Below are 65,592 nucleotides of genomic sequence, written 5' to 3'. Positions count from 1 at the left end.
AACATCCATTTATATAGGCAAAGGGAATACTTCCAACTTTTCTGTGAAAGGTTTTACGAGTACCCCGAAAAAAGAGTGCTGAAGACAGTAGGATCACTCCGTTAAGGATTGTGTGAGTTTACCTTGGCACCACTAAAAACAAGTAGATACAACTAGTCAGTTTAGATGAAATATATTTCCATATTCCCATTAATCATCGGTTCTGCTTTGAATAATAGTCTCCGTGGGTGTTTCAACTTTTCCGAAAATCGAACACACCTGACCTAAACTTATAAATACAGTAAATTAACTTTGGAACTAAACTACAATATGTACATATATCTGTGTACATTTGATTTATGTATCGCGAGTCACTCTCCAACAAACTGAAAGACCGAAAAGTATCTTCGTTCCTGGCAGGAACTAAAAACCTATTCAACTTTCACGTTCGCATTGTTTGCACAAGCACGAAAAGTTATTAAGATGCATAGACGTGATTTTGCATGTTTTAAAAAGCCAAAGACAAAGATGGCTCTGGTTGTTAAGGAAAATGGGAAATTCGGAGTGAGAGAGGGCAAATGGAATGATGGGATCGACAAGATAGACACAGGATTCAAAGAATATCTGGTCCTGCACTTTAAGTACTTTTAATTTACTACTAAACAAATTTTCCATTTCATCCGCCCCCAGAAATCCAAACTCAAAATGTTGCATTGAAAACGAAAAAGAAAAAAAAAGAGCAAAACTTCCCCCTACAATGAGAAAAACTGTCTCATTGACATGCCTGACAAGAATTGAATTAAAACTTTTTACCCAACTGCGGCAATTTCATTGTTTGGTTGCGAAAAACCAAAAGAAAAATAATAATAAAAAAAAAAAATTACACATTTAAATTGATTTGTAATTCGCGGTTAATTTGGTTTGGTTACTTTTTATTTAATAATTGTTTTTTACTGTTGTTGTTTCCTCTGGTATTTTTCAATATTATTAACGTAATTTGACACTGAAAGCGTGACAGTTGTTTGAAATTCACTCTCTCATATCAGTGTCACAAAAATGGGGATAAGTGGGGTAGTGAAAGGTTTTAGGTCCATGCAGAATATTGTACAAATTAAATATTGATTAAATTGTTAAATTGTCACAACAGCATTTTATACATTTTTAATATATATGTAAAGGAATTTGTCAATGTGGTTTATCAGCATTGAAATTAAAGAGAATTGAATGCGTGTATTTTAGTCATGTTTAGGAATTGACTTTTATATCCCTCAATTTATTAGTGGACTAGGAGATGAGTTGGAATGTAGCACCCCGCTCTATAAATAGTAGGGTTTACAGCTTTTAAAAGGATGAATCGAACATAAAAGATTTACACCTTCTATATCGAACATTAGTTGCCTAAGTTCTAGAGTTATTTTCCATTACCATTACTTTGAGTCTTCAAAGTGGTCGCAGATAGAGTCGTTCCACCTCTTTATAAGAATTAAGACTTACAATTTAAGTTTATAGGTTATCAACTTGTCCTTATAAATTTTATGGTTTTTGACCCTTTAAAATTCTTCGTAATTTGATTGAAATTTGAATTTTGTTATTCTCGCATTAAATGTTTTCAATTTTGAAAGTATTACACAAACTAAACAAGTTCGCAAAGCACTTGAACTGTTTGTATACGCATTTCAGAGTTTTAGATATATACATTTTCGTATGGATAAAGGGTATACAAAATATAAACCAATCAGTCAACAAACAGGGTTATTCGCTCTCTTAAAACCTACAAAACATTCGAGAAAAAACAAACAACAATACTAACATTAATTGATGACGTACTCACACACCCACACACACACCAACCCAGATGACGCACCAAAAGCACTAATTGGCAGCAACAACAAATACAACAACCAGGCAACAACAGCCACCAAGTCGATTTGATAACAACAAAAGGTGAGAGGCAAATTGGTTATGAAACAACCAGAACGAAGCGGCAATGGTAAATGTCAGCAAGGGGAGGGGAATGGAGGCAATGCCATTGCCCAAATCGATGCAGACATAGACGAGCAACAATCAATCAATTAAATGCCTCTCTGCAGCAGCAGCAGCAACAGTAGTAGCAAAGGCAGGAGTAACAACAACATGGACAACATGACCCCATAATGCTCGTCAATGCTGAACCGAAAAAAGTGTTGCTGCCTTTTAGGCTTATGCCAATACAGGGCCATATTAAAGATTTATCTATGCGAGTTAACTGACAGACCAAGAACATTTTATGGATGAAATGTTTTCTGAACTAAAAGGACTCAAGTCTAGTAGAAAACTGATCAATCTTGATATATCCTTACAATTGTCCATAGGAGGAAAGCTAATGTCAATTGTGATATTTGCAGTTCTTGTCCAAATCACTGTGAAAGATTACTAGAACGAATTAGAAAACTTTTTTCACCAATATTATATGGACGATGTTGACGTCATATAGCAATGAAGCATGTATGCAAATCCCTTAAAAAGGCATGTTAAAGTCATCCTTATTATCCTACAGGAATGTCACATGAACAGACAACTCCAGACTTAACTGGATGTCCAAGTCACTCAAAAGGAATTCAGCCTAGATTAGTGGATTAAGATGTTCCTAGGTACTTATTGACTTATTTATCAAACGTTAACCGCATTTTACATTTATACAAAATGTGATCTATATAATGAACGCATTGAGCTTCTAATTTCTTGAATCTGAAACCACATTTACTCCCAGCCTTCATTTAATAGATCGGCAACTTAAGTAGCTTTTCAAATTGTGTAAAACTCAAGCAGATTACTGATTAAATAAAGCCCATTTAGTCAAAAAGACCGTATAAGAAATAGAACCTTAATCTAAATTGTCAAGCTATAAATTGATTAAAGCCAATTGTGAAATCGAAAACCGAAAAACGTGAACTGGCGGGAAGTCCAATTCTTATCAAATTTGTGATAGACTAACATTGTGTAAAAATAATTTTTCTTTTAATTTTTGTATATTTTTTTTAACCTAAGTATTCAATGGGGAATGGTTTGTGTAACTAAGCATACATTTTGACCAAAACAAGACCCACTGTTGCAGCCAGAATGGTGTAAAAACTGTTGCTCATTTTACCGGCTGGATTTTTGTTGCACTTATTACCGGAGCACACGTTGCACAGGGTCCTATTCCAAGAGGCATAGGCGGGTTTTAGAGAGAGACCACATACATTCACAGTGGGATGAATGCAGCCGTGAAGTCGATGAATTGTATTATTAACTAGAAAAATTTAAAAAAATTCGTGATGAGCAAAAGGTAATTTTAATCTCAAATCGATTAACTTACGATATGTGTATTTTAAGGCTAGACAATCGAATCGTGAGCTACTTGTAACATTGGCCACATTCTGGTGATAGACAGCCAAATGACTGCTGGTCTCATTGGCAGCTTTATTCGTGCAGGTCGTCTTCGTTGGTTTTTTGCAATCAGCCTCCGTTACGCAGGTATAACAGGTCAGTGATGAGGCTAAAGAAATTATAAATAAAGAATGAAAATAAAATACCTGGGCCATAATATGTAGAATAACTATTTATACTATACACACCAAATTGAACACAAATGAAGGCCACTAGAATAGTGGCTACTAAAGTTTTCGTGTACATTCTGTTGCTAGTTAGAAGTTACTTTATGAAGTGAATTGATGATTGATACTAAACCCTTTTTTGCACTTGTGTTACCTTTATATAGGTATACAATATATGCGAAAAGATTATTTGATTCAGCTGTCGCCACAAAGAGAACTTTTATATACGTTGAGAGAGAGAGAGAAAAGAAAAAGATAAGCTCACACCTTTTTAATAGACTGGGCTTATCGCAGACAGCGATTATTCTACAAAAGAACTTAATAGAGATGTGAGTTTCAACGATGTTGAATCCAGACTGAGGTCAATCAGTTGAACCTAAAATAACGATATTTCCATTGTAGTCGTAGCAGTCAAAGCACTTCTTTGTTAACTGTAATAGCTCTAATATTCTGATCAGTCTAGGAAACAGAGAGCTAGAGAAACCGAGGTTTAAGAAAATCCTTTGAATGTTTTACCTGATACAAACATCAGTTTTGTACTCGGAGAAGCTCCATACATAAACATATGACCACAATTTTACCTCTTCTGCAATAACAGATATCTATGTCCAGAGTCATATTTAAGGAAACATTTTCTATATAACAAATTTTAATATACAGCATCTAAATTAGCCATAATCACTTCATTGTATTATTTAAGACAAAACATTATTATCTAGTTTCGCACTCTACCGCTGAGCTTTTCTCTTAATTTCTACTATGACTGAAATTCCCATACGTTTCCATTCAGTTTTTGGTTACACATTTTTATTCTCCTGATAGCTTATCATATTGACAACAACACCAGGCATTTCAATTGGTGTGATTAGTCAGTCAACACAAAAATATGGGCTAGGTTGGTAGCAATTATTTTTATTGTGGCTTATCTCAAAAACCTCTTAGACATTCAATATACTAAGCTTCGACTGTTATGTTATATGGTAATAAAAATATTATGACTTTTTGGAAGCTATTGAAATGGGGGAACTGTTCCTAAAAAATAACCTAAAACGACCTTTCAGGGTGACAAGTGCTCTATGCTAAAGTAATTCAATGTGGCATGGGAACAGAATCCACTAAAATAATACAAGCAAATAGATAAACATATCAACAGATTGGAACATACGTCAATCTAGGAACTTAGAAACTATATTTAATTGTAAATAAATGACTTCCGGGGAAACAGAACGCTTTTTATTAATACTAACCCTGTCTTTGAAGATTGTGAATTGGTTAACGTTTTGTACCTTTTTAGCATACTCTGAATCTAAATCTAGCATGATTAAATATATTATTTTATATTTTTTCTGGGATAACTTGCTACAGGAATTGGCTGAAAATAAAATACAAAATCGGTGTAAACCATAAATAGTAACACTTTATTTTAACATTTCGTATTAACACCGATCACATATGTATTAGGGGAGGATTTGGTGTATATAGTATGAGATTTTAGGCTTTATGGGTTTGCATTAAGTTGGAAAATCTTCTTCGAATGAAAGCCAATGACCCGAGATCGATAGTTAAAACTTTAATTAATTACATTTTACAGTCGTTCAAGCCTCTTTTTAAAAAACCAAAATTCTTTTTTGTATGCAGTTCATAGGCTTCATAAGCAATGCTCTTCATTTTTAATCAATGTTAGTTGTTTTTCAATGAAATTGCTTGTTTCTTAGTATAATATGTCAAATTAAGTGGCCCCAAGCAAATTACAACATTTAATTGTGACCAATCATAACATAATAAAGCTTTAACTATTCACTAACTTTATTTCTAATAAGGCAATAAACGAAATTGTTGCAAAAAGCGAAATGATAATTATCGATAAGATTCCTAGAAATTTCCAAGAAACAACTGAAGATTGTACTTTGGAAAGGGGAAGTACACTTCGACAGCAAATACCTATATTATTTATAAAGTGGTCAATATTATGGACTTTCAATAAAAAAAAACATTTCCGTTATTTTAATATATGACTTGATTGCTCTATTTTTGGCGCATGTTTGTTTTTTTCTCTATTGTTGATAATTTGTTTGTCGTTGTTGGATAAGTTTTCTATATGTAAGAATATATGTATAGTCAAATATGTATATGTATAGGGTCATATACGTATATAATATTATCTTTTAATTATTATAACTACCACGTGAAGGTTGTTGTTTATCTACGGATAATTATAGATTAGCCTTGGGATCGGCATATATATTCCTAGCACAAAATCAATCATATTTAAAACCCCAAATGATGCTATGAACAAGTAGAGATGATTGCTGTTAGGTCAGACTCCTTTACTTACTTTAATATCAAACCCAAATATGTTTGCAAATCGACAAATTGTGCCATTCTGTTATTTTATTATTATTTACAATTAATTTAGTTTTAGATCATTTTTTATATCTGATATTTAATGCACTAGCTTGGCCATCAGAAGGGCCAATGTTGAACCAACTATTGCATAGAAACTGCCACTAAAAGTGCCAGCAGGACTGGTGCAATAATCCTTTTCGTTGCAGGTATAACAACTTATGATCCAATTATTACTATTTGTGGCATTTAAAGATAAATTGCAAACCGATGCATTGGGATGAACACAGCCCATGAAGGCAAACGCTTGAGTTTGGTCTAAAATTTAAAATTTAAATTTTGTATTATCCCGGAAATATTAAAAAGTAACTACTTACTCTCTCGATGAGTGTAATATAGATTGGAACAGCTAAAATTACTACTTCCTGCAATTTCTGGCACATCGGAGTGAATTGTGCTCAAAAACGTACTGCTAGCATTTGCAGTTTCATTGGTGCACAGATGACTCGAAGGACTGCGACAGGATTGAGGTGAATCGCAACTGTAGCATCTCAAGGAGTCGGCTGAAATGGGATATGGAATCCTTGTGTTAAACGGACATTTCACCAATAAGTAATATTATTCTTTCTCACCAAACTGCACACTGATAAAGGCAACAAGCACCACGACAAAAATCACTTTCTTCCACATATTTGTTTAGTTCACTTTCTAATGCCCCAAGTAGATGAACTCTCAATGAAAACTGATTAACTGCTGGTCAGAGCAGCGCATTATGTACTGGTACTGTTGGAATAATAAAACCGAATTTTATGCCGACCATAGAGATTAGATAAAGCTTTTTCGATAACTCAGTTACGACCTACATATTGAGTCAGTCACTCAATTTGACAAGCTGACTAAATCCAATGAAAAACAATGAATAAATTCTTACAACGAAGGAATATCGAAAGTGGAAAACACTTATCACTAAAAGTTCATAGGGTGTTAAAAAGATCGCACTTAATCACTAATATTGTTCATTTTACAAATCGATTCCTGTGACAGTTCTGGATAAGAAATGATATAAATATTTTGTAAATATTTGGTCAAATATTCACAAACTGACGCTAGAGTCATATATTGATATGACATCACTTATTATCGGTTCAATCATAAATATGTGTGATAACCAACGAATAGTGCAATTGAAATTACTCTAGGGCATTAGATAAATTGTGGTATGTGAATTGATCAGGAAGTGATACGATACACCAATCAACAATTTATCTTCCTTCTTTCTTCAGTTTCAACCATATTGATCTGAATTGCTTTTGATGGGATTGTAAGGAAACCCTACTAGGCTTACTGCCATATCAAGATACATTTACGGAGGGGACTTTAAAATTCCGAAGAAGTACAATATAGTTTTAAGTCACCAAATTAAATTACTAATTAAAAAACTTAATACATTTCGACATTTTGTAAATAATTTTGTTGCATTAAATTTTTCTTTTCTTTTTTAGTTATTAATTAAAGTGCAACCTCTTTATTAAACAGAATTTGTTCATTTCTTTGAACAAAACTATTTAAAAATATACAAAATATATAGGTATTCAGAAGTCAGAAATCTATGTCCTAATCTTTTTTTTTAATATGTTTTCCTATATCTTAAAGATTTATTCATTTAAATTAAAACCAAATAATAACATGGGCTAAGTTATAGGCCGCACAGTGCACATTGGGTCCAATCATGTCTTTGGAATAAAGTCTAATTCGTGTGTTAACAAGTTGAAACTTGGTGACTAAAACAAATGCATAGTTAGAAAAGTGACCAAAATTTGAACTATTTTGGCCATGCTCAAAGGCACTTATCTAAAATCACACTGCGTATACGTAATTATAGAGTTGCATGGGATCATTTAGTGATACGTTAAAGGAGCGACACAAGCCCGATAAAGCCGGGTAGAAACTTGTTTGCAAATATTTATTTTCATATTGGTCCTATTTTAGTTTAACGTTCATTATAAGTCGTTAAACTGTATCAAATTAGTAATGGTTTGGAAAAGATTTGGATAAGAATTGAATTGCTTAAATAATATCTGTATTATTAAATGATTCTGTATACATATATAAATAATTTGGCATTGATCAATGCTAATGAACACACTATTTCATTAGACTTTATAACTAAAAAAAAAAAATAAATCAAGATAAATTACAAATACGAAAAAAAAAAATAAAAAAAAAAAAAAAAAAATTAACAAAATAAATTAAAAGATTGAAGAAATTGTTTTAATTATTTAATTTAATTTTCTTTAATTTTTCTTAGCTTCTTTTATACGCCCAACAAAAGCCTCACATTGAGAGAATCGATCACTTGCTGAGCACCTCTCGCGCTCTGTCACTTCCCACGCAATACGCACCCACACACACACATACACTAACACCGCTCTCCCACACAAATAAGCAAACAAAAAACTTAAAAACAAATTACAAGTATAAAAAAAAAAATTAATTTAATTTAAGAAATAAAATTTCAACTTATTTCGTTTCAAAAATTCTCTTAATTTATATTTTCGTTTACAAGCTCAAAAAGTTAAAAATCAAATGACGAGTTGGTTTAACAGAATTTAAGTTTTTAGCCACCATATTAATTTGTTTATTATGGTTAAAATCAATAATTTCCCTTGGTTTAATGTATGTCGAATTCATTTAAATGTCTTTAAAATTTGTTTTTTGAATTTTGTTAGTCAGCCTAAGTGTTTCAGGAAAAATGGTAAATATTTTGAGAAACTCCACGAAGCCAATTTTAATCTATTTAAATCCAGAAATTCTGTATTCTTGTCTATTTGACACTGGGAATTGAATGTTTATTTCAAATTGATACCGTGGACTGTGAATTTTGGAGGAATTTAAGTGAAAATGACTTAACTGGAGAATACTGTGTTCCAGAGATTGCCAAATCAGAGTTGACCGAATTCTTTGTTTTGGGTGCTACCAAAGTAATTATAAAACGGATCGAAGAAGCTAATAAAGGCATACCGCTGACAAACCATTATGTGCGAAAAATTAGCATATTCATGATGGAAGAGTTGTTATCAGGCACAAGTATTCCGGGTACGCTAGAACTTCTATTTCAATCGTGTCTTATGAATAATAATTCAGCAACACCAACAATCACAACGAGAACAACTACAACTAAAACCACCGCATTAGGAGGCGGTTCAAAAGAATCAATTGTTCCTGATGACTCATTATCCAATGGACCCACAACAACCACTGCACTGCCACCACAGCAAGGAGGTAATGAAACGAATACTGAAAGTGAAAGCTTTTTATGCTTGATGGAAACGAGCTCATTAAAGTGCTATAAATATAACTATAACCACAGAGAGGATATATCTGTAGAAGATCATGCAGATTGATAGCGAAACTCAAAAGAACGTTACGAACTTGAGTTCGTTCAAATTTAAAACTAACAATAATGTGTTAAAAATAAATGATTTGTAATAAATATTCATAATTAATTTCTTTCTTCTAACTCGTTGTTTTTATTTTGATTTTTTTAGATTGCCTATTCAAAAAGTTTTTAATATTTGAAAAAGAAAAAACAAAATATTTCTTACTCCTGGATGTAATTTTTTTAAGTCTTTTAGATAACGTCAATCTTTGATTCAAAACTCATTGAAAATGAAAATAAAAAATTACAAGTTTATATTAAATTCTAAAACCCTTTACCATATCCTGTTCGTTTAAGACCTTTCACAATTTTACACAGTTTTGCAGTGAACTAAAGACAAAATGGTGAGCAGATATTTTCATTATTCATTATTCATCAATTAAACTAACCATTTAAAATTTTGAACAAAAAACGAATTTTCATAGCGTTTTTTTTTACAATTTTTCAAAATTTAAAAACGACCCCAAAAAAAGGAAATACATATGCGTTTTTATGTTTCTGTGTGTGAATGTTTTTTTTCTTTCTTTTTTTGCTTCTCAACATTTTGTTCTGTTTGCGGAGCGTCTCTGTTGTCTATGACTTAGTTAGAAAATTGTGCCTGGCCTACACGGCGTATGCTTGATCTGTAAGGATAATGTGTAACTGGTTTTGTTTCCGCAAAATTTCGTGTATGTGTGTGTGTGTGTGTGTATTTATTTTTTTTGTTGGTGTTTCGTTTTTATGGAAATAATATTCTTGTCAGGATTAAAAAGGCTACGTGACTTGAAAATTAATGCAATGGCAATGCATGGCGGTCGGAGACAGGACCTTCTATGCGAAAATGTAACCAACTGTCAGACTACTGACGGTCGAGTCACCTAGATGGAGTGAGATGGGTGTATAGAACGGGAGAGGTAAATACATATAGGAGCACGAGTAAGAGGAAAGGGGCAGAGAGGACTTGCTATCGTTGTCGCCTGTCTCATGTTTTTTTTTTTTTGTGTGTTTGTTTTGTATTTGTGCGATGCTTATCCTTGCTTATTGTCCTGTCATGCAATGGTTTTTTTTTTTTGCCTTCTTCCTCTCGTATCGTTTTGTTCATTCTTTTTCTAATTTTTAAGAAAGCATATTGTAATTCTGTTGTTTACCTATTTCTCGTATGTTTATTCGGTTCTTCTTTTATTTTGTATTGTGTTGTTCTTGTTCTATTTTTTTTTTTTTTTTTTGTGTAATATTTTTTTAAAATCTTACCTGAGGGCCATTTGTTGTTTGTCTTGTTTTCACAGGATTTGGTGCTCTTTTCTCGGTACTTGACTGGATCCGCATGCAGTCATTTGTCCTGCCATTTAATATCCCCTACGTATCCTTAGCAGCGGCTTATATTTGCCATTGTTGTCCTGTTTAGTTATGCGTGACGTGTCCCGGCAATGGCCACAGGATTGTGATATATGCTTTTCAATTTCTTTATATTTCGACCAAGAAAAACATATTCATCTGTATTTTTCTATTACTTATTTTCTTCTTTCCTGTCAGAGATTGAGTATTCTTATTTGTGGTTTTTGTTGTGACATTGTGCAACGTGTCCTGTAATTGTAAGTTAGGCTTATTCTTCTTATCAGATTCCTATTTACATAGTGCCAAGATAGATAGATGAATCTACCAACGAATTTTTCCATTATTTCATTGAGACAAATGTGGAGAAAGAGCAAAAATACTAATTTTATATTCTATTCACTTGACTATAATCTTTTAATTTCTGAAAACGTTGGATAACTTGATCCGTTAATAGACAATTATAACAATGATCCCCTAAAAACCAAACAACAAATAATAGATTCAAACTAAATGAATTAATAGTTACAAGCTGATTACTACCTTTCAAATATCATTTCACTTGACTATAAGAACTAATCAGAAACCTTAGAAAACAGAGTTTATGGGTCAACTGAATAGGTCGGGCCAATTGAAGGTAAATGAGTAACTGAAACATTAAGGGGCCAAATGAGCGAGTGAGTGAATACTCAAATATTAGATTTTTCGTTTTTTAAACCCTTTTTATTAAGGAAATGAATGAAAAACTACAACCAGAGGGTCAGGGCTAACTTCGACCACAACCAAGTTCTTATACAATCTTTGGCTGGAGCAATGATGAGCATCTATCATACCATTTCATCGCATAATTGTGTGACGGCTTTATAATAGAGTTATACGAGTTTGATCAAATTTGGCACAGTCAATAACAGACATATTAAGCTGACAAATATTCAATAATTTAATATTTTTATATGTAATCGCATCAATAATAAAGAAGTTATTTATAAAATTTACTGCTTACGACTGATCTTTCGATCGTTCGTCGTAAGTCGTAATAAAAAATTTTAGAGTTTTTTAAGTGTAGAATTCAGAAAAGGACGAAAAGTACATACATCAAGTTTTTTACTTGCTCAAATGAAATGTCTTAATATGATATTTAAAATTCTTAAATGAAAATAGCATGTAGAATAGACAAATGATGTTCCATGCATTTTTTAACAGGAGTCAACTTAGACCCTTGTGTACAAATGAAGGTGTACAAGTTTAGATCACGTTCTATGTCCTGTTCTAGCACCTTATACCTAAAAGTTTAGATCTATAGCTCAACTACGAATGAGTTCAAGTCATATTTAAAGTCGGAAAAGACTCAAAGACCCACAAATAATTTACTAATTTAACGAATTACTTACGAATCGCCTTATAAAAACGCCACAAAAGCGTTTCAATTGATCATATATTTTATTATTACTTTCTAGTTGTGACGCTTTGACATCAAGTCGCTTTGTGGTTTCGTTGCCTAGTCGATTTCTTAAACAACAACAAAAACTAAAAACATTTGCCAGGATATTTTCTCCAACTCAATTTCAACTATTTCCCCTGAAATATTTTGTCAACATTACAAATTACCAAAGCTTGAAAATAATTTATTACCAATCGATTGTGTATTGCTTATGTTATTGTTGTTGCTGGTCCAGCTGGGCATAGTGACTAGTGACAAGGACAATGTTGTTGTTGTTGTTGTTGTTGCTGTTGCCATTGTTGTTACATAACAACAATGTAGACTACAAGGCAAACAAATCGACAAACTATAATAATAAGGCAAGTCCCCCATGGCAGGCCAAAAGATAAAGATGGAGACACTAAGAGAATGGGAATTGGGCAGGAGAGAAATGGAGAGAAATTCTTGTTCCCCTTGTTGCATTGTCTGCAGCAGCTGCAAAAACTTTCAACATCAATGAAGGATACAAACAAATTTTACATTTTCTATGTCCTTTGGACAATGGAAGAACAACAACTGAAAGAGGAGCGAGAGACACAGAGTGGAAAAGAAGTAAGTAGAGCGGACTAGACACGATGAGAACAAGTAAAAACATAAAAATAAAACAAACAATAACAAGCAACTTAAGTACTAACTGTACAAGTCAGTTAGCTGGGGTCACCATTTATTTATATCCCTTTTAAATCTTTAAATATCAGTTGAAGCCAATCAAAAAGTGCAATTTGTAGAAATTGTTTGGTTTAAGCAAATGGTTTAAACTTTAAGTGCCTAAAAACTTGACCTCAATCGAGATCTCTTTTATGTTGGCTTCTCTTTTGTTGTCTTACCATAACCGTTCAATTTGCAGTTCATGTCTGGTGGCCATGTTTCTGGTCCTTCTATGTCTCTCTTGTTAACAACTTCACGTGCCAAATTGCAATGACCCAAAGGAGTTGCAGACCAAAAGAAACCACTCCTCTCTCATTGCCATGTGTAGCCCTATCAATTGAGTTACCTTTGACAACAACGACACACACAAACTCACACCCAGACACCCAGACACACACACACACACTTACACTCACAATAGAGTAAATTGAAGAACTATTCAAAAAATGTGAAACCAGATCCAATGTCAATTTGCAGTCTTTTTATCAACAATTAGTCTCTAAAAGTAAAGTTCACATTTCTTTGCATATTGTTTCATTCAATGTGTTTGTGTTGCTGCCCCTTAAGTATATATACTTTTGATCATCATATCGTGGTCAATTCTGTGATATTGATTCTCTTTTTCCTTTTTCAGTTAGCACTTTGTGTCAATATTTGTTTTCAGGATTTCTTTTGGGTCAATTGGCTAAGTTTGAATGAAAAGAAAACAGTAGAATATGCAAAGAAGGCAGAAAATGTAAAGTAAAAAAAAGGCTATTAAACTTTTTTTGCTTTCAGTGTCTATGAAACTTTAAATTTTTAACCAAAATGCCAAGTGCTAAAGGTATATTAAAAGGATGTTTGAAGCAGAGATTCTGACGTTTGATGTCGATCCGGCACTGTATATTTGTTATCCTTTTCAAACATCTCCCCTGGCTTTAATTTTCATTATCAGAAAAGAAAGACTTGCCGTTAAGAAATAAATTTAACATTGACTTGTGAAATGTGAAATCCAACAAGAAAAGGAATCTATTCACATCGTTTGAACAAAGTTATTGGCAAGGATTATCATTAGCTATCTCTTTAGTAACTCAAAGAAATGTTTTGTTTTTGCACAGAACAGGTTTTAGCTGAATTATAGTCAAAATTCGTGAGACTCTCCACCTTTTGGGGGGCATAGTTTATCCTAAAACATTTTCTAAAAATTTCGTAAAAGCATCGAAAGTATTTCTTCAGCATTCTTACTATTGAAATATGTATTATTTCATATTATTTGTAGGATGCGTTAATTGGCTGTCGCACAGAAAATCCTATTTGTATAATTGTTTAAACTAATAAAGTTTCACTTGATAGCCAACTTTAATTTCTAGCTTCAAATATTTCGAATTACGCACCTTTTCTAGTTGTACTGTTAAGCGCAACATTTCACTGTTAACATTAACGTTTATTTTATTTTAAATTCAACAATCTTAATGGAAAAATGCAAAGCTTCTTTTTTGTAAAATATATTTATTTATTCCCCTTAAATTCCACTCACTTCTCGAATCCAATCTCTAACGGCTGCAACTCTAGAATAAACCCCTGGATAATCCGGACGAGCACAACCATAGCCCCAGGACACCACACCCCAAAGCGTGTTGTTGGAAACTAAAGGACCACCAGAATCGCCCTGGCAGGCATCTTTGCCACCCTCTGGTAGACCAGCACACATCATGCGTTCGGTAATGGTGCCAAAGCTACTGTACGCCTCGGTGCACATCGTCTGATTCACTTTGGGCACAATCACAGATCTCAATATGTTAGTGGGTTCCTGTTGGCTTTGCGTGTTACCCCAGCCGGAGACCAGAACAGCTGAACCATCTTTCAAGTCCGCACCTGGTTTGGGTAATTTCACAAATCCTTGAGTTACATTCGTCTGGTCGTAGTCCTCCAGCTCCAGAATTGAGAAGTCATAATCAATCGTATAGACATTGAATAGGGGATGACGATGCAATCGCTTAATTCCCACCAACAAACCACCATCATCTGTGCGTGTTGAGCCAATGCGAACCTTGGATTGAAGTATTACTGATCCTTCAGTGCAATGGGCAGCAGTTAAAACTAAACCAGGGCCAATTAAAGATCCACCACAGAAATGATAGCTACGCTGCAAAGAGACCTGATATGGAATACTCTCGATTGTTGTTGCCACTCCGCCCACAATACGGCCATCCAGACGAGGTCTCCTATATGTTTGAGGCTGAGGCAGACCTAGGCAACCTGCTGGGACGAGCAGTAATAGCAGCAGACTCAACTCCATGTTGCAACTTTAATTGATTCATTCTCATTTTCGATCGCTGCTTTTTATAGTCACTCTAATCTGAAATTATCAATTTACTTTTCAAGGTTACCACTGCATTGACCACTTGGCCTAGTTTATACTAATGGAGTCTATAAAATTTATGACCCCTAAACGAAGTGCTATCGATCTTATCTAAGTGTAATCAGTGTAAATAATCCACATTCCTAGTCACAAGATTTGGGTTAGGTCAAGATTTCTGTTCTTTGTCAAAGTGAAACCGCTACACAAGAACTAGATTAACTACTATATACAAGTTAATATATAAAGCCTAACAATAACGGAGGTGTCGAATTAAAATATTAAGAAATTAGGCTTAAGAAAATCAGTAACTTTTCTTGGAGCCATTTGATTGACAATCGGGGGAATAAAAAGATGAAAAAATATTAACATTTTGGGGGTTTGTCCAGACTCGTACGTCCATCCAGATGATAGTCCTTGTATTAAGGTGTTGTCTGGCACAGCAATCGATCTGATCCTTCAAAAGACTCTCGAGTTATTCAAAGTAATTGCTATGCAAAATAATTCTTTCATCTCCACTTTCTCAATTACTTTCTAGATCAATCACTTTCTAGAATTTGATTATATCAGTTGATCTCAACCAACAATTCGTCAAAAGTTCACTTACAGGATTACAGGATATTACTTATAAAATGTCAAGTTCGCTTAGCTAACTAGCCAAACCAGTTAGCTTAAAATTTTAAAGCCTATATGAAAAGGATCTTTCATGTCTTAACATTTCTTTATATAACTTTTACATATAAATTAACATAAATTACTTTTTAACAAATATATATCAATATGCAAATGAGGGACGGCTTATCATCATTTATCTTCTTGTTCATCCTGGACCTTTCTGGGAGATGGTTCAGCCGTGTCACTTTCGCTCAAATAATGTGGGTTATTCAAGAGGCATTTCCATGCACCATTAAGGCGCAGAATCTTTTCACAATAATTGTCTATATCCTTTTCTAGAGCAACAAAATTGTATAGTAAACCAGCTATTTCCTCGGTAGTTGCTCTATTAATTATTTCCGAAGATCCTTTCACATTTTGTTCATTAGACTCCAATGACTTATTTCTACCTGGTTTTAAAGCAATTTCTGAATTAATTTGCACATCTCTACGACTTTCATTTGATTTGTTAGACTTATTTTTTCGTCCTGTTTTAAGCATAAGATGAATTTTCTCTGTCAGAGATCCGTCAATAGAAATGATAAATTTCTGGAAAATTGCACTGTCAATTGAGGAATGCATTGATATGTGTATTGAACCGCATCCGTAGACCTTTTGCCAAAAGTTTGGCTCACACTGATTGTCTTCCAATTCAAATTTAAAAAGAGCTTTAGAATCTTTCAAAAATTTCCCATTACCATGATCATCGCATTGCGTCTCGGCATTTTTTATCCGTCTTAAAGATGGCATGATATCTTTAGGAATTTTCAAAGATTTCGATTGCGAGTGTTGAAAATTAGGATCTGGTAGTAGTTCACTTTTAGTAAGTACCACCAACTTCTTTTTAGGCTCCTTATATGCCTTTGGTACAGTTTCGTTTTCAAGATCTTTCACGGATTGTTCTTTCATGGTTAAACCCTCAACAGTTTCGATTAAAACATTCCAAGTTGCTGCCTGGATTTCGCCCCCTTGTTTGGAATTTTCTGCTTTGGAATCTTGCACTAACTTCCTGCAACGTTTTTTTGCCATGGCATCTAAATTTTTAGTTTTGTATCTGGAATGCCGCAATTCGGTTTCATTTTCATCATCAGCATCACATGCGACAAGTTCTTGGTTGGTTACAAAAAAGTTTTGAAACCATCGCGCGAAATCCTGACTTTCTTTATATCGTCCTGTAATAAGTTTATCTATGGGTATCTGCATTGCAATACCCATTCGTTTAAACGCCGTCTGAAGTACTTGGAAATTCTCTTTGTACTCATCGTCAATTACAGCATTTATTTTTACTTTTTCTATATTGATGACATCAGATCGAAGTAGAAGCAAAAGTTGACAATATGCGACACCAGTGCAAAGATCCTCCAATTTTCGATATCTTACATTTAGTAATCTGTTAATCCATCGCAGAATTCCTTTGTCTGAGATATTTTTCACATCCATTATGATCAATCAAAATATAATAACTTATTCTGTTCCCAATACGAATATTTAGTCAATGCTTACTATAAGAAATTATTATCATTTCCCTTAACCACGTCTTATATTAATAGATATACAATCATCTGTCATTCTGAAAAATTTACAATTTATTTCTTACTTAAGTTCAGTTTACATTGTTTTTGGTTAATCCTTAAATATAGAAGTAACACAAAATAATATACAAAAATCTATTGCAATAATTATTCTTTATTTGATTAACTTATTTTTCAGGTTAATGTGTTTCAGTATTTTCGGGGTTGCAGAAAAGACAATTTTTTTTTAAACAAATTTAATGCTATCAAGTAAATTTTGCCAACTGTTTTCGGTTGATTGCTGGGGAGTAACTTGAAACTTGACCAGCTCTTCAAAATGATGGAAAAAACCTGATACCAAGCACCCTCACCAAACAACGGAATATAAACTACACTATATTACAAAATCTCAAAAATTGAAAGGTTGTGAATATAGAGGAAGAAGAGAAACGATCACATATTCAAATCATACGAAAGAAATCAAAAAATTTAAAAGAAAGAATAATGAAAGATTAGATAGAGATATTACGACCAACTCCTAATCCTTCATTAACAGAAATAGTAAAGCAGAATAGTAAATACATAATTACTTATCGCCAAACATGAGGAAGCTTTACAAATTCCTCATTAAAATAATGTTTTTTTAAAGCAAAGATCATGAAGATTTTAACCTTGCATATATAATCGAGTTAAAGGAGAAAATAAAATCCTGTTTTCAAAATTATTTATAACGCTTGACGCAAAAGATGATCAATCAACAGTGCAAGAAGTAGAAGGAGAATATAGCTAACTAAAAGCTCAATGAATGGAAAAATGGGTAAGGAAAAAGAAAATTATAAACTTAAATCTTTTGGAAATTAAAAGAACAAAATTCGTGTGGATTCGTTAAGCTAGCGAATTAACCATAAGAAACGATCTATAAGATCAAATATGCCCTACTAGGATATTCCTTATATGGCATACATTTTTTCAATTGATATTGAATTAGAGAAAAAAGAATAAGAAAGGATAAGAACTAAGTTCTACCAGAATATTCATTTAAGTTAATTAAGTTGGTAAAGGGAATAAATATACAAATCTTAAGCCAACACATTATACAGTATTCGAAGTCTTAAAGAGAAAGATGATAAAGATTGTGTATCATCGTTTTGAGTTCACAATTTAAGCCAAGTTAAAAACTTATTATTCGACGGCATATCTACCAATTTTTCCAATTTCAAACCATTTGCTTCGGCTAGCTCCTTTAGATCTCTAATGTCCCTGACACCCCAAGAGGGATCACGTCTTTTAAGTCCTTGATCAAAGTCGACATTGCTTTGTGGGGTTAAGACACCATCTTTAGCATACGGTCCATAGGTAAATAACTTTCCTCCAGGCTTAAGCAGTTCGCCAGCTGCTCTAAATAATCCTATGGAACAGGTCCAAGGACTTATATGCATCATATTCGAGTTGAACATGTAATCGTATGAACTAGTTGGCAACTGAACCTTCCATTGCTTTACATCTTGAGAAATGTCCACGTGGATGGGAGGATTAATATTACCCGTAACGGAATCCTCAACATAGGCGGTAATTGAAGAAAACAGACCTTTATCGTACTCCGTGGGCTGAAAGATAATGTTTGGTAAAAGGGCAGCCAAGTAGCTAGTATGTTGACCCGATCCTGATGCAATTTCCAATAGATTCAAATTTAGCGTCTGTCTATCAATTTGAGCGAGGAGCGCGTCCGCAATGGGCTGAGAGTTCCTATCAGCCGAGGGATAATAGAGTTTGCTGTTGCCGCCAGCGCTGAGACGACAAGAAATATGTAAGAGACGTTTAAATGTCTGTGTGAGACTGTATGAAAATACACTTGATGAAATCATAAACGGAAACCAAAATGAAATATATATGTATTATTTAATCACCTCATTATCAGCTCAAAAATATATAATAAAAAATAAAAATAAACAACTGATAAGACACTGAAATGGTTCCCAAAACAAGTTCCGTTCTAAGGGCCTTAAACCGAATCGATAGTTTTGAGTTATCAATGTCGTGTCGCGGGGGAGGTTTGATTTTATGAAACATGTAGTAGTTTATAAAAATGTTGTTTTATTTACTTATTTTGATTTTTAATATTGCAGAAATTACTATTCATTGTGACGCCAAATTATACAGCTAAATATACCATTACCAAATACAACATTTTCTTTTCATTGGAATTCTGGAAATGTATACTTTGAAAGATAAATTTAAATTTTGATTTTCCTATAGTATCGATGGTTTTCCCGATACATTGTAAAACTATCGATATTTTTCAATCGATTAATGGACGGACAATCGATTATTTTGAAACTCTAATCGAAATATCGTACATCTCTAGTGTTTTGCAAATTGTCGGCGTTTTTTCTTCCTAAATAAAAAATAATAATAAAAGTACTGGCAAAATGTCTGACAATGATGATGATTTCATGTGCGACGATGATGAGGATTATGGCTTGGTAGGTATTTATTTGTATGCAATTAAGATACATTACAAATTCGCCAGGCTTTGTTTTGTTTGTTGTTGTAATTGTTGCGGCTCTTTTGTATTCTATACCTTTGTGTATTTCAGGAATATTCGGAGGATAGCAACTCGGAACCGGATGTAGATCTAGAGAATCAGTACTATAACAGCAAAGCCCTAAAGGAGGAAGAACCAAAAGCCGCATTGGCCAGTTTTCAAAAGGTTCTCGATCTAGAGAATGGCGAAAAGGGAGAATGGGGCTTCAAGGCATTAAAGCAAATGATAAAAATTAATTTTAGATTGGTAAGGAAAAAGTGAAGAAAAACATTATTTTTTATTTTTAATTAACTGGTCTTATCTTGATCGGCAGTGTAACTTTGATGAAATGATGGTGCGCTACAAGCAATTGCTTACCTACATTAAGAGCGCTGTGACTAGGAACCACTCGGAGAAAAGCATTAATTCCATATTGGACTACATATCGACATCAAAGAATGTAAGCGCTGATAACTACTAGACTTAATCTAATCCTAGGATAAAACTTTTCAAATTTCTTCTCAGATGGCCCTGCTACAAAATTTCTATGAGACAACTTTGGATGCTTTACGTGATGCCAAAAATGATCGTTTGTGGTTCAAAACAAATACCAAATTGGGTAAACTATATTTTGATCGCAGTGATTTTACGAAGTTGCAAAAAATACTCAAACAATTGCATCAAAGTTGTCAAACCGATGATGGTGAGGATGATCTTAAGAAGGGTACCCAATTGCTCGAGATCTATGCATTGGAAATACAAATGTATACTGTTCAGAAGAATAATAAGAAACTGAAGGCTCTGTATGAGCAATCTTTGCACATTAAATCGGCTATACCCCATCCCCTGATCATGGGTGTTATTCGTGAATGCGGCGGCAAAATGCATTTGAGTGAGGGTGAATTCGAAAAGGCTCACACCGATTTCTTCGAGGCATTTAAAAACTACGATGAAAGCGGCTCACCTAGGCGCACGACTTGCCTTAAATATTTAGTTTTAGCCAATATGTAAGTGGCATAAACTCTAGTTCAAATTTTTTAATGTGACATTATGTTCCTTGACTTTTTTTAGGCTAATGAAATCGGGTATTAATCCCTTTGATTCGCAGGAAGCTAAACCCTATAAGAATGATCCAGAAATTTTGGCCATGACTAATCTGGTTAACTCGTATCAAAATAATGATATCAATGAATTTGAAACCATTTTACGTCAACATCGCAGCAACATAATGGCAGATCAATTTATACGAGAGCATATTGAAGATTTATTGCGTAACATACGCACTCAGGTTCTGATCAAATTAATTAGGCCATACAAGAACATAGCCATACCCTTCATAGCTAATGCCCTAAACATAGAACCAGCTGAAGTGGAAAGTCTTTTAGTGTCTTGCATACTCGATGAGTAAGTTCCATTAATTCTGCAAACTAAACAAATTCAAATTAATTCTCTGTTTTAACAGCACTATTAAAGGTCGCATTGATCAGGTCAATCAAGTCCTTCAATTGGATAAAGTTAATAGCAATGCTGCCCGTTATAATGCCCTGGAGAAATGGTCCAACCAAATCCAATCACTGCAATTTGCTGTTGTTCAAAAAATGGCTTAATATTCTGCTTAATCGACATAAAGTTATTCAAGTCGCAAAAGTATTCGTCAGAGTTATTATTTAAACAATTTAATGGATCCCTTTTACTATTAGAGTCTAATTGGCAAGGTCTATTCGTTGAGTTTAACTATATTTTTAAATAGTTTAAAATAATTTAGTAATTGATTTTATTTCAAGTAGCTATAGAAACTGGATATCGAAATAGTAGGAGAATTCATTTTCCTTTTTATTAATTTAACAATCATTCTTTACTTAAATAATACTTCTTCTAAGGAGCGTTGTTTTCGGGTGTGCGCTTAAATGAAATCTTTAATTTCATCGCATTTCCATTTTTGGTTTCACACAACTTTTATGCATCCATATCCGAAATCTGTACAACCAAAATACCAAAGTGCTCAGACAGATGACAAGTATCAAACAACCGCATATGCTTCCAATGGCTAATCCGGGTTTTTCCCAATCCAAAATTTCATAAATGAAATGATTACCCAAACTGAAAAATAAATAGAAGTAGAAGTATTCAATGCTAAGAAAAAGATCACTCTTAAGTGTCTTACATATCCGTTCCGCCAGTACAGTAATAGATTAGGGAGAATAAACAATAAATAGTAAGTACAATGACAGGATAAATCAAATGCATCAATCTCGCGGGATAGGCAACCATGAAAAGATCGAGCAACATGAGAACCGAATTGGAAGCATGTTCCAAGAAGCTATAGACATCATCACCCATATCATCGGGCAATGCTAAAATAGTGGAAGAAATATCAGTCAAAACAAATGATAAGAGGAAAAATGGGGGTATTTGTACTCACAGGGATAGACTGCTGACCAGAATACCAATGTTATCATAAAAGCCAGCACTGTGCTTGTAAAATGAGAAGCCCAATAAATTTTCAGTGCACAACTGTTAGGAGCTAAAAGACAAAGATTCTCATTAAATTTCTTTCAAAATTCGATTTGTTTACTTACCAAAATAGAAAGGTCGAAAGTAGTAAATTGTTGTAATTACTGCTCCATATATGGCAGTATAGGTACACAGTGTGAAACCCCAATCGGTGAGATAAATAAACCAACGACCGCCATAAAATGTTTCTACTACGCTCATTATCATACAAATACCGAAAAATGCAGCGAAAAGCCAACGATAGATCAACCATAAAATAGAACGATCTCCTTGTTGCCATTGTGAACGACAAAATACACCCCGTTCTTCATGATAAAGTGAGAATTTCGAGCGTTGAAATTCCTTTCCAAAGATCTGGCAACAGGTGTCATTATTATTCTCCATCATTTTAAATATGCCTGAACTGCTGGTTGCGGCAAGATTTCAACGTAAAGTGACGCCGTATGGTTTGCAGGTGGTCATAGTAACTACAAATTTCTTTCTAATCGGGTTTGATTTGATAATTTAGAATTATCTGAGAAGTTCTTATCACATTGTGAACCGTTAAAACCATTTACAAGTAATGGTGCGATTCCCACGACATTCAGATAAAAGCGTAAAGGGCAAAACCAGTCCAATACCTGAATTATTAGTCGATTTTGTTACGTGAAGAATGCAGAAAATTACCTTTGAGCGGGTGCTAATCAGGTTGTATCAATTTACAGATGCTTCGTATATTAGTAAAACATTAATTCTTTACTTTTTCTACAGAGATTTTTTATCATTTACGAAGGTGTAAATGTATACTCTTGATCAGCACGGAGAGACGACTTCTTATAGCCAGCGGTAACGTGTTGTTGTCTTAAGTTTATGAAAGGTAACAAACTATTTAAAAATAATTAAAGCATTTTACCTTGTCTTGATAACAGTTTGACCTTAAACCTAAATGTAAATGAAAATTATGAGTGGGAAAATCCGATGGAATGGTTTAACAAGTTCAATTGCTTATTTAGAACTGCTCGGCTAGAAGAATTTAAAATCAACTTACTTAAAATTCGGAGTGGCTTTGTCCTATAGTTGATCAAAATATTTGCCTTGCATTTTAACGATAGAAGAAGATTAAGTTGCAAGGGTTTGAAAACTTAGTCGCGGCTCCGAAGCTAGTCCGGCCTTCTGGATTGTTTTATATATTTCACATATAGAATATGCACAAATACTATATAATATATAGAAAATTACACAGAAATCGAATTTCAAATGTATTTGTTTTGCTGGGATGTGCTTTGACCTTTGTCTGAACTGCGATTCTAATACAGATTACTCTGATTACTTTGGGCAATTCCAATCCCTCTCTGAGTTTTTAATTTCTCAACAAAGAGAAGTTCCCCAGCGGTGTATAAAATAAACGACAATTTCTCATTCAGTGCCAGTTTTGTTTGAATCTGCGAATAGAAAATGAATTCAAAAGAAATTACTTTGACGCTTTTGTTGCTTCTAAGCGTTTTAACTGTGAGCTTTGGTAAGTTGATCCAACGTACAATTTGTCGGAATTCTCTTATTTATTTGTATATATTTTCGAATTCGTAACAATTACAGCCGAACCGGGCAAAGTCTACATTAATGGCCAATGCATAGATTGCAATAGGCCTGATAATGATGATTCCATTGTTATTCCTCCCAAAGTCTCTGGCTCAATGTCCTGTTCCAGTCTAACCCAAGGAGCTGTGGCTTTTGGCCTTTTATATTATATAGTTAGTTGTCTGCATATTTAAATAAAATCACAACAAATTATTAAATGAATAAAGAAGACTGTAATTTATGAGCACGAAAACGGAGATCGATCCGGCAGTTTATATTTTATTATTCAGTTTATAATATATAATTTATATAAAAGCTACAAATAATTAAGGTCAGATCGGTATTACCTTAAAAAAATTTTTATAATTTGGATGATTTAATTTTTAAAAATATTTCATGTTCATTTCTATTGCTTATCCCAATCCATAAGACCCAGAATTTTGCAACACAAATAAACCAATCACGATAATATATATTAATAAAATATTAAACATTTATTTGTTGTATCATTTTGAACTGTTTGTTAAATTAAACTCCGCGTATGTTGCACTCTCTGCAGGGCATGAGGATGATGACATTGCCTGAATGCAGTGGCTGGGCTGTTGAAAGAACATCCATGGTAATTCGGAGACATCGTAAAGATATCATGTGACTTACCACTAGCCAGAGCTAACAGGCCCATAATAAAAGCAATCGACAACCATTTCATGTTCTTTGTAGTTGTTGTTTGGTCCAAGTAGCTGATATTAACTAAAGTATGAAACGGACTTGCAGCCGGCTTTTATAGACTGTGTGCAAGAGGAATGCATATGCTTATCATTTTTCTGTTCTCTCTCTATCTGAATCTCTATATGCGCCTCTAGACTGCGCCACCTTTAAAAAAAAAAAACTGCAATTTATATTATTTATATACAAAATAAAGCAATAAGAAGACATATATGTATATACATACATATGCATTCAGAGATATAGAAATGCCTCAAAGGTTGCTTCAAATCAAAGCTTTTCCTATACAGTTTTAATTGTGAATATTGTATTATTTCAATCATTAAAACAACATTTTTGATCTAATGTAGGGCCTAGAATTGTTTACTTATTAATAGACAGTCCCGAATGATTCAAAAGATTTATACTGATTTCTTTAAAAAAATTTTATGAACTAATGATTACTTAATTATTTGTTTATGTTTTTTATTTATGATCCCTTAATGGAATAGTTCTGATTTATTAAAGATTTCTTCATTATTAGTGAATAATTCCTTAATTAAATTTCACAAGTCTAGTTGGGACTCCGGAACAGTGTGACGGGAAGGATGGCCACCGCATCTAAACAAAATTAATTAATCCAAGTCGACTATTTTTTTTTTCCTTAATCTTTACTACAATTATTGTTGCGTCTTTTAGGCGCAATATTTGTGACTCAATTTAAACAGTGACCAAAAATATCGATTGAAAACCGCTAGATAATAGAAGAATTTTCAACACATTGCAGCTATATTTAATAAATTGTTTCAAATTTAATCTGTAGTCGATGTTATAGAAAGTTTAAGTACCCATTTAACATTTAAAAGTCGATTGTCAATGCTCTTATCGATAGTTAAAAATGATTTGCCAATCGATATTCGTAACTATAGTCCATCCCAAATTTATGGCCAAAATTCACACATATACACCCACACACACATGTTGCGGTCACATTAAGTTAAAAGCAGTCAAAGGAAACGGATTGTTTTGTTTACCTCCGTCGATACTCCCAATAATAAGGCTTTAATAAAATTGTATACCTAAGGATAATTGCTAATTAAAAGTGTGTGCGTGTGCGTTCGTTGTGGGGAGAACGAAAGAGAAACACAATAACAAGGACAACAAACTGAATAGGCTTCAAACAAAGCAATTTTCTTGTGGGAGTCAAAACAGGAGAGGCGGAGGCGGAGTGAGTGTGGGAGCAAAGGTAGCCGGCGTTTCTCTTTTGTTTCTCCTTCTCTCTCTCACTATCACAAGCTATCTGGGAAATTTATAAGAAAACCTAATGTCGTCGGCAGCCGAACTGAAATTATCCCGTGTGCTGGGTTTGGCCAAAAAGTTCAACAATTTCTATTTAACAGGTAATTTAAACAAACTAGATAACTCTATAACTGTACAATTGCAACTTACTTACCATGGATTATTTTGGCCCTGAAAATAGGGTTTGGCTTTTAATATTATGAGTGTATTTACATATGTATGTACATATGTATGGGTGTGTACCAGTGCAGTGGGCGGTAGGGCGCCAATGCCAACTGCAACTGCAAAGAGAGGGACAGAGAGAACAAGAGCAAAAGGAGAGCGAGCTTATCGATTTGTTCTGTGTAGTTGTTGTTGTTACTGTTGATGTTGTGTCGTTGCCATTTCGTTTCGCAGCCTCCCAAGGTAACGGGATTCCCAAAAACAGGCGCCAACTGTTGACATTTAAAAATGAAATCACCCTAATTCATTTGAAAACCAAAAAAAAAACTCTTAGATTTCTATTTCCTTCTTCTAAATACGACTGACTTTCAGCTCACCTGTTGCAAAAGATAAGTAACAACATTTTACTGCATTCCACGATAAGTTAGTTTTTAACTTTTCCTTCTTTAAACTCATATGTATACAAAAAATTGTGTTTTATTTTTGTGCATATATAAATAAATAACTTTGCAAAGTAAACAAAAACAGCAGAAGCTAAGCCGAGATTATATCCGAAAGGGAAAAGTATAAAGTAAAGATTTCAAATAAAGACAGTTAGGAAGTGTATTTTTTATAAATAAATAATCAAATGCTTTGTTATATTGTATAAATTTTGTTTATTTTGATTGTTCTGAATCCTTATAACATTTTATTTACCCAACATTTTTCCTGGGGAACAGAAAAAATGCTTATTATGCAAGATCAATTTTATCAAGCTAAATCGTCAGTCTTTATATGTATCTACAATGTGTCTATCTACATACATATATACAAATGTTTTCTTTACGTTTTTAGATATCTTATATACAAACATACATATATAAACGTAAGCGTATACATAAATAAATTAACAACCATCTTTGACATAATTAAGCACTTTTGCCTCTTGCACAAATTAGTTTTCATTGTCAATTTTGGTTTTTTTCCTCTTCTACTTCTTTTTTTTTTTTTTTGCTATTGCAATTCAATTTTGATACCCTTTAGACGCTTAGTAAAAAGGAATATCAAGTTTAAGTAATATCAATTACACTTTGGTGTGTTTTTAGGAATTTAAAATATTATTATATGAATGAGCCAAAAGCCTAATTGTCTTATGCCTAGTAGTCTTCAATTATAGACCACTTTTGATCCAAATTGTATATATTATATATTTAACCAAGAAAAATTTAAATAAATTTAATTTTAAATTTAAAATTCTTTTCTGAAAATTCCTTAAAATTTTGCATAAAATCGTCTACGAATTCTTTAAGTACTATGATGAAACATATATGTATAGGGCATACAAAAATCGAGCCTCCCATAAATTGTACGATATTTGTATAGACTCACCTTGAGGGGCCAGCAAAGCTTTTGACATTATAAACATTCAAACAGCTGAAAGATCTTTGAGAGAGCTGAGAGATAGATCCACACACTTGTAGAAATGTTTTGCACACTTAAAGTTTGTTCCCTAGAGTGTATATAGACGACCAGAGATACATATACCTACTTATGTACATATATCTATAGCTTGATGTTTTGTTCTGTGTGTTATGCTTTTTGATAGGCAAATTCTCAAGTGCAAATGTTTCTCACCATTTAATTGAGGAAGACACACATATATGTAGAGAGACGGAGAGAGAGACACGTCACTTTGACAGTTGACGCTTTCCATTCATTTCCTTTTTAACTCTTCTCTTCGATCATGCTCTCCCCACCTCTCTATCTCACTATAAATATTTTTTTGTTCTGATAAGAGCGGCATGCGATTTTTTTGCTCTTCGGCGTGTTTTTATTTTTGTTTTGCTTTAGTTATTTTAAAAATTTGGAATTCTCATTAAAAAAATATTGTTAGTTTTAAAAATAAGTAAATATTGTTAGTTATTTTTAAATTTGCTTTGCTCAGCGTTAATTTTTCAATTTATTATGAAATACATAATACATTTCAATAAATTTTTAATTGGCAACCGAAAAGTTGCTTAATAAAACCATAACTCATACGACATGTTGTCTAATAGATAATCTATCGAAAATTGAATAAGAATCTTTTGAAACTATGCCAAAAAGGAAGCACATGTGTGTGAACAGATTTATTTTATCTTTATTTATTAATATGCCAATGATAATTAAATTGTTCCACCGATCTAAACTTTCGTACATATGTACATACATACATACATACATAAATCAATTTGAGAAATGTTTATGAGTAATCCGAAACGGCATCTGTTACCACTTCAAGGAAAAGCCAATCGATCAATGTTTATTTATTCATTATTGTTATTATTTAATGCGCTTTAAAAAGAAGGTACAATGTTCTTAAAACTATTTTGTAATACTTGATTTTCTAGAATTATTTGAACTTGTTTTTCAATAGAATTGCATACATACATATACATTGTATTGGATTACGTGCCGAGGATTTGTTTGTTTATTTGTATGTTGTTACTTAAAAAAGTATACATTTTAGTTTTGTTATGAAAATCTGTTAGCAAGAAAGCGAAAGACTGAAACTTTGTAACTTGAATACGTCTCCAGCATTATTATGGTGCAAGGATCGATTCATTAATCAAACCAGGATATACATACGTGTATGATCTTTAAACTCTTAAAGAATTAAGATCAAGTGAATTCCCAATTTAGTTTGGAAATGAATTTTGGTGTACATACATAATACACTAACTGAAAGTATGGTATGCACATCGTCTAAAAGCCACGACCTATCGCATGGTATAGTTTTTTTTTTTTTTTTTTGTTTCAATCTCTAATTCGCTTATCAGCGCGATAGACACAATTTGTTAAAATATATTCGGTAAAGCCAGTTTGTACTAGTTAGTGGCTATCAGACTTTACTTATATTAGTTTAAGCTATTCATTTAATCGCTGATATTTGTTGTATGTGTGTGATAACCGTAAATAATTTGTGAATGATTATTGAACCTGGTTAAAGTTAAAAGTTTGTTTTGTTTATTATTACACTGAGTAGATAAGTATTTTTGTCCTCTGATAATGATTGAAAACATATGGTTTAAGCTGAATAAAGCAGCTGTTTTCATTATTATGAATTGAATTGTTTATTTTTTAAATGAAAAGCATATTCCATGGAAGACTTCTGTTTCTATAATAATACTTGATACTTAATACTATGGGTAAATTGATATAGCAAAAATATTGTAGAAATGATAATACTGAGAACTAACTCATATGTATTCTTGAAAATTTGTTGGCAGGCTGGTCAAACACTTGTAACAGAAATCCTAAGAAAAACAGAAATAAATAAAGTATAATTTTACTTTTAAATCGTATTTACAATAATTGGATTTCTTAAGTAATCAATAGTAGGATAAAATTCAACAGGTTTGTTGATTTTTCCCATTAATTTCATTTATTCTTGATTGAGTTAATAAACAAAAGAATATATCGAAAGTTCGGATAAAGCAAATGTTTTTGATTAAACTTTTTTCAACTGAATACTCAGTAATTAAAACCTAAAGGGTAAATATAATGACAAAAAATGAATGGCAGCAAAAAGATAAGCAATTTTTAGCCTGAGTTATATTAGTGAGCTTAAAAAAAAATCATAGGGATAGGGAAGATAATGGAAGGATAAAGAGCCAATAAGTGTAAAGTGCTCGTTCATAAATTTTGCAGAAAAGACTTTGAAAACAAAGCAACATTTATAATTTAAAAGTTTTCGTAACCGAAATAAAACCCGGCCCACAACCAGGCACTCTCTCTCTTTCTATCTTACATATTTCTAATCGATTTTGATAAGATCGGCTATGGGAATTACAAACGTACCGAAAATGAAATTGATAAGCATTTTGAGATGATTTGCAAAGCGAGATCAGATTAGATTAATATGACACAAGTCTGATACATTGCAGAAATATAAATATGTATGTATGTACAAATGTATGTATAATAAAAAAAGTTTCATTTTATTATCCGCCAGAAGAAAAATAGTGGTCAGAATATACGAAATGAAATGTTTACTTTTACCAAATCAGTTGAATTATTGCGAACGGTTATCAAATCGATTCAATTCGTTTTCCATTTAGCAATTAAACCCCCTTCTCGACCCTCCATTAGCTAAAGAAAAGCATGTACTTAAAGTCTTAACTTATTGAGAGTTCCCATTGTATGTATGTGTGTGTGTGTGAAGCGATGGACATACATATGTACATATCTTATCAAAGTGCGCGTGCTGCAAGTGTTTTTAATTAAACAGTAGACTGAACTTTTATTGTTTTCCCCTTTTCCTGCCACAAAATGAGACAAAAACAATGGCAAACATTTAAACTTTTTGTTTATGGAAGTTGCCAAAGTTCAGAAATGAGTGATACGATTAAATGCTTGGCTAATCATAATATTTTACTATATGTATGAATAAAATATATATACATATTCTTTTTAATGGATGTATGTACATAATTATAAATGTTGTGTAAGGTGATAAGCGAATTGAATTGCTTGGCCTTTTTTTCTGTCTGGAACATAAATTTGTTATATGTGTGTGTGTGTGTGTGTGTGTGTTTGTTGACAAAAAGAAGTTATCGACTAGGTAATACCCTAAACTTAAGCTTAAGCATTCCTCCGCCATGGGCCTAACTTTTTTCCTGATCTTTATGATGTTTTTGAGTAATTTCAAAATTATGAATTTCAATTGAAATACTTAGGACAAACGATTTGATGCCAAACGAATTGCAAAAAAATTATTGAAAATTATTATGAAATCAAGAGCAAACATACGACAATTTTTAACGTTGAATTTGGGATCCTGGAAATCTTATCTGTTTAACCCATTTATGTCCAAATATATAGGTACCTATTTTAGTTCTTCCCAAACCTACTGTTCCAAAAGTCGATTTGAAATTGACTTACTATACATATATTGAAATTAATTTATTTATATTGACAAACAAAACAAATTATAAACAACAATACAAAACCCATTTGAATCGACCATATGTTTGTTATTTAACAAATAATTATAATCTGAGTGCTTGATAAACAGTAACTTTAATTAGTTCTAGTTAAAAACTATACCAAACACTTCTTTAATCCATAATTTTATACTTTTTTCAATTAAAGCTAAGTTTAAGCTTAATAATTAAATTATAACTGATGTCAGGAGATAAGGGGAAATTGCATATCCGTTTGCGACCTGTTTCTGTGTTCCTATTAACCGCAAAACCCAAAATCCTGGTATATACTAATTTTAAGATTATATTTATCTTCTTTTATATATCAGAACTTTTCTAAAACTATTTTTCACAATATATCCAAAATGCAGTATATTGTCTCTCATTTTTACTCCAACAAAGAAAGGGTTTTCTTAAGAAGGAAACAATGTATTCCAAAAGAAATGAGTTATATGTATGTTTGGGACAGACTGTAGTATGATATTTTCCTAAGATAATTATCAACGACAAGCAGTTTTTGCCAATTTTTTGGTCAATTAATTATAGTATGAAATGCCTTTGTGTTTACAAGTTTATTTGAAATATAATTAGTCTGAATTTTTTAATTATTTCTTATAGGTTTTCAAAAGGGCGACATACGTCCCTTTCTTGTTGAAGGTCAGCAATGCGGTCTCATTAAATCTGATGTATTGAAGCAACTGGTCAAGTATCCTGAAGTGTTTTGCATACGTGACTGTGAGCATACCAAACAGGTGAGTACATTGAGATCTATCAAGGGTGTGAATGCAATCATCGTCTTTTTCTTTGCTCTTTAATTGTCACAATAGGGTCTGGTTGAGCTAAATCCGGCATTCCGTGATTATAATGAACGCACGCAGCAATTGGAAAAAGTATTACGTAATCTACGTAGCGAGGGTCTCTTCCCTGCTCTACAGGGCTGGCGGGATGAATATTTCGAGGTCAAGTCCGAGCACAAGGCTCTTCTTAAGATGGAACGTGCAGCCACACCTTTGTTTGGCGTTCGCAAATATGGGGTAGATATTAATGGCTATGTGATACATCCAAAGCATGGCCTATGCATTTGGCTCCAACAACGCTCCAATACCAAAGAGACCTGGCCTGGCAAATGGGATAACATGGTTGGAGGTGGACTATCCGTTGGCTATGGCATCAAGGAGACAGCTATTAAAGAGGCCGCCGAAGAGGCATCCATTCCAAGTCATCTGGTGAAGAATTTAGTTTCAGCCGGCTGTGTTTCATTCTTTTTTGAGAGTCGTCAAGGGCTATTTCCCAATACGGAATATGTCTTCGATTTGGAACTTCCAGTGGACTTTGTGCCACACAATGCCGATGGTGAGGTGCAGGCATTTGAGCTATTGCCAGCCAAAGAGTGTGTGGAACGTGTATTTACGCCCGAATTCAAGACGACCTCGGCGCCGGTCGTAATTGATTTCTTGATAAGGCACGGACACATCACGGCCGATGATGGTTAGTGTTGATGGTATCATTATCTAGCAAAATCTTTATTAATATTTGCCTTTACAGAGTTGGATTTCACTCAGATTGTGGAACTATTACATGTGCCGTTGCAATCTCTATATACGTACAAGACTCGGCTGGAGCAAATGCAAAAATTGCAGCAACAAAAGTTGCCCAATGATGCCAACAATTGTAATTGTCCAAATTTACCCCCAGTTATACCCCTAGAGAATGGTCACAACAAGAAGGCTGCCTAAACTAAATGGACCGACACACCCACATACACATCCACACACTGTAATCATGAACAACGACAAAAAAAAAAAACACACCAACAAGAACAAGTGCATTGAGAAGCTGCGGACTAGATACGAGAGACTGCTTTTGTAGTGGGATTTGTAAAATCCAAAGCCAATAATCGATAGAAAAACATAACAAAAAAGGAGGAAAAAAAAAACAAGAAATTCAATCAACCAAACAACCGAAACAAACGACAAGATCTAAATTAATGAAAGTAATAGATTATGATTATTATTATTATTATGATTACGATGGCAAAGATCGCTTAAAGTTATTTACAAATATTATTTTAAATTGTATGTGCTGTTTATTGTAAATGTATATCTATTTACAAACATATATTTGGTATACACATACATACATTCAAATACATATGTATATTAATTTTAAATATTTATTACATACATACAACATGCCTATATACTCTCCTTATCCTATGTATGTGCTTTTGAGATATTCCAATTAATCAAATAATGAAAGCAAAAAAAATGACGCCACATTCTTAGAACTTTTGTGAAACAAAACGGACAAGTTATATAAATATATCTATATAACAAACACATTTATATGATAATAGCCATAGTTAAAATACAAAACAAAAAAAAAAAAAAAAAAACAAAATTATATATACAAATATTAAACAATATATTTAAAAAAAAATTACATTTATTATTATGTGTGTGTACCAAAGTGCTCAAACTTAAGCAAAAACAAGTTTAAAACAAAAACGAAAAAAGGCATAAATAAAAACTTAATTTTTTATTAGTTTTCTGTTGAATTTGTATAACTTTTTTAAAATTAATAAAAATGTAAACCAAAAAAAAAAATCGAAAGTTTCCAACGTTAACTAAATAGTAACTATGGATATGTTTTTAATTACAACTGAACGAAATTTCTTCATTCTTGAAAATTTAAACTTTACCGCTAGCTATAACGAATATCGCTCTTGCAATGTTATGAAGTTATCGTTATCGTTCCAGTCTTTTGGTATTTTTTGGTATCTTGGTATTTTCCTATACAGCTCGTCTGGTCACACTGTTAACGGCCATCTTTCTTTTTCCCCAACTTCACGACCGCGTGGACGTCCATACGTAAAAGGTTAGCCCCTAATTCGCGAAAAATGTACAAAAATATCAACAAATTTAATGGCAATCGATGCCAGGACAATGCAGACAACAACAGTGACTAAAAGTGTATATCCAATTTTGTTTCAGGGAACAACACAGGCTACAAAATGACCAACTCAAAGGGTTATCGTCGCGGCACCAGAGACATGTTCTCTCGCCCCTTCCGCAAGCATGGTGTCATCCCTCTCTCCACCTACATGCGTGTCTTCAAGATCGGCGATATTGTCGACATCAAGGGACACGGTGCCGTCCAGAAGGGTCTGCCCTACAAGGCATACCATGGCAAAACTGGCCGCATCTTCAATGTCACACAGCATGCTGTCGGTGTCATTGTAAACAAACGTGTGCGCGGCAAGATCCTAGCCAAGCGCATCAATGTTCGTATTGAACACATCCATCACTCCAAGTGCCGTGAGGATTTCCTGCGCCGTGTTAAGGAGAACGAGCGTCTGCTTAAGGATGCCAAGGAGAAGGGACAATGGGTCAACCTGAAACGTCAGCCCGAGCAGCCAAAGAAGGCTCATTTCGTTAAGAAACTGGAGGAACCCATCGCTCTGGCTCCCATCCCATACGAGTTCATTGCCTAAGTTGGAGAAGGATTGGATTGTGTTTATGTCTTTTGTTTACATATTGTAAATTGTGGAGAATAGAATGGATTTTCTATATATATATATGATTGATTCATGTAAACAATTCTAGATGAAATTGTATTTAAATTTGTTTTTAAGTGTCCACACAGTGGATGTGCGGTTGAAACTAGAAGGGAATAGTGGGGGGCAGTGGTCATATCATCTTCGATAACATAAAGGTTATCGAATTTATATTTTTCGATAATAGCTCAGTCGAAATATTTTTTCAGATTTGACAATACGTTCACATATGTACATATATCCCTGTGTCAATTTTAAGATTATTCATGTTCAGATCTTGTAATATCTGCGGCAAAGAATTTTCTAAGCCTGCTCTGCTAAAACGTCATCAGGTTGTGCATACCAAAGAAAAAGTGTTTAGTGTAAGTTACTCTGTGGTTAGGCGAATGTACACCAAGAACTAGAACTAATTGATGGAAATTTTCTTGTAGTGCGAAGAATGTTCTATCAACTTTTCCCAGCGAAGTTCATTGCAACGTCATCATTTGCAAAAGCATGCAAAAACCTTGACAAAAGAAATCCAGAATGCCGCACTGGGTCAGGAGATGGAGGAAGCAGAAGAGGAAGTGGCCCAGCAAACTTTGGTTGCTCTCATTAATTTACAAAGCCACATGGAGACAGCTCAACAGAGTCCGTCTATTACAAACCTAGAGGAACAGCCTATGGTCAGTCGACTGGTGGAAATTAAAGATAATTTGCATCCAAATAGAAATGAAAGGGTACTTCTAAAAACACAACTAATCCAACGTTCTTTGATGAGCAAACGTTGTTATTATGTATGCGAATTTTGCGCCAAAGAATTCTCAAAAACATATGACCTAATTCGACATCGTCGTATCCATACTAAAGAGAAGCCCTACGCCTGCACCCAAAAGGACTGTTTCAAACTGTTTTCCACTAGAGCCAAGCTAAGAGAGCATCAGAAGGCTTTGCATTGCCCGCCTGAAGAACCTAAAGTGAAGAAACTACCAAAGAGAGATAAAACTCTGAAACGTTTACTGAATGCAAATCCCGAAATAGACTCCCCAATTCATTCACACGTCTGCTCCCAGTGTGGTAAATCATTTATGAAATCGCATGATCTGAGCAGACACATGCTAATCCATTCGAAAAACAAACCCCACTCATGTCATATCTGTCTGAAAGCTTACACCCTAAAGTCTACGTTAACCCGTCATTTACTGACCCATCAAACAGATCAAATATCGCTTAATTGCCAAGTTTGTGGCAAATTATTCAAGAGTCGAACTTCTTTGAATCTACATTTACGTCTCCATACCGGCGAGCGACCATTTAGTTGTGAAATTTGCCACGAAACCTTTCGTACATCTGGACATCGACTTGAACATATGCGCGGGCAGAGGCATAGAGTCAGTAAAATTGAGATATAAAAAGACATATTCTTGTTGGTGTATATGTTTATTTCAAAATACTTCTACAAGATTTGCACAGATTTCTTAGGTATTAAAACCAGGCGAAGAGCCGTAATGGAAATGTTTGTCAAACTCTTGACTCTTGGACAAATCGCTTAAACGTTGCCGCTTATCGGCCAATATAAAGTCATCTTCCTCAATCATCTCGGAGTCACCGCGTTTGCGGCGCAATTGCTCGACAGCGGGTACCGCACACTCCACAGATTCGTCTAAATCGTGTGCCTTATAGACTAGATAATGAGGCTCAATATATTTGTTGGATCTGAAAAACAAAAACAATTAGAATTTTATGGAATCGAAAAACTTTTTTTGAATTCTTACAATTTCAGCAGATAGGGATCAAATGGAAAAAAAGTTTCGAGTGTTTCCTCTGGCATGGCCTTATCATGACCATAGACAGTGGCTAATTTGCGACGAGCATTTCGCTCTAATACAGTATGACAATACGCCAATTGATGCGTACGTGTAATACCAGCAAATGCGGTAGCCACTGGAGGAAGACAATAACGTAAAGGATTCAAGTGGCACATCGCTAGGCGAGATAATTGCAACGATTGAAGGAACAGCAATTCTATTGGAGGAAAAAACAATATAAATTAATCTAACATTTGTAAATGAATGTACTAAATAATGCCTACCTTTTGTGCTAGCTGTCAGATCCTTAGCACGAAAAGCAATCAAATAGAACAAGGCTTGACAGACGGAAAAGAATACCATATTTGCCTTTAATGAGCCATTTTGGCTATTATATTCATCCGTATCGTCAATATACCTAAGACACCATTTACTTAGTTCGGTGAGATAGAATTTAATGGTACTAAAAAGGAAAGAAATTATTGTTTTTGTGTTGAAATTTCATAAATTTGTTGGCAACACTCACCCAAGAGGCAAAAATTTGGATCGAGCCATAAAGCTAGCCATGTAACTGACGGCCGCATGCCGTATAATGGACGATACATTTGGATTCTGCACCTTAACCCATAATGAGTTTAGAAATGCTTCCGCGTAGGCCGGACGCAAGCTACATACTTGAAAGATCACAAATTGTACATGACATGTATTATGGCTGGGCAATAGAACCTCATCGAAGATAAATAAGAGCATTTTAAAGAAGCGATTGGCCGTCCATCGTTGCTCTTCGCTTGTTGTTGGCGCAAGGCGACATTTTGTGTCCAGGAACTTGTATAGCATCGAAAGGCATATGTCCAGAGTTTGACCAATTGGATGATCTATGGTCTTGGCTAAAGGAGAGGGCGATTTAGTTGGTATATCATCCATTTGGAATATACCGTCTTCGTCCATTTTGTCTGGCTCTCTATCCTCATCATCTTCTTCATCGTCGGTTTCCACATCGATTTCATCACGCGGAGCATTCACATCCAAGATGAGCAATCTATAAAAATGGTGTAGAGTAAGACTACTGGCGAAGATTATATAAAAAAAAGTAGCTTACTTCTGCAGTACCAGCTGCATTACAAGCTCCTCAAAAACTGGCTTGTACTCCAAGAGCCGCAGTATATTATAAAGATAGCCTGCTGTGACATAGGATGGTTTCTTAAAATAGGGGAATTTCGCAGATATAGCATCAATGACCACATCAAAGGACATGGGTACAGCCGTGAGAATACGATCCAAAATTTTATGCACCGTCTCGAGTTCTTTGCGCACAATCTCTGTTGGACAACCATATATTTGCCACTCAGATGATTCATTTTCCGTCGGCACCCAATGGACAATGAATTTACTAATGCCAATGGGTATATATGTGCTATGAGCAACCATAATATCAATGGCAAATTCCGTGTAGGCTTCAATGGCTTCAGAGGAACGTTTACGCCAATTAACCGAAAGTAAAGCCTCCACAACGCCAGCAAAATTTGAGGTCAGACTGTGACATATTTTACGAGCATCATTCATAATTTGGATCACTTCTTCATCCTGTCGGGGAAAAGCAATTTAAAAAATTGAATTTCATTAATGAGAATCTCTATATAAACCATTTATTTGACTTACTGAGAGGTCTGCTTCACATAGAAAATATGAAAACTCCTGAACTAAGTGATAGTCATGCTCTTCCAGGGCAACACGAACAGATTCCTTCAGACCCTTCTCCTTTGGCGTGGCAAATCGCACCTTATTGAGAGCCGCTGTCTTTGCTCGCTCTCGATCCACACTGGAGAAGGTCTTCAATATGGATGTAACACTAGTTTTACTTGTGTACACCGACATAGCAATAGGTTATTTATAAACTTAGTCCTAGAAAAAAATTTCTTTGAATGATTTCTATTTCCTAATAATGCGCAATTCTTTGCCTACGCAACGAATTGACATTGACTAACTTCAACGTCGCTTCAGTTCAAATTTAGCCAGTTACGCTCAAATTTTATAAGCAATGTTTATAAATTAATAAACTCCTAAAACACTTGGTTGCCGTTTTATAATGCCAAATTGTCATTATATTTAATAAGTTGCAATTATTTTGGGTGGATTTCGTTGTCTACCGATCCAAAATCAAAACACGTTGTGCCTTTGATGTGACCAGAGTTACAAAATGCGACAGTGCTGAAAAGCATTCTTTTAATAATCTAGCTTTTTTCACATATTACCAAAATATTTTTAATAATTTCCAAATTTGGTATGGTGATTTAAATTATTAAATGACAGGAAAAATTTTTTCGAAGTGTCCTAGCAAATGATAGCTAAGTTTTTGTGTCATTAACAAAAGAAGAAGCCAAATATTCCTCAATTTTATAAAACAAATTGAAGCTAAGAAACCAGTAAAAATTGCAATAAAATAGAATAAATTAATCAATTTCAATAGAAATTTTTTTGTAATTTATGAAAGGCGGGAATCAAATCACATTCTGGCACGTCGACAAACCTAACCGTTTTTTTTTTTTAATTTGGCTTTTTCCAGCCCTGAAATTAAAAAGAGCTTGGTATTTTTTACTATTTCTAAGTATGGTCACATAGTTCGGCACATGCGTTTTGTTTTCTAGTTTTTTTTGTTTTTAAACAGCTTCACTTAAGTGAAATTTCCCGCGAAAATGTCTTCCATTTTTATGCTAGACACCGCTGGTGATCAGAACCTACTCAATGAACAGGGTTCCAACCTACTTTACCGTAGTCTAAGTGGCGGACAAGAACGCCTGCATTTGCAAGACAGCGACCAAGACGCTTCCAGTTCTGATGAAGATGATGAAAATGCTGAAATTGAATTGTTTGGCGTTAAACTAAACAGCAAAGATGTTAGCAAAGCCATCGGCACTGGCAGAAACACAAAACCAAATCAAAGCAAAGTGGCTCAGGAATTGGACGAAGTAACAGAAAAGCTTGCCAAGGCAGTAGAGAATTCCAGCAAACACAAGGCCAAGAAACGAATGACCAAACATGTCGTCGATTTGGATCACACAGAAGGACCTGATTTAAGTATGCGTAAAGAGAATATTGTAAAGGATATGCAAGACGCGAGACGAACAAAGAACCCTGGTCTGGACAAAGAGCACGCCCTTCCCACAGTTGGCAAAAGGAAGCAGCCAATTTTGAATCGAGTAAGTTGTAGAATCCTTTTAGGATACACTCTCCCCGTCTCTTAAATGATGACATATTCGACATCGTAAGCCTTTGTTAGGCTGCTTGAAGCAATTGTTGTGTTCAAGACTCCATAAATAAATTTGGACTATAACGCTCCGTTTCATCCGTTGTAATCTTAGCTACTGCCTGGGAGCTTGTGGTGCAGATGGCTGTAAGGCCAGCGGAACATTAAAAAATGCCTTATGGGCTAGACTGTTATTTGCTTTTAAGTTTGTCAGTAAATAATTTAGGCCAGGGCTTACAAATCTTAATTTCTGTCTAATGAAACATAAGTTATAGTCCACCCAATACACAGCAATTGCCGAGGCCTGACTATGTTTAGGGCAATTTGACGACGTCTTTAGTAATCTGACTTCAACTTATTAAATTGGGGTATTCAAAAAAAAAAAAAAAAATGATCACAATTTATAAATTGTTTATATTACTATTCTTTTAGATTGAACGTGCTAAGACAAAGGGCAATGGTTGGTTTGATTTGCCTGCCACTGAGATCACCGATGAGATGCGCAATGAGTTAAAGATCATTCAAATGCGATCTGTATTGGATCCCAAACATTTCTATAAAAAGAATGATTTAAAAGTTTTACCCAAATACTTCCAAATTGGTACAGTTCAGCATTCACCTTTGGATCATTATCGGGAGAAGCATACACGCAAGAGTAAGAAATCTTTGGTCGATGAACTGTTGGCCGATGAGGCGTTCCAGAAGTTTAATAAGCGTAAATACAATGAAGTTATTCAACGCACTGACAAATATGCCCATCGCAAGGCTATGAAAAAGATGAAGAAACTCAAGAAACACAAATAATATAAGTTGTGTTATTAATTTGTTAAAAATAATTAAAAATTTTACAATAATTTACCTCTGCTTCGTGTGTTTGGCTGAGATTTAAAATGAGACTTTTAGTGTTAAAAGGGATTTTTAAGTTTTGTTTCCGCTGTATAATTAAATGTTTTTTCTTGGAACTCCACAATTGGACTTTAATTAAACGAAAGTCATTTGTACATGTATTTCCAATAATTAATAACAATCTTAGCAACAATAAAAATAGTCTAAATCTATGCCAAGTTTAGGTGGAGCTATTACTGCTCTCCTTCAAATCTTGATTTCTACGCTCGTCAAGAGTATCAGTGATTTGCTGAGCCAATTGTTTAAAAAGTTCTGAATAATCAGAGTCTGGATATTTAACCACAACTGGAACTCCTTCCTCGCAACATTCGGCTATGTGAGCGTCGAGTGGCAGGGATATCAATTTTTTGGGCAGTCCTTTTGTGGACTGATCGGGGCGAAAGAATTCCATGCGTTGTTTGCATTTATCACAGATAGAATAACGCATATTCTCGACGAGACCAAAAATGGGTACCTTTAATTTCTCATACATTTTGGCGCCACGCAGAGTAACCTCCACGGCTGCCGTGTGGGGAGTGGAGACCAAAATGACACCCGATATAGGGGCGTGTTGTGTAAGTGAGAGATGTACATCTCCAGTGCCAGGTGGTGTGTCTATGACAAGCACATCGAGGGGACTCCAGTCGGCCCCTTTGAGCAATCGCTGGATGGCGGACATAACTAGAGGACCACGCCAAATGATGGCACTATCCGGTGGTGTCAACATGCCCATCGACAGACATTTCACATTGTAGTTTTGTGGCGGAATCATTAAGTTTTCGTTATTCACCAGAGGTTCATCGTGCACATTCATGAGTAAGGGAATACTAGGTCCAAAAATATCACCATCCAAAAGGCCAACCCGTTTGCCCAGCTTGGCCAAACTACAGGCAAAGTTGGCTAAAATTAATATGTATGTGTTATATTGCATGTTTTCGTTTTAAGTTCCAGCGACTTGCCTGCCACTGTGCTCTTTCCGACACCTCCCTTGCCGGACGCCACCACTATAATATCCTGGACGCCTCGCAATCTCTCTCGTTTGGGCAATCCACGCGCCATTATAGCCGCTTGATGTTCTGTCAATTTGACAGCATAGGAGCGGCTATTGGACCGCACCAGAGGACGCATCGCCATTAAACTCGAATTGAACATGGCTTACAATTTAATAACAAATCAGTGTTTGGGTTTGTTTTTTTCTCCTTGTGTAATGTTTCCCAAAATTCTAGTGTGTCTGACATTTGTTTACAAATTCGAAGCTTCGAGCAGATCAGCTGTTGGCCAGTGTGACCAGTCGATGGGGAGTCAGCTGATTTAAAACAAACCCGGGAAATGACGTAGATACCACTTTGATTTATTTTGCTAATGGAGTGCTATGGATTCACAATGCTACGATTTGGACATGGACATAAAGGAGGAGGACGAGCAGGAACATACGAAGGAACGCAAGCCGGAGCAAGCGGCATTGGAAAATGAAAATGATACCACCTCACCTCTCTGGTCCATTGAAGATGATTCGCTCTTTTATCCCCAAGGATTGATCAATCACACTAACAGTGATGCGGGCGCCAGTGGGAAATCTGTGTTCATAACTTGGAATGAATACTATTTACTTAATTATCGCTTTAAAAAAACAAAAGGCTCACGTAATGTGAAAATGACGAAAGTACGGATACCATTGCCCAGGAAAGGAGACTCCTATTTGGTTAGCATTCATATGCTTGAGTACAATTCCATTTTGCTAATGTCCGATGGTCTTATCTATTGCTTTGAATCCATTAAATCATTGCACCCCATTAAATGGTTAAGTGGAGTTCGTAGTTTCTCGAAAACGGGTCAAGGATTTAGTGTGATCAGAGAGCAAGATCAGCGTCTCTTCCTGCAGATCTATAGGGATTTGCCCAGCTTAAGCAAGACCGGCAGTACATTGGAGCACAGCTATGATATAACCTATGATGGGCAAAATATTTTTCGTTGTGAGTGGAAGACCGATGATTGTAACCTGATGTCTGTCAAGATTTTGAAAGAACATGAAAAATTCATGCAATGCCTTTTCGGTGGAGATCTTAAGAAAGGAGATGATTTTCATATATTCAGCATTAGTGGACATATTTTTGTATTGCTGCCCGCTGCGGGTGATAATCCGGATGATGAATCGCCGTCGGGAAATGACTACAACATTGAATTGCTGTGTGTATATGTGTCCTCGATAAGCTTTATACGCCTTCTGCCTGAAAGGAACTTATGTTTGGTCTTTCTCAGCAATGGGGCCATAGACATTTGGTATGTATCGCAACTACTGCAAATTAAACAACGTCAGATGTACCATTTAGGATCGGAGTGGTTCGATTATGATGCAGACAGTTCACTTGGTGACTTCTATTATACAGATGGCCAGCAATTGGTGCGCCTAAGATTCAGTTATAATGCTCAAATGGATGAGTTTGATATTCAGAAATGGGCTAAACCAATACCGGGCATGCAATCCTGTACTTGGGTGGATGCCATCAGCCAATTGGTTTGCCTTAGTGATAATAATATATTTTATCGCATCAGTTTTAGTCTCCAAGAGGAAGAGCGGGAAAGTCAATTGAATGGTAACAGTTCACACCTAATGAGTGATCTAACACCGTCGTTAATTGAGCAACTGCGTCGAAATGCTCAGTTGATGGAACAATATGAACAAGAACCAGCACGACTACAGAAATCTATTCAAGGCGAACTTGAGAAACAACAATTGGTGGCTGTGGCCACAAATAGTCACATTTATAGCCAGGAGATGGAGGCCCACTTGGAATACCATCGAAATGTGCCACTTTTCAGTGGTGAGACACTACTATTGCAATCATCTCCTAATGATTGCCAACTGCAAAGCTCAAGAATTTATGCCATACTCAAATTGAATTTAAATTGTCGCCAGTTGATTCACTCTAACCAGTGGCAATTATTAGTCTATTATGATAATCATGTTGATAACCATATTATACCAACCGAACTGATACTTCGTATGCAATGTCGTGTGGTTATTCCTTTGAAGAAATTACAAAATCAACTTCTACCAAAGTTTACACTAAAATTAGTGGCTTTCCTGGAACTAAACAAACAAATCACATCCGTTTTGCTGCCCATACGCATTGAAGAAAGTTGCCTTACCTATAGTTTACTCTTTAGCGGACAATTATTAGCTTTGGATCTAAGACCAGAGCTCACCTTGTCACAACTGGTCAAAAAGAAGCCACCTGTGTCCACTATTTCACAGGAAATACAATTAAAAGAAGGATGCAGTTTGTCTGACATATCGAAATTATTAAATGCCGAGGGTAAAGTTCAGGAAAATAATTTAGTAATATATTTTGTAGTCAGTAGAATAACCCTTAGTAATAGAAATAATCATCTAACTCTGGAGAGTGAAGACGCTTCTGCTATTTACTATATCAAAGAGCAGCTTGCAATAAATGACAAAATTGAATGGATCACTAAAGATTCTGCAAAAACTACTGAGATTATGGTAAGTTTTATAATTTAATTTATTCCTTTCCAATACCCAAGAATTTTACATATGGTAATTCTTCTCTTTCCTTCCCTTTCCAGAAATTACAATGTCAAACGGAACGTTTATATGGCACATTAGGAGATAATGGCACGGATACTGAGAACAATGTGGGAATGCGTTTAGAGGCACTACAAACGCAATATAAAGCCATAAGGAATACAATTTATTAGTTGCATTTTAAAAACTGATTTGGAGGGGATTTTATTTATTGTTTAGGACGTTTCACAAAAATTCGTGTTATTAGTTAACAAATCACATTGCATATATGTATAAAAACACAAAAGAATATACAAAAATTATGCTTAATAAACAAAATTACTTATGAGTCTCTATCGAATGTAATCGGTTATAACTTTAAACAATTTTCTATAGAAAACAACAACAAATCAGTTTGTTATTCTGTCATTTCAGTTTTGTATAAAATTAATTTTTTTAAAGTTGTTAACAAAATTAAATAATTTCCAATTTTGTGGCATGTATTTGACCCTCGTTTGTTGTATCTGAAGAAAATAAATCGTTTTAGCTATTAAAAAACATTTCTTTAAAATAGTTCAAAAAACAAAATCCATCTTAATAGACTTAGCTGATTTGCGAAACTTATTGAATTTGTTGTTTTTCTTTCAATTTGATGATTCAAAAATTGAACTAATGGGGAATTGACAACAAAATGTGTAGAAAACAAAATTAGTTTAACTAATCCTATGTATGTATCTGGCCAACTGCAATAGTTGATTACTAATAATAATAATTATTTTGCACTAACAAATTGCGCTAATTACTAAGTCGCATTTTGTGATTAATGTGGTATTTTTTCCTCTGTTGAATTAGTTAATTAGGTTTCTTCGAATTCTTTTTACGTGTATTGCCTGGACAACCGCCAGTACTTAATAGATGCAATTTCCAGCCACCATCCTGAGGTAAATGGACATCATCATGACAAAGGGGGCAGCGAGCGGCTCCAGTTTTAAGTTCTAAAGAGAGGACAAGCAATCAATACAACAAATAACTCATTGGATTAAATTTTAGTCTAAGGATTTACTAACCACGACAGTAGTCTTCCATTTGATGTAATTCATAGAGCTGCTTATGCACAGACTCTGTGCAGCGGGTGCAGACGACATAGCTATCCTTAGCATCACATTCAGCTAAAAAATAAATACATATGTAGAAATTATAATTATATTGATTCAATTTCACATTTCTACTTACTTGTCAAATGATAATTTAGAGCAGCTACTTCCAGCACTTGGCTGCATTGTGGGCACTTGGTGAGAAATGGACATGTCTTCCAATAGTGACGATCCAACTGACTAGCATCGTTGCCAGAACAAGACCAATCGCAAAAGGGGCAATGGCTGCAATTAATCAATTCAAATCAAAAAGTAAAGAATAATAAAAAAAAAAAACGTCTAAAAAACCACTTAGGATCTTACATTTTCGGTGTGTTATCCTCCGTGGACTCTGAATTTGAGGCAGAACCTTTTCTCGAATTGGAGGCGGATAGCATGGAACGTTTTAATTGCTCATTATATTGCTGTTTACCATTGCAACTGTTGTAACCATTGCTAGAGGCAAGACCAGGACCATGCCCGCTTTTACTCTTCATTAATCGCGAGGCATCCGAACTGGTACTGGCCTTATCCATGTGGCTAGTAGTTGCATCACTTGAACTATGGCCAACAGCTACAACATATTTATTGGTTTCTTCCATAAGTTCCTGCTTGCGTTCCAAATCGAGTTTATCAAATTCAGTGAAGAGTTGACGATACAGCAGATTGCGACGAGTGATGTCATCATCGGGAGGCAATTGTTTTCGAACTAATCGAGGATTCATTTTATATACAATAAGGATTATACGTTCTGCAACTTTTCGCACCGGTTCCGCTGGGTGATGAATGCCCGAACAGCCGCATTCCGACAGAGCGCGACATGTAAGACCACTGTGCTTATCTGTGCTAATACCTTGGGTATTGACTAGCTGCTCTAGCATCTGCAAACGGCTCATGGCCAGACGTTGATGGGTGCCCGAGCCAACGCTTCGTGAAAGAGCTGGAGCCACCAAATGCTGTTCGGCCACTTCCGGACAGGCTGCTATGCTTAGTATAGTATGCTGAGCCAATGTATGTAGCCTAGCCGATGGATCCCCAGATTTGGCAAGCAACTCGGGCAGCAAACGATCAACACATCGTGCCACCTCGCTGGGTGAAACACGTCCTGGCACATATTCAAGGAACATAACACGAACAGTTTCGGTAGCCTGATTAAAAACAGAATAGACAGCATCTCGCACAGCACGATGCAGAAGCAGAGCAGCTGAACGTGCCACCTTATTGGGACTGGCTGCATGCTCATTGCTATTCGTTTCCGTTGACTCCATCAACTCCTGCTCTTTGAGAAAATTTCTCAAACGCATTAGACCATCCTCGCGGTCTTGAAATTGACGAGAATAGAACTGTTCCACCTAAAATCAAAAGAGGATTGTTTATAATCTATCAAGTAAATAAATAGTATAACTTACCAGTTCATTTCCAAACACAAGAATGGGTAAGGCGGCTTGGCGACGCTCACGATCATTGAGACGCGAACGTCCCCGATTTGGATCCGCTTCGAGTAGGGCATTTCCCTGGCACTCCCTTAAAAATTCATTAGTATTTGAACTAAACATGTTTTTTTGGTTTTTGATTTATGGAACGACACACAACGCATACGGATACGGATATAGAGAATTGCAAAAATACAAATAAAAAAGAGATACAAAACATAAATCAACGAAAAGTTAGTAAAAAACATTCGACGGTTAGTGTATTTTGGTACTAAGCTGGCATCTATCTGGTTTGTTATTTGTATTGGGGAAGCTTTTAATCTGTAACTACAAATTGTTATAGACAAATTGCTGTTCTTATCATGCAAAATTGACGAACACTGTGCAACAGGAATGCGACTTAATAGTACATTCTTCTAAAAATCATGTTCATGTTGCATAGTGCTCTTTTTTCGCTATCCACTTAACAACATTAACAAAGACGAGCTTCCAAATTTTGGGGATCTGTCACTTACTGCCTCAATGTGGGTATGGCTCGTTCTTCGTAATCTTCATACGAGTTACGTGGAACACTTTTATTGCGTCGCCTTAGCGAACCTTGTCGACTGGACATAGGTGAACTGTGTCGTGATGGCAAACGTGGTGATTGTGGCAATTCATCGTGAGATTTTCGCCAGCCTCCAGCATTGGCAACATGTGTGGAAAACGAAGCAGTTGGCACTAATGGAGTGGCCGCCGTTGTTGTGGTAATCACACTATCGTTACTCGTTTGCCCTAATGAGCCATCTGTAGAGGATTTATCATCTTGTTGGCTCTGACTCTTTGGACTGAGAGCCGCATCGGCCAAGGCATGAGCCACATCTTGCAGACTTGGTGCAGGCGGCAGGCTTGGTTTGCCTCCAGCATAAATTTCGCAACTTTGGTCATTACAACTTTCGATACCTTGAGTTTCTAACAGCTGCTGTACTTGTAATTGCTTTAGTACGGTCGAACGATACATTTCCATTTGCTCCTTCCTTAGTTTGGCTGTGGTAAAGTCCTCCTGTTGCACTGCCTGTCTCTTGGCTAGGGAATATCGTCCCAAACGTTCGCCAGCTGTACGAAGTGCGGTCATACAAAGTTTCAATTTGCGAGCATATTCAAATCGTTCCGCGTTCACCGCTTGGGTTTTACGCATCTCCAATTCTCGTATATAATGGACAATTGACTCTTCCACATACATGGAGAAAAGCAAGTCATCACAAATGGAAGCCAAGGCCAATTCTCCGGTTGCTGTGTCCAAGGGTGCTGCATCGCTAGTGCTGCTACTATTAAGCTGCTGCTGATCGTCCCCATTTCCATTTCCAACATCTAAATCTTCGCCTAGAATATTGACAGCCAATAGAGAAATTTGTCCCGTTTGATTCAACTCATTGCATTGAGCTCCAATTAGACGTAATTTTAAGTGGGTGCCTCGTCTAGGTGTCACTGTGACGCTTTGTAGTTCACGAGATTTGTAATTGGTGTTGGAGTTATCGGCCAGAGCAACAAAACCAAGAAAATCAAAATACTGTGAAGATGGTGTGCTGGGCATCGACTTGGGCGAATAGTGCAGCCATAGTTCTACCTTTTCGGCTGTTGAATGGAATTAAATTAATTATTGGCAAATAATGATTTGCTTCCTTAAATTTTAACTTACGTATAAGATACTGGTGGGCTAACAATTGTATCCTGTAGATCTTGGCGGGCTGATGGAAACGCAAGATGATGTCATGGGTATTCAATGAGCTGCTTTCCGAGCTCCTCCATCCATGCACTGTTGGGCCATGATTATTCAGCTCACTAGCCGGAAAACTGTTATCCTCATCTGGACCATGAAGGAGGGGATTCACATATATGTAAGTGTATAAGTAAATTTGTTTGTTTCGTTTTTATCTCTATATAAAAGTTCAACTCATGATTACTGTGCATCAACAATCACAACAGGTGTCACAGTGTTGGTTAACATAGAAGAAACAGCTGGAGAGCGCAGTACCGTACAGTGGAGCAAAATTAATAGAAATGATGTACATTAATCTGTAGCAAACCCAATCTAACATTTTTTAATGAATACGTCATATCAAACATAAAATACTACGTGGCTTTTTCGTATAAACTAACATGGATAAAGTGACTTAGTAATACAAGCCGACAAGAATGTGCCGAGCTCCAAATGTTCAGATTGGCTTTGGGTTTTCACAGATTGGAAGAAATAAAAATATTAAGTGTACACTGCTTTATGGCATATGTACTTACATATATTATTTTGTACTTAATTCAGTAACTATAGTTTTTCAAATTTATCTTAACTAAAATAATATTTATTTCACATAGTTGGCATTCTATTTGTAGTTAAGTAATGTTCTTCAACATTTTTGAATCCCATAGAGAATAATGTTTCACCATTGTGTTCCAGTGTGCATTCGCTTCTCTCTTTAAACATCAACCAAAAATGCTAATGTCTCTGTCTCTCTTGGGCTGCTCTGTTATAAGTTAACTATAACTTTGTTTTGATAATAAGTTTTAGTCATTTTGGCGACCTGCTCTGGGTTAGGACAAACTTTGTCGTCAATTAATGTCATAGAGGCTAAATAAATAGAAACAGACTAAATACATAATGGCGAACACGAATAATGTAGCCTCCGGCTGGCTACAAATCCAAAGCCTTTTGAATACCATTAACCATATACTAATATTTTTAGTTGCGGTATTCTTTTTCGTCCTGGCACGCAGCTTGGAATTCAAGGACACTGCTATGCATATGTTCTTAACCGGTATAGGAGTGAGTACACAACAAAAAAGAACTCAACAATCTTATCTCATCTTTTGCACTATGTTACAATCAATAAATATAAGCCCAAATAAGCTACATAGTTAGCATGCAACGTCATTATTAATCTTATCATTCAGAACCTTTCTGATGTTAAGTTCTAATGTTAATGTGAAATATCATGCTTATCGAATGAAAATCGAAATTTCGAAATGTAACGTGTTTTTTTTCAATGATTTATTGAAACAGTTCCATGTGCTAATGGCCGAGGCGTTGATGTCTCATTATAAAGTGAATCCTATAACTCGTTCGCTTTCGCATCGCAACAAATCCCGACTCCATGGCCTATTGCAAGTTGTTGGTGGCTCAATGATTTTATTGGGAGCCATGGGTAAATTCGCTAACAAGGATGTCCATTGGAACACCTGGCATGGTCGTATTGGTAAGTGCTCAATAAAGACACTCTTTTTTTTTTATTATTAATGCTTTTGCATAAATTTTGCTAGGAACGGGTGCTTCTTTTGGCTGTGCTGCAAGTATTGTGGGTGGTTTGGTTACATATTTTCAACCCAAAGTGGTTTTAAATAAGTTCCCGCCATCAGAATTGAAGTACCGTCATAATCTTTTTGGTTTGGCTAATTTTACACAAGGCATGGCTGCCATATTCTTAAGTTACTATTCTAAGTTCTTTTTGAAATTTGTTGATCATCAATTTATACCAGCAATGATGTTGACTACTGTCTTAGTTTATCTACTGACAATCATAAGCCCAGTGAGCTCACTGTTGGCTAAGTATAAATATAGACAGCAAAAGAAACAACAGGAGAAGGTAAAATAGAAGTTCCTAGCAAAAAATAAAATTTAATTTGCACAGTAATCTTTGGCTTTTGGCCAAAAATTCTTTTTTGTATAACTGACCACAAACAAGATGGACTTATTATGACAAAAATGGCCATCTATCTATATTATAATGATTTATGGTCAGTGCAGGGTTTTTAGAATTTATTGTTCTACCAGTTTGGGCATTGCAAATTGAAATTTGCAGAGCTAATCATTCAGCGAGAAATGATTTACTTTTGTCTGGACATCTGCCTGCAACACTAGGCGTATGCGTATTTTATCGATTTCTCAAGTGCAGTCAAGTGTCGGCTCAGTCAGGAGGGTTGAGCGGGACAAGAAGAGTTAATAGAGGGGCTTGTCTAGTCGCAACTAAAATAAAAATTAATTGAACAAAAACAAATCAAAAATTAATACAAAAGGGAAACCAAACAAACGTAATAAAACAACCTTAAAACTGTTTCGCTGTTTGTATTACCTGAGGCAAAAACCACATTGAAGGATATCTTTTTGGCCATTACGATCTAAATGGGAATCACAAACAAACATTTACAATTTGACACACGCACTCCCGACAAAAGGATCATTAAAAGCCTATTCTCTGTAACGGACTCTATAGAACTAAAATATAAGTTTTGAAATTGACACGAAAAGAATATCCTGTCCTCGCAAATTACAAGACCAGGAGGCGGTAAACAAACAGTGCCCGCAAATGATGCTGTTAAATTTAACAGCGTGCAGTGTGGAAAAACAATTTATTATTTCGTGTATCTGTTTTTACAGCACTAGTCTATTAACTCTGTTTATTTACAAAAAATATTCTTTAAAGTTTGCATTTGCTGCGGATGCAGTGCAGAAATAATGGATTTGTATGATGACATAGATACCAAGCCGCGTGCCAGCCAAATCGATGGCTGGTCATCGGGCATCAAAATGTTGCAGACACAACTAGCCGTGAAAAAAGCAGCCCAATTGCCCAAACCCAGAGAACAAATTAAGAAACCGGTAAGTAGGAATTATACCGAAGTCTATGTCCGAGGAATAACTTGTCGCTTATACTAATTCCAGCTTATGACACCTGTGGTCAATCTGCGAGCTAAGCGGCAAGCAACAGATACCCCGGAGACAGCAGGATTTCCGCCCGTTGGAGCCACCACAAAACCCATTATAACTGGAACAGCTCTGCCTCCTCCTGCCATGGAAAATCTAAAGAAGGATGATTGGAGTGATTTTGTAGACGAATACGATCCCCAATGGCCCAATGAGTATGAAAAGCTCAAAGAGAAGACAAAAAGTAGCGATAAATCACGGAACAGCGGCGGCAACAAGGAGCATCGAAGTAACAAAGATCGAGATGGCCCACAGGAACGAGATCATGATCGCAAACGTAATCGTGGTAGCGGTGGACGAGGAGGTGGTGGGGGACGCGACAATCACAAAGATCGGGATAATAATTCACCACCAAATGTGAAATTTAGCGGCTTTAGCCAGCGACAGAGCGAGGAGGATCGATATAGTCCACCAGCGCCTGGTTCAATGGCCAAACAAGGTGGCGGAGCTGCCATAGCTCCACCACCATCCTTGCAAGAAATCTCGATTGATAATGGTGATGGCAGCTCCAACGTTACAATACCCTATTCGGCCAGCTCTGTAGCAGCCAAAATTATGGCCAAATATGGTTTCAAAGATGGGCAGGGACTAGGCAAATCCGAGCAAGGTATGTCTGTGGCATTACAAGTGGAGAAGACATCAAAACGCGGTGGTAGGATTATACATGAAAAAGATGTTTTCCTGCCACCTGCGCCATTGGGCGGAGGCACACCATCGTCCTCTTCATCGCCACCAATGTTAGGTCCTCCTAGTCCTAGTCACAACGCTATGCCGCCACCTTCATTCCCCGGCTTGGCACCTCCTACTGCTAATGAACCAGAGCCAAGTATCACAGAAATCATGAAGGATCCCAGTAAAGTTGTATTGCTGCGAAATATGGTGGGTCCAGGGGATGTGGACGAGGAATTGGAACCGGAAGTCAAAGATGAATGTAATACCAAGTATGGCGAAGTGAATAGCGTTATAATACATGAAGCATTTGGCACTACACCCGAAGACGCAGTTAAAATCTTTGTGGAATTTAAGCGCATCGAGAGCGCCATAAAAGGTAAGAAAATTGAATCAAATTTTGGATGATTTTAAATGGCATTCTGTGATGTTTTTCTCTTCAGCTGTCGTGGACTTGAACGGACGTTTCTTCGGTGGACGCCAAGTTCGTGCTGGATTTTATAATTTTGATAAATTCAAATCTTTTCAATTAAATTAAAAGTAGAACCAAATAATAGTTGTTTTTTTCTTTAACCAGGGCTGAAGCATTTACGATATTTAGAAAATCGATAACTTTTAATCAGAGTCACCACTGGCTTTGGGGGGCCGCTACACGTCAGTTTGCCCAAGTCCTGCCAACTTATTCTGCTCTGTTCATTGCTTTACCTTGTTTTAAAACTTCACAATTGTGAATTTTCTTAACAAACAATAAATAAATTTGCCATTTCATTTTGATAGACAAGTCCAATAGTTTGCCATCATCACAATCAATATTGGTCTGGAGACAGCTGGTTTCTGCAGACGACAATTAAAATCGAAGCCAAAACGAAAATAAAAGAATTACAACAAATCGAAAGGAAATTGAGAAGAAGAGGAAACAACATAATAAAAAGCAAGGTAATAAAATAAACTCTGCTGTCCCATAATTCCAGACACAATATTTCTCTTGGCTGTCGAATTCGGTCTACATTTTAATTTTTTTTGCAAAACGGTAAATACTCAAAACGTCAACGACCACCACCACCTCCCCTCATTCACGAACACTCTCTTCGTCTATCGCTCTCTCTCTCTCTCACTCTCTCTCCATCTTTCTGTCTGTCAGTGACCCAAGAAGACATTTGTAATTAAATTCAATTAAGCTAGTGTTATTAATCTTTGTATATGAATTTCTTTTATAAAAAAGAAGGCAATATCGAGACACCACAACAACGCCCGCCCGCCCCACCCCCATGGCCCAGGCCCATAGCCCACAGCCACTGACTGCAGTCTGCTGCTGCTGCATGTAATTGTGAGATCACACACACACACACACATCCACGAACACACTCAAAACATTTTGTTAGGCTCTGCTCCATGCCAATCAACAACAAAACTTTTGCATTGTTCGGGTTCACATAACGAGCATATAACGGCACTCCACCCACCGCCCACTACCGTCATATACAGTTCCCCTCTCTTCCCTGTAATCCCTTCAAGTACTACTATTGGCTGTTGTTGTTGTCGGGTCATGGGCCTCTCTTCGCTATCGCTGCCGCCAACTGCTACTGCTGACAAGGTAAGGGGCATGGTCGTACAAAGGGTTGCTCTTGCTGTTTACTGGTCACGCAGTTTCTTTTATTGCACAAAGTACACACACACACTATACCCAAAGAATGAATTTTATTTAATATTGCACGCACATATTTCTCGATTCCGATTCCATAAACAAATTGGAGCAGCTGCCTGCCCCCACTACTACTCCCACTGGCCCCTCTGCGGGATCGCCAACAGCACACATTCCCACTTATATACCCACACACAACAAACACACACATACTCATTTACTGAGGCAAGTTAGACATGTGCCCCGCACTCGCTTTTTTTGGCCTGTTCAATTATATTTTCAAAAAAAAAAAAAAAAAAAAAAAAAAAACATGAAAAGAAATTCTATTTTTATAAACGAAACATTTCTCGTTAGTTTTTGTTTGCGCTTGCACTGAAGTTTTCTTGTACACGGAAATGCTTATTAATTTCAAGCCCAAAATAAAATGCTGTTTACGATTTTCATAAATGAAATCTCTTTGGAATATTTACAAGTTCATGATATAGTTTCAACATCTCATTAATAGATCGATCTACCCGATAAATAATACCAGAAACCAGTTTCTTATTGATTAATTGGTTTTGAAATTGTTGAAATTTACTAGTATGACATTTGTTATTAATGTCAAAAAACTTTATTCACAGTTTGGGCATTGTCTGATTCGATTAGATCTCGAAAAACCTAGTCAGACTTCTATTTTTATTTCAAATTCACATCGCAATAAACTTTGAAAAGTCACTCGAATAATTTGTCACCCAAAATATTTTAGTCGTTTCGTTTAGTCCAATCAGATGATATATAAAAACAACAATCCAAAAAAAGTAAAATAAAACCAAACCGAGAAATTTTTAATTTTTAAAAATCTTTGCTCCCATCCTTTTTTTGGAATAACAAAAAGTACTATTTTGGACTGGAGAAACTTTTAATTATTTTGCTTTCTTTTTAATGTGCAGTGATGGTCTTGGTGAGCAACGAATGGCGGAATAATAAGGATGACGAACAGAAATCACCACCATCATCAGCATCACCACCCACAGCAGCAGCAGCAACAGCAGCCGGAACAGAAGCAACAACAGCTACAACAGAAACAATAGCAGCAGCAACGACGGAGGGAGAAGCACCACCACCAGCAGGATTAGTGGGAGGAGCAGCTGAAACTGTTGATGGAGCTGGTATAAATAAGCGAAAAAAGCAAAGCAATAATAATAATATGGAAACGAATAAAAAGCAAGCAGCTGCAGGGGAGCAAGATAAAATACTCCAAATCCTTAAAATGGATAAGCATGATTCGGATACGACGACAACAACAACAAACAACGATCTGATCATGAATGATGATCCCAATGAGAATCAGGAAAATAACAATATGGAAATCTGTGATTCCAATACAAATACATTGCAGAGTCATAATCAGCAGCAACAGCATCAACTGAGCAGCAGTCCCGATCGTCATTCGACAATTATTTCGACCAATTCAACTGGTGGAAGTAATACCCTACAGCAGCTGCAACAGCAACAACAGGTCAATATGGCCCATAATTCTGTGATTAATGGTGGAAATGGTGGTAATGTTAGTGGAGACGGAGGAGGAGTTGTGGTAGGAGGAGGAACGGGAGTTCCACTCTTCGGTTCATTGAGTGGACTGAATAATGGTGCCTTATTGCAGCGTGATTCAATTGAATTGCAATCAAATCAATCGTTAACGGCCTCCAGCGATCTCGATACCGATACCAGCCGCTGTTCCGCCAAGGGTGAAGCGAAAATAGTCCTACAATGTGAGGCGAAATCGCACAAATTTGATACTCGCACCATTTTGTTGCAACCAAATCAGGAATGCAAGGTGGGACGCCTTATAGCCAAGAGTAAGGCCAGCGAGGGTAATGCCATTTTTGATTGCAAAGTTCTATCACGCAATCATGCCATGCTATGGTATACACCAGACGGTCATTTCTGGGTCAAGGACACCAAATCTAGCAATGGTACATTTATCAATGACACCAAACTGGGTAATGAGCCGGCCGAATTGCATTATGGTGATACCGTCAAATTTGGCGTTGAAGTTATTGAAAATTCACGCCAAGAGGTTCATGGTTGCATTATTGCTCGAGTTACGCTGTTCCTGCCTGATGGAAGAGAGGCCATCTCAATTGAAGCGGAGGAAATGCAATTGGTTGGTCCCAATCGCATCAGTTTTGATGAAATCCAGCGCTTGAACTCATTCCTCCAGGAGGCAGCGCAGCGTGAAAAGATGCTAAAGGCCAAGTTAAGCAGTTTACAGGGTGTACTCGATTCGACCCGCAAGAATTCGGCCATGTGTTGGCAGAGTATGATCACCGAAGATCAATTGTTGCACAAAATCAATCTTCTGGAAAAGAAATTGCAATTGATGGAGAAAAATGTTCCGGAGAATGCTTTAAGAAATGAGGTAGGTCCATCTCGTTGACTCCAAGATGAATAATTAGTAATATTTCTTTTCGATTTTATCATTTTAGATTGTGAAGCTGTTGGAGGATAAGACCACCTATCAACTGACTGCCAAAGAGGCTCTGCGCAAGGTCTATCAGGAGCGTTGCGATGCCATGCAAATGGTTTCGAAAATGGAGATGGCCTATGCCACCTCGGAGAATGAATGCAGCATTTTGCGTGCCCAGATTCTGACCTCTAAACAGAATCTGCAGGATTACAATACGAGCTTGGAGCAGCTGCAGCAAGAGTATGTGGAATATAAGCAGGATTCATTGCGTCAGCAGCAAGAGGCTAAGGAGCAGGAAGAGCAACGATTGGAACAGCTCAAAGAGCAATTGGGCACACAAGAACAAGAAATGGAAGAATTGCGTGCTCAGCTAAAGATTTTACAGCACACCATTGCCGAGCATGACAGCGAGCAGAAGTTGCAGGAGCAAAATGCCCTGGAACAACTGGACGCGGCCATTACCGACAACATGGACGAAGGTGATGATGACGATGACGACGACGACGACGAAGGCGACGATGATGCTGATGCTGACGACGAGAAGAGTAAGAATATTGATGAAAAAGATGCAGACACAAAGCAGCTGGGCGAGAAAATCGATGAGTTGATAACCAACACACCGCATGGAAAACAAAAGAAGGTTAGTAAAAGATTTTGAAAGAATTAAAAGCATTTTAATAACAACCTACTATCCTATTAATATGTAGAATAAAAAGTCTAAGCACGACAATCAGGAGAAATTTGACATAAAGAACAAAGTAATACGCAAATCTGCCGTAATTAAATGGCTTAAGAACTCGGATCTCAATAAAGGTGAAGGTGGTAGCGATATATTGCAAGCCATTATCAATAGTGCCGATTCCGGAGATGAAGAGAACGAGAATAAGGAGCATCTACCGAAGCAAGAACAGCCGGAGCACGTCGATTCAGAGGCCAGCGATGAGTTTATACACAACTCACCTAAAAGTGTTCGGCTCAATGGATTAGATAATTCTGCCGTCAAAGCGCATAAGCTGGAATCGCAAGAAACTCTGGTGCTGGACTTTAACAATGGTGGCGAATTGTCCGAAGATCAAGCCATTGAAATGCTTCAAGAGGAATGTCAAGCCTATAAGCAAAAGACCACACAGTTGACCAACGAGATTCATGAACTGCATAGCCAAATGGATGAATTAAAGGAATTGCTAGCCCTGGAGAAGCAAAGCAAGTGTAGCATAACATCCGAAGTGGATCAAGAGAAGGGGGTAGAAATGGAAAAGGAGGAGGAATTTAACAAATCGCAGCAACGTCAGTTATCTGGCCAAGAGGACAGTGATTGCCTGGATGACAATGAGGCTTGCAGCTGGAAAGAGGATTTGGCTGCCATTCGTAATTCAAATGTCGAACAAGAAGAGGAGCTAATTGTGTATAAGGAACGTCTGGAGCAATCGGAGAGCAGCAATCTTCTATTGCGGAACGAAATCTCACAATTAATGTTGAAGCAACAGCAAGCGGGATTGGTGCAAGACAAGCAACGTCTCTTGTTCCGTGTCCTGCCAGTTGGATGTGTAGTTCTGGCAATCGCAATTTATATCCTCACATCTCGCCTCTAAGAAGCGGACAGCCACATAATCCTTCCCCCTAATCTCCCATCTCTTTAAACACTACCACCACCCACACCCACACCCACAACCAAACCCAAAAACCTCACAACACACACACAAACGAGAGATTGAAGCCATGTTGGATGTAAAGTGCAAACAAAAACCAGGAATGGATGGACCGTTTTACAGTTAATTATATATATATATATTTATATGGATAGGTAGCGTTATAATTCGAGCTTTACTCTATATTTTCATTTGCTTTGTTTCCTCCACCCCACCCAATTTTCCGTTGAGCGCAAAATTAATAGTCGTAAATATGAATTGAAACGAACTAAAAACAAAAACAGAAACGAACATTAAAAACGTCAAAAAAAATACAACTTACAAATAAACAAAAAACGAAACACAAGGGTTAGTTAATTATTAAGCCGGTCCCCACCAAAAAAAAAAAACAAATAATTATTGTTTTATTATGCGTTAATTGTCATCTAAATTTACTTTATATATATATTTTTTTGTATTGGTGGAGCGTTGTATGAACCGTCAGCCGCGTTAATCGATTTGTTTATAGAAGATGGAACGCGATGAATCTGACGCGGAGGAGTGGGGAATCCGGAATAGGCCACCCGCTCAGCTGATACTGCGTAGGGCTAAGCCTGGTAGCAAAATCGCAGTGCTAAGTTAGCTTATAAGTTGCAATTACGATATTTAATTTTCATGGGTACCCCGAGCTATGTTTTATATGATTGCATGTTGATTTATGTATTTATATATTTAGTGGATTCAATATTATTTTTTTTTTATATCTATATATATATATATATATATATATGTGTATGTATTTATGTATGCATTCAATATAATTTCAATGTTTTTCATAAACGAATGCTTGGACACAAAAGTGTAAACTACAAAATATGGGAATGCTTGCGATAAGAAGTGAGAAAAATAAATATGTAAAAATGAATAAAAAATAGTATACAAATTACAACAATAATAAAAATGAAGAAAAATGTATCCGTAACAAACCCAAAAAAAAAGAATAATAAAACAAAGAAGAAAACAAAAAGAAATGCAAAATAAAAACAAAGATGCGACAAATAAATAACTATTGTGTTTTTTATACCATGCACTCTTAGTGGGAAATGGTATAATAAAGTCGCCGAAATGTACATAAAAAACTTTCACCATAAACTATATATGTATGTTTATTCCTTAACATCATCAACAGCCAACTCGATTTAGCCATGTCCTAGATATCGGAGACTATAAAAGCTAAAGCTAAAGTATGTTAGCCCCGAGTAGTGTCCAGGCCGATCAAGTTTACTTCAAATAGCTCTCGTTATTTCAATAAAACATTGTTTTGTCGGAGACTGGCATAGCTAAAGCAATTAATTTGGTACATGGACTTGTTTAGTATGACAATCCACACATTAAGAAGAAACAATGAAACACTAATTAGTATTAGTTATTTCTATCGGCCTAGCAGACTGAAAATGGCCAAATTAATTATATAAACGTTTTACACCAGGTTTTTGGGTCATAAGGAGTTGGCCATTGCTCATTTAACATTTACTTTCCGTAAATATTTTTGGCATCAATAGTACCTCTACTATATATTTATGTGATGTTTAAAAATAAACTATTTTTTAAATGTTTGCACAAAATATATTTTTTAAAAGAATTTAAGCATAAAATATTGCATATGAGCAAGGAGAATTTTCGATGTTAGTTCTTTCTTAGAGAGAAACAATAAGTTTTGCTCTAATCTATTTGCATTTTTGTTTCTGAAGAGGCATTAGAAATTGTAAAAAGTTTCTTTATGAGTACTTTTAGTATTCAAAATAAATCCTCATCTAATGGCAGCGAATCATTTGCTCTGTGACGTTTAGATGGTGATGTTTCCTTTTTTGAGAGTTTTCGCTTTTCCGTAGAGTTTGAAATTTGTCTTGTAGCCAAATCTTGTAAAGGATCAATTTGATCTGAGATCGATGAATGATAAATTAATACCTCTCCTTCATGATCCTCTTTCTGTACGTCATCTACAGGGATAATACGGGTTTGTTGTTCACTTTCGTTGTCTTGAAGATGCCTAAGATTACCACAATTCGCAAAGTCAGAGTCACTGAAGATGTTGGGATTATACGGAGCAATGCCCGTTGCAGTGAATCCCATTTTAATTGTCTTTGGCATCAGGGCTGAGTCTAATGCAGCACATACAAGTCCTGGAATATTTCGGATTTTAAAAACCTACGGCAAAGAAGGATTTGTATAATTATGTATATAAATTAAGTTTTAGATTGACCAACCTTATTGTCGTTTTTTGCTGACCAAGTGGAACATTCAGATATAAAAAAATTCTCGAGTGAGCCAAATACAGATACTTCCAATGGATTCAATTTATATCTACAATACGGCGGAAACGAGAGAATATGTATACCATTTGCAGACGCAATATCAAGTGCTTCGACGGATAAATGCGATGTATGACTGTCTAAAAGCAAAAGTATTGGCCGATCTAACGATGGGTTAACAAATTTAATGAGATGCCGCAAGTATCGAATAAACTCAGGCTGACCCATTAAACCTGATTCATTGGCAAAACCAACAGTTCCGTCGAAAACATTGTCCAAGCAGCCATTCTCCATTTCGTTGAGGGGAAATAGAAAGAAGGGAGGAATTGAATTGCCATAAGCACTGATCGTAAGGGCCATGGTTATCATTGTGCCTCGATCGGCTGTCTCGACTGATGCAACTTTTCTGATTCCCTGATTCAAGACTATCACTTTTCCCATTTTAGTTGGAACTGCTGAGAAACCACATTCAGCCATGTTGTAAATGGCATTGCTACCGAACAGGTGTTTTTCTAACAAATTGCCTAAATTTGAGAAATAATTTTCAACTATTGGCTTGGAGAAAGCCAGAGACTTTTGCTCTGGAGGTTTTAGTGTAAGTTCTGGATGACGTTTCATGAAAAGTCTACACCACTTACGACCGGCTGTGGCATCATCATCCCAGGAGGAAAAATACTTTAGTTTTAGTTTGTTGGCAAATTGGAAAGCCAACTGTTTCACCTCACCAAGGGTCAAGCCATGATAATGATCAACATATTTGAGTATATAGTCAACAAGATCCTTTTCTTGTGAGGGTGAGAAAATCTGTCCAAAGAATTAAGAATTTAGTTTTAGAAATTTAATCGGAAATGCTAAGGGGACAAACGTACCATATTACTTGGAGTTTTTCTACTACACATACGAAGGAATTCCAACAATTGATCATCCTCCACTATGGCAATATCATGATAATTGTCTTCCACTTTCTTTATATTACGGCGTAAAGTATTTTTATCTATCCCATGCTCTTGGGCAGTCGATCGAACGCTCTTCTTATCCAATATGCAAAATTTAATTGCTTGAAGTAATGAATTGAAATACAATTTTTGTGTTGCGGCTGAATGTTTTAAGGCTGGCATGGCTAAAAAACAAGAAAAATTTATTAAAATACAAATTTATATCAATCACATAAGTCGAGGATGTTGGTCGGATTTGGCAAATACCGCCCGCAATCTGTAAATATTTATAGTTTATTTTAAAGAAAAATTAAGAAAACTTATCACATATCAACATATCAAGGATGTCCGAAAATGTTTTCGGACTCGTATATCTCTTTTAGGGGACTATGCCATTTTCTTTATCTTTGGATCTAGAGCTCCTTAAAATAAGTAAAATAGACTGGAAAAGGAATTTATGTATGTACATAGTCTAGTTTTGTTTAAAACAGTTTAAAACAGATAAGTTACTTTTTAGAAATATTACAACAAAGTTTCTCGGCCTCGAATCTCCACAAAACTCTTAACTGCATGGCCTTTAGGCCTTTAAGTTCGGCTCGGCTATTTGTAAAGTACTTGGGCTTAGAACTGCAAGGGGGCCCCGCCCAAAATTTTTTTCTAAGGCGCCAAGAGCAAACAAAATCTGGTCACATAATTGCATGATCACATTCCACGATTTTCGACTCATCTAAAGAGTAATAAAAACAGGCAGACTGAAACCTCTATTAATGGTTCTAAAGACAAAAGTGGACGGATTACTTTCTCCTTGTACATAGATGTTGTATGTTTTGGTATTTGTTAAATTTCTGATTGTCATCAAAAGACAAAAAGTGTCCCACAACTGGATCATAGTGTCTCACAACCAGGACACATTCTCACTTTCCCTTTGTAAAGATTTTAGATTCATGCACCATTTTTTTATATAACAGGTTTGAGTAAGAAAATAAAAAGCAAATACTTTTTTTTTATGTATTGCACTCACCTGTTAAGCTAGACTTTCACCTGACGTGCTGGGATTAGCATCGGCAGCGGCGAAGAATGTATACCCTTTCAATGTCTTTTGTCAAGGTTGAAAAACGTCTGAGACTGAATCAATTCACAGTGAACCGCCAGTCGGGCGGATATATTATTGCCAACTCGACTTGTCGTACTGATCAAGAATATATGTATCTATATAGCCCAAGATTTCCCCATCTATGCCTTGCACACTTCTTACATAACTAATGTACTCTTATTGCAAGGGTATAAAAAGTACTTTTTCAACACGACAATTGCTGCAAGGCGATAAATCAGATCGATAACAATATACCCGGTATTTTTAAAATTATGTTCAGGGTCTCACAAGTAGGTTCTTCAGGTTAAAATCAAACCCAACTAACCTTTAATAAGTCTTACTTTCTCAAGATGTAGATGACAATTTAGTATACCCGTCTCATTATTCACTTCATTTAACATTTAAACATTTCAAGCATTTCTTATTCAAATACTTATGTCCTTGCCATGGTTTTGGTAATAAGTTCAATGCTAACACTTGGTATCTCTTTTAGTCAACTTATTTACCAGCTTACGAGTTATTTCTGGGCACGAAGCACGTTACGTCGATCAAGGTGCAATTAAGAATCGTTTTAAGGATCATTATTTTGTTTGATTTATAGTTTTAATTTGTATAGTTTATGCTTAGCTTTATTTTTGTTTTAAATGTCCGAAACAAAGCCATTTGGTAGATAACAATGCCATTACTTTGTCAATTCAAATCAAGGACAATTCATGTGGTTTTTTCATTCCAAATATTTATCTATTCAATTAAGAATGACTTAAAAGATTTGTTTTTAGGATACTCTCAGTTGAAGGACAAAAAATGCAGGCCTTTTAATTAAAAACTTACTGAAACTTTTTAAATTTAAAAGTGTTAGTAATTAAAACTGATTTCTATAGAATATCTACTGGTCGTAATTCTCTCGGTTATTTTTCTAATTATTTTTTTGTATAATTACAATTTTTAAAAAAACGCTACAATAAAATGCCAATAGTTTGTCAACTCAAATGAGAAGATTATTTACGATTAAATATGTTTTAAGCACTTTATTTAGCATGACTTTTAGTATTCCAAAATGGTCATGATGGGCCTAAAGTTGGTTTTGCTATTCAAAATATTTGTCGCAGTTCGGCTCATTCAAAATTCTTCAATTACTGTAAGTATTTCTAATTATTTTTATACAACCAAAGTCTACTACAATTTCTTCAGGACGCTGCAATTATGAAATTCACAAATTACAAGTGCGAAAATGTCAATACAAGTATCGTTGAGGTACACCAATGTCGGTTAAAGGCTGTGAGACGTGATGTTGTTACCTTAAATTTCAATGCCACGTTACTTGAGTCGGCCTACAAAATACACGTAGAAGGGGGGCTATTCAAGAGAGCAAATGGAGCCTTGGCTATACAAAATCGACTTAGATGTCTGTCGATTTTTACGAAGAGCCTATAATCCAATTGTATTAGTTTTTGCTGGGGATGTCCTACGATTTTCCAACTTCAATCATTCATGTCCGTATGAGGTGAGAATCCAGACATTAACAGGCTATAATATTAATTATTGTATATGTATATTGTATTCCAGGGACCAGTGTTTGTCCATGGCTTTTATTTAAGACCTGAAGTGGCATGCCTTCCGTTTCCCACTGGCGATTATTTAATTGAATCAAAATGGTATATCAATCAAAAACTTGCAGGTGTTGCAAAGTACTATTTTACATTTGTAGAGGATTTATAAGAAGGATATATGTATGTACAGTAGCGAACACGAATTTGAGACGAATTTAATGCTCCTAAATGACTTATTTTAATAATTCTTTAATTTCTGTAATTTGTTGCTTTGCTTTCATTTGTAAGAATGATCTTCATGGTTTAATCCGGTTTTTTACAGGTGCATTTGAACAAAGAAAAATCCGTTTTTTGGGGGGGGCATATACATACATTTATATACATATATTTAGAACATTTTTTCCAAAATCTTAAATATTACAGATAGAAGTTTGATATCTTTAAAGATGTTGCAGATCTAGCAAAACTAGAATAAACTGCATACTACAAATTAATTTAGCCCCGACTTTCGATTTGGAGCCAATTGAAAATCTGAATTTTGTATGGAAATTTTTGGTCTTTCGGGCGAGGCTATTTTACGACACAAGTTTATACTAAAGTACTTTTTTCCTTGAACTACGAAAGAAAGTGAATTGAATTTCCCGTCGAATGACATATTTTTCATTAAAATGGGATAAAAATTAGATCCTTATTTTTTTACTATCAGCCTAGTTTTGTGCAAGACTACATGCAAAAATTTTAGCTCTGTAGCTATTATGGTCTTGGAGGAGTTTGCACTGATCCAGATGGACGGACGGACAAACGTGGCTATGTGAACTCGTTTCTTATATGGTCGGATATGCTTGCTTCTTCTGACCAAAATTAATATACCCTTTTTACAAGGGTATAAAAAACTTATTTTAACTAATACGAAATAAAGGCAAACACACAAAAAAGGTTTATCTTTATCTTTTATATTTGGGTTTATCTTTCGTATTCACTATTCACTATTCACTAAGCGCATACTAATCCAGTACACTAACCAAATTTGGTGTCTCTAGTTAAGATAGTCTTCGAGAAAATGTTTACTTAATTGTTATTTTATTTAAATTGCGGGGGCGTGTTAAAAATTTGGATAAAACCTCGGTAACTGTATATACTACATGAGTCTACATACTAATTTTATAGCTCTAGCTCTTATAGTCTCCAAGATCTAGGCGTTCATACGAACGGAGTTTCAGTGGTTTATTGGACATTTAAAATGGGTTAAATAAATATTTATCCTAGCATTTATCTTTTTATCAATTTCTTTTTATTGGTTGTCTCTGACCAAATAAGTTTTCAAGATTTGATACTGTCCTTATCTAGAGGAATATTCGACTATAAAAAAGGAATCACTTGATGATATTGTATCATAACCATCAAGAAAATGTACGGAAAGCATTGTACTTCACTCGTTCTCCTTGGCTTACTGGCCAGAACATTGGCTTCTGCAGTAGAACCAATTGTCAACAATACGAGTAAGAAATATTAAAGAAAAGATGTACAAATTTGTTACCTACTTTTAACAATTTTCAAGACTTCAAAGTTTTCTCTGCAACTAAGGCGTCTCTTGGAAACAAACCGCTATTTACGCAAATTGGAAACAAATTCTATTTTATTGAAAATGAGTTAGAGGTAAATTGGCATGAAGCCTATGCCACATGTCGCCAGATGGGGGCCCATCTTATAAGTCTAAATTCAGATGACGAGCGGACCGCAGTTACCAATTTTCTTCGGGATAATAAAATTGACTCTTTTTACTGGACATCTGGTAATGATTTGGGACAGCAAGGAAACCACGTTTGGTTTCCGACTACAGAGGCAGTTGATGTGGAAATTTGGTATTCTGGAGAGCCTAATAATGTTGAAGGCAAGGAACATTGCGATATTTATAGGTTTGATAAATATTTAGGATTAAATGATTTGCCATGCGAGGATCACCAAAGATACATATGCGAGTTACCCACACATGTCAATTAATAATGTTAAGCATATTCTTTATAATAAAT

General features: G+C 35.5%; 18 protein-coding genes, 1 long non-coding RNA gene and 1 other non-coding gene across 24 annotated transcripts; 10 read left to right on the top strand and 10 right to left on the bottom strand.

Annotated features, from left to right (window-relative positions):
• Positions 1–2,954: 2,954 nt before the first annotated feature.
• LOC137572100 (uncharacterized) lies at positions 2,955–3,711 on the bottom strand. Its single transcript, XM_068283884.1, has 3 exons — positions 3,576–3,711; positions 3,317–3,496; positions 2,955–3,250 (listed from the first exon to the last, which is right to left on the bottom strand). Exons 1-3 carry the CDS (start codon positions 3,631–3,633, stop codon positions 3,033–3,035), a joined length of 456 nt encoding a protein of 151 aa, XP_068139985.1. The 5' UTR covers positions 3,634–3,711; the 3' UTR covers positions 2,955–3,032.
• A 2,216-nt stretch (positions 3,712–5,927) lies between these two features.
• Positions 5,928–6,759, bottom strand: LOC137572102 (uncharacterized). Its single transcript, XM_068283886.1, has 3 exons — positions 6,530–6,759; positions 6,275–6,460; positions 5,928–6,215 (listed from the first exon to the last, which is right to left on the bottom strand). Exons 1-3 carry the CDS (start codon positions 6,585–6,587, stop codon positions 5,998–6,000), a joined length of 462 nt encoding a protein of 153 aa, XP_068139987.1. The 5' UTR covers positions 6,588–6,759; the 3' UTR covers positions 5,928–5,997.
• Positions 6,760–14,276: 7,517 nt separating this feature from the next.
• Try29F (Trypsin 29F) lies at positions 14,277–15,053 on the bottom strand. Its single transcript, XM_068283896.1, has one exon. The coding sequence runs from the start codon at positions 15,051–15,053 to the stop codon at positions 14,277–14,279; it is 777 nt and encodes a 258-aa protein (XP_068139997.1).
• Positions 15,054–17,330: 2,277 nt separating this feature from the next.
• Positions 17,331–19,270, bottom strand: LOC137572097 (UPF0585 protein CG18661). 2 transcript variants are annotated; one of them, XM_068283880.1, is made up of 2 exons: positions 19,186–19,270; positions 17,331–19,066 (listed from the first exon to the last, which is right to left on the bottom strand). In XM_068283880.1, exons 1-2 carry the CDS (start codon positions 19,188–19,190, stop codon positions 18,433–18,435), a joined length of 639 nt encoding a protein of 212 aa, XP_068139981.1. In that variant the 5' UTR covers positions 19,191–19,270; the 3' UTR covers positions 17,331–18,432. The 2 variants fall into 2 exon arrangements, with proteins under 2 accessions (XP_068139981.1, XP_068139980.1); XM_068283879.1 differs by having other exon boundaries at positions 17,331–19,114; positions 19,186–19,242.
• A 352-nt stretch (positions 19,271–19,622) lies between these two features.
• Positions 19,623–21,452, top strand: alien (COP9 signalosome complex subunit 2 alien). Its single transcript, XM_068283890.1, has 6 exons — positions 19,623–19,761; positions 19,875–20,069; positions 20,137–20,262; positions 20,328–20,809; positions 20,874–21,206; positions 21,265–21,452. Exons 1-6 carry the CDS (start codon positions 19,708–19,710, stop codon positions 21,407–21,409), a joined length of 1,335 nt encoding a protein of 444 aa, XP_068139991.1. The 5' UTR covers positions 19,623–19,707; the 3' UTR covers positions 21,410–21,452.
• Positions 21,453–21,611: 159 nt separating this feature from the next.
• Positions 21,612–23,413, bottom strand: LOC137572108 (protein rolling stone-like). The gene is made up of 4 exons (XM_068283892.1): positions 22,382–23,413; positions 22,225–22,326; positions 21,967–22,156; positions 21,612–21,902 (listed from the first exon to the last, which is right to left on the bottom strand). Exons 1-4 carry the CDS (start codon positions 22,701–22,703, stop codon positions 21,725–21,727), a joined length of 792 nt encoding a protein of 263 aa, XP_068139993.1. The 5' UTR covers positions 22,704–23,413; the 3' UTR covers positions 21,612–21,724.
• A 275-nt stretch (positions 23,414–23,688) lies between these two features.
• BomT2 (Bomanin Tailed 2) lies at positions 23,689–24,126 on the top strand. The gene is made up of 2 exons (XM_068283894.1): positions 23,689–23,814; positions 23,892–24,126. The coding sequence occupies exons 1-2, from the start codon at positions 23,751–23,753 to the stop codon at positions 24,065–24,067; spliced, it is 240 nt and encodes a 79-aa protein (XP_068139995.1). The 5' UTR covers positions 23,689–23,750; the 3' UTR covers positions 24,068–24,126.
• A 218-nt stretch (positions 24,127–24,344) lies between these two features.
• Positions 24,345–24,669, bottom strand: LOC137572111 (bomanin Short 3-like). The gene is made up of 2 exons (XM_068283895.1): positions 24,531–24,669; positions 24,345–24,472 (listed from the first exon to the last, which is right to left on the bottom strand). The coding sequence occupies exons 1-2, from the start codon at positions 24,580–24,582 to the stop codon at positions 24,402–24,404; spliced, it is 123 nt and encodes a 40-aa protein (XP_068139996.1). The 5' UTR covers positions 24,583–24,669; the 3' UTR covers positions 24,345–24,401.
• Positions 24,670–25,562: 893 nt separating this feature from the next.
• On the top strand, positions 25,563–32,790 carry LOC137572107 (uncharacterized). The gene is made up of 4 exons (XM_068283891.1): positions 25,563–25,978; positions 31,601–31,734; positions 31,810–32,470; positions 32,528–32,790. The coding sequence occupies exons 1-4, from the start codon at positions 25,903–25,905 to the stop codon at positions 32,716–32,718; spliced, it is 1,062 nt and encodes a 353-aa protein (XP_068139992.1). The 5' UTR covers positions 25,563–25,902; the 3' UTR covers positions 32,719–32,790.
• Positions 32,791–33,756: 966 nt separating this feature from the next.
• On the top strand, positions 33,757–34,598 carry RpL21 (ribosomal protein L21). Its single transcript, XM_068283893.1, has 2 exons — positions 33,757–33,859; positions 33,976–34,598. The coding sequence occupies exon 2, from the start codon at positions 33,996–33,998 to the stop codon at positions 34,473–34,475; it is 480 nt and encodes a 159-aa protein (XP_068139994.1). The 5' UTR covers positions 33,757–33,859; positions 33,976–33,995; the 3' UTR covers positions 34,476–34,598.
• Positions 34,599–35,938: 1,340 nt separating this feature from the next.
• Tif-IA (RNA polymerase I-specific transcription initiation factor RRN3 homolog Tif-IA) lies at positions 35,939–38,502 on the bottom strand. 2 transcript variants are annotated; one of them, XM_068283889.1, is made up of 7 exons: positions 38,311–38,502; positions 37,985–38,227; positions 37,425–37,909; positions 36,852–37,364; positions 36,610–36,788; positions 36,293–36,542; positions 35,939–36,233 (listed from the first exon to the last, which is right to left on the bottom strand). In XM_068283889.1, exons 2-7 carry the CDS (start codon positions 38,198–38,200, stop codon positions 35,996–35,998), a joined length of 1,881 nt encoding a protein of 626 aa, XP_068139990.1. In that variant the 5' UTR covers positions 38,201–38,227; positions 38,311–38,502; the 3' UTR covers positions 35,939–35,995. The 2 variants fall into 2 exon arrangements, with proteins under 2 accessions (XP_068139990.1, XP_068139988.1); XM_068283887.1 differs by having other exon boundaries at positions 37,985–38,502.
• A 436-nt stretch (positions 38,503–38,938) lies between these two features.
• Positions 38,939–40,427, top strand: LOC137572096 (uncharacterized). The gene is made up of 2 exons (XM_068283878.1): positions 38,939–39,522; positions 40,002–40,427. The coding sequence occupies exons 1-2, from the start codon at positions 39,019–39,021 to the stop codon at positions 40,371–40,373; spliced, it is 876 nt and encodes a 291-aa protein (XP_068139979.1). The 5' UTR covers positions 38,939–39,018; the 3' UTR covers positions 40,374–40,427.
• On the top strand, positions 39,603–39,922 carry LOC137572113 (small nucleolar RNA U85). The gene has a single exon (XR_011031533.1). It is a non-coding gene; the product is annotated as a small nucleolar RNA U85 (small nucleolar RNA).
• Positions 40,428–40,539: 112 nt separating the features above from the next.
• Positions 40,540–41,691, bottom strand: Nubpl (NUBP iron-sulfur cluster assembly factor, mitochondrial). The gene is made up of 2 exons (XM_068283877.1): positions 41,414–41,691; positions 40,540–41,354 (listed from the first exon to the last, which is right to left on the bottom strand). The coding sequence occupies exons 1-2, from the start codon at positions 41,604–41,606 to the stop codon at positions 40,636–40,638; spliced, it is 912 nt and encodes a 303-aa protein (XP_068139978.1). The 5' UTR covers positions 41,607–41,691; the 3' UTR covers positions 40,540–40,635.
• A 92-nt stretch (positions 41,692–41,783) lies between these two features.
• LOC137572093 (uncharacterized) lies at positions 41,784–44,341 on the top strand. The gene is made up of 2 exons (XM_068283876.1): positions 41,784–43,959; positions 44,043–44,341. Exons 1-2 carry the CDS (start codon positions 41,827–41,829, stop codon positions 44,172–44,174), a joined length of 2,265 nt encoding a protein of 754 aa, XP_068139977.1. The 5' UTR covers positions 41,784–41,826; the 3' UTR covers positions 44,175–44,341.
• Positions 44,342–44,457: 116 nt separating this feature from the next.
• On the bottom strand, positions 44,458–50,863 carry LOC137572092 (centrosomal protein of 104 kDa). Of its 2 annotated transcripts, none has more exons than XM_068283874.1 (8): positions 50,650–50,863; positions 48,225–48,392; positions 47,062–48,160; positions 46,523–46,661; positions 45,438–46,465; positions 45,214–45,359; positions 45,048–45,149; positions 44,458–44,975 (listed from the first exon to the last, which is right to left on the bottom strand). In XM_068283874.1, the coding sequence occupies exons 1-8, from the start codon at positions 50,687–50,689 to the stop codon at positions 44,833–44,835; spliced, it is 2,865 nt and encodes a 954-aa protein (XP_068139975.1). In that variant the 5' UTR covers positions 50,690–50,863; the 3' UTR covers positions 44,458–44,832. The 2 variants fall into 2 exon arrangements, with proteins under 2 accessions (XP_068139975.1, XP_068139976.1); XM_068283875.1 differs by having other exon boundaries at positions 46,523–46,637.
• On the top strand, positions 49,046–50,211 carry LOC137572099 (transmembrane reductase CYB561D2). The gene is made up of 3 exons (XM_068283883.1): positions 49,046–49,346; positions 49,584–49,776; positions 49,841–50,211. The coding sequence occupies exons 1-3, from the start codon at positions 49,182–49,184 to the stop codon at positions 50,170–50,172; spliced, it is 690 nt and encodes a 229-aa protein (XP_068139984.1). The 5' UTR covers positions 49,046–49,181; the 3' UTR covers positions 50,173–50,211.
• A 75-nt stretch (positions 50,864–50,938) lies between the features above and the next one.
• On the top strand, positions 50,939–52,504 carry Spf45 (splicing factor 45). Its single transcript, XM_068283873.1, has 3 exons — positions 50,939–51,176; positions 51,240–52,329; positions 52,394–52,504. Exons 1-3 carry the CDS (start codon positions 51,033–51,035, stop codon positions 52,486–52,488), a joined length of 1,329 nt encoding a protein of 442 aa, XP_068139974.1. The 5' UTR covers positions 50,939–51,032; the 3' UTR covers positions 52,489–52,504.
• Positions 52,505–52,629: 125 nt separating this feature from the next.
• Positions 52,630–58,039, top strand: Slmap (Sarcolemma associated protein). Of its 2 annotated transcripts, XM_068283872.1 has the most exons (5): positions 52,630–52,886; positions 53,173–53,544; positions 54,525–55,996; positions 56,064–56,684; positions 56,752–58,039. In XM_068283872.1, exons 3-5 carry the CDS (start codon positions 54,527–54,529, stop codon positions 57,634–57,636), a joined length of 2,976 nt encoding a protein of 991 aa, XP_068139973.1. In that variant the 5' UTR covers positions 52,630–52,886; positions 53,173–53,544; positions 54,525–54,526; the 3' UTR covers positions 57,637–58,039. The 2 variants fall into 2 exon arrangements, with proteins under 2 accessions (XP_068139973.1, XP_068139972.1); XM_068283871.1 differs by lacking the exon at positions 53,173–53,544 and having other exon boundaries at positions 52,631–52,886.
• A 1,369-nt stretch (positions 58,040–59,408) lies between these two features.
• On the bottom strand, positions 59,409–60,336 carry LOC137572104 (uncharacterized). Its single transcript, XR_011031531.1, has 2 exons — positions 59,940–60,336; positions 59,409–59,880 (listed from the first exon to the last, which is right to left on the bottom strand). It is a non-coding gene; the product is annotated as an uncharacterized lncRNA (long non-coding RNA).
• Positions 60,337–65,592: the final 5,256 nt, after the last annotated feature.

This window comes from Drosophila tropicalis, unplaced genomic scaffold, assembly GCF_018151085.1.
Source record: "Drosophila tropicalis isolate 14030-0801.00 unplaced genomic scaffold, ASM1815108v1 contig_201, whole genome shotgun sequence".
NCBI classification, from domain to species: Eukaryota; Metazoa; Arthropoda; class Insecta; order Diptera; family Drosophilidae; genus Drosophila; species Drosophila tropicalis.
This window is presented reverse-complemented; position numbering and strand designations above follow the sequence as displayed.

Coding starts and splice junctions, on each gene's coding strand:
- LOC137572100 (XM_068283884.1), bottom strand. CDS start 3,633: ATGTACACGAAAACTTTAGTAGCCACTATTCTAGTGGCCTTCATTTGT. Junction 3,497..3,575: donor CTTCATTTGTGTTCAATTTG/GTGTGTATAGTA, acceptor TAATTTCTTTAG/CCTCATCACTGACCTGTTAT. Junction 3,251..3,316: donor AGCCTTAAAATACACATATC/GTAAGTTAATCG, acceptor AAATTTTTCTAG/TTAATAATACAATTCATCGA.
- LOC137572102 (XM_068283886.1), bottom strand. CDS start 6,587: ATGTGGAAGAAAGTGATTTTTGTCGTGGTGCTTGTTGCCTTTATCAGT. Junction 6,461..6,529: donor CTTTATCAGTGTGCAGTTTG/GTGAGAAAGAAT, acceptor ATCCCATTTCAG/CCGACTCCTTGAGATGCTAC. Junction 6,216..6,274: donor ATATTACACTCATCGAGAGA/GTAAGTAGTTAC, acceptor TTTAAATTTTAG/ACCAAACTCAAGCGTTTGCC.
- Try29F (XM_068283896.1), bottom strand. CDS start 15,053: ATGGAGTTGAGTCTGCTGCTATTACTGCTCGTCCCAGCAGGTTGCCTA.
- alien (XM_068283890.1), top strand. CDS start 19,708: ATGTCTGACAATGATGATGATTTCATGTGCGACGATGATGAGGATTAT. Junction 20,810..20,873: donor TATTTAGTTTTAGCCAATAT/GTAAGTGGCATA, acceptor GACTTTTTTTAG/GCTAATGAAATCGGGTATTA. Junction 21,207..21,264: donor GTGTCTTGCATACTCGATGA/GTAAGTTCCATT, acceptor CTGTTTTAACAG/CACTATTAAAGGTCGCATTG.
- LOC137572108 (XM_068283892.1), bottom strand. CDS start 22,703: ATGATGGAGAATAATAATGACACCTGTTGCCAGATCTTTGGAAAGGAA. Junction 22,157..22,224: donor CTGGTCAGCAGTCTATCCCT/GTGAGTACAAAT, acceptor CCACTATTTTAG/CATTGCCCGATGATATGGGT. Junction 21,903..21,966: donor TGTACTGGCGGAACGGATAT/GTAAGACACTTA, acceptor TTTATTTTTCAG/TTTGGGTAATCATTTCATTT.
- BomT2 (XM_068283894.1), top strand. CDS start 23,751: ATGAATTCAAAAGAAATTACTTTGACGCTTTTGTTGCTTCTAAGCGTT. Junction 23,815..23,891: donor CGTTTTAACTGTGAGCTTTG/GTAAGTTGATCC, acceptor TAACAATTACAG/CCGAACCGGGCAAAGTCTAC.
- LOC137572111 (XM_068283895.1), bottom strand. CDS start 24,582: ATGAAATGGTTGTCGATTGCTTTTATTATGGGCCTGTTAGCTCTGGCT. Junction 24,473..24,530: donor CCTGTTAGCTCTGGCTAGTG/GTAAGTCACATG, acceptor TTCTTTCAACAG/CCCAGCCACTGCATTCAGGC.
- LOC137572107 (XM_068283891.1), top strand. CDS start 25,903: ATGTCGTCGGCAGCCGAACTGAAATTATCCCGTGTGCTGGGTTTGGCC. Junction 31,735..31,809: donor ACTGTGAGCATACCAAACAG/GTGAGTACATTG, acceptor TTGTCACAATAG/GGTCTGGTTGAGCTAAATCC. Junction 32,471..32,527: donor ACACATCACGGCCGATGATG/GTTAGTGTTGAT, acceptor TTGCCTTTACAG/AGTTGGATTTCACTCAGATT.
- RpL21 (XM_068283893.1), top strand. CDS start 33,996: ATGACCAACTCAAAGGGTTATCGTCGCGGCACCAGAGACATGTTCTCT.
- Tif-IA (XM_068283887.1), bottom strand. CDS start 38,200: ATGTCGGTGTACACAAGTAAAACTAGTGTTACATCCATATTGAAGACC. Junction 37,365..37,424: donor ATGCAGCTGGTACTGCAGAA/GTAAGCTACTTT, acceptor CCATTTTTATAG/ATTGCTCATCTTGGATGTGA. Junction 36,789..36,851: donor TCCAAATTTTTGCCTCTTGG/GTGAGTGTTGCC, acceptor TTTCCTTTTTAG/TACCATTAAATTCTATCTCA.
- LOC137572096 (XM_068283878.1), top strand. CDS start 39,019: ATGTCTTCCATTTTTATGCTAGACACCGCTGGTGATCAGAACCTACTC. Junction 39,523..40,001: donor AGCAGCCAATTTTGAATCGA/GTAAGTTGTAGA, acceptor CTATTCTTTTAG/ATTGAACGTGCTAAGACAAA.
- Nubpl (XM_068283877.1), bottom strand. CDS start 41,606: ATGTTCAATTCGAGTTTAATGGCGATGCGTCCTCTGGTGCGGTCCAAT. Junction 41,355..41,413: donor CGGAAAGAGCACAGTGGCAG/GCAAGTCGCTGG, acceptor TATTAATTTTAG/CCAACTTTGCCTGTAGTTTG.
- LOC137572093 (XM_068283876.1), top strand. CDS start 41,827: ATGGATTCACAATGCTACGATTTGGACATGGACATAAAGGAGGAGGAC. Junction 43,960..44,042: donor CAAAAACTACTGAGATTATG/GTAAGTTTTATA, acceptor TTCCCTTTCCAG/AAATTACAATGTCAAACGGA.
- LOC137572099 (XM_068283883.1), top strand. CDS start 49,182: ATGGCGAACACGAATAATGTAGCCTCCGGCTGGCTACAAATCCAAAGC. Junction 49,347..49,583: donor TGTTCTTAACCGGTATAGGA/GTGAGTACACAA, acceptor TTATTGAAACAG/TTCCATGTGCTAATGGCCGA. Junction 49,777..49,840: donor CACCTGGCATGGTCGTATTG/GTAAGTGCTCAA, acceptor AAATTTTGCTAG/GAACGGGTGCTTCTTTTGGC.
- LOC137572092 (XM_068283874.1), bottom strand. CDS start 50,689: ATGGCCAAAAAGATATCCTTCAATGTGGTTTTTGCCTCAG. Junction 46,662..47,061: donor GCCATACCCACATTGAGGCA/GTAAGTGACAGA, acceptor AAACATGTTTAG/TTCAAATACTAATGAATTTT. Junction 44,976..45,047: donor AATGGAAGACTACTGTCGTG/GTTAGTAAATCC, acceptor TCCTCTCTTTAG/AACTTAAAACTGGAGCCGCT.
- Spf45 (XM_068283873.1), top strand. CDS start 51,033: ATGGATTTGTATGATGACATAGATACCAAGCCGCGTGCCAGCCAAATC. Junction 51,177..51,239: donor GAGAACAAATTAAGAAACCG/GTAAGTAGGAAT, acceptor TACTAATTCCAG/CTTATGACACCTGTGGTCAA. Junction 52,330..52,393: donor CATCGAGAGCGCCATAAAAG/GTAAGAAAATTG, acceptor TTTTCTCTTCAG/CTGTCGTGGACTTGAACGGA.
- Slmap (XM_068283872.1), top strand. CDS start 54,527: ATGGTCTTGGTGAGCAACGAATGGCGGAATAATAAGGATGACGAACAG. Junction 55,997..56,063: donor AGAATGCTTTAAGAAATGAG/GTAGGTCCATCT, acceptor TTATCATTTTAG/ATTGTGAAGCTGTTGGAGGA. Junction 56,685..56,751: donor CGCATGGAAAACAAAAGAAG/GTTAGTAAAAGA, acceptor ATTAATATGTAG/AATAAAAAGTCTAAGCACGA.